The sequence below is a fragment of the Equus przewalskii genome, chromosome 2 (assembly GCF_037783145.1).
Source record: "Equus przewalskii isolate Varuska chromosome 2, EquPr2, whole genome shotgun sequence".
NCBI lineage: Eukaryota > Metazoa > Chordata > Mammalia > Perissodactyla > Equidae > Equus > Equus przewalskii.
The window spans coordinates 78,580,168-78,652,256 of NC_091832.1; the positions used below are offsets into that span (position 1 = coordinate 78,580,168).

The window sequence follows — 72,089 nt, forward strand, 5'->3', positions numbered from 1 at the left end:
TTTAGGTGCTCCTATGTTGGGTGCATAGATATTTACAAGTGTTATATTTTCTTGTTGCATTGTTCCCTTTAGCATTATGTAGTGCCCGTCTTTGTCTCCTGTTACAGTTTTTGTTTTAAAGTCTATTTTGTCTGATATAAGTATTGCTACCCTCCTGCTTTCTTTTCTTTGCCATTTGCATGGAATATCTTTTTCCATCCTATCACTTTCAGTTTGTGAGTGTCTTTAGGTCTGAAGTGTGTCTCTTGTATGCAGCATATACATGGGTCTTGTTTTTTTATCCACTTGACAACCCTATGGCATTTGATTGGATCATTTAGTCCATTGATGTTTAAAGTAGCTACTGATAAATATGTATTTATTGCCATTTTGTTACCTTTTTTTTTCTGCTTGTTTTAGTAGTTCTTCTCTGTTCCTCTCTTTTTCTCTTGCTCTTTTCCCTTGTGGTTTGATAGCTATCTTTAGTAATACATTTGATTTCTTTTGTCTTACTTTTTTGCTTGCTTATTATAGGTTTCTGATTTGTGATTACCTTGAGGATCCTATTGCATATTCTATGTATATAACAGTCTATATCAAGTTGATAGACTCCTTAGCTTGACCTCTTTCTAAAAGCTCTACTTTTTCACTCCCTTCCTCCCACATTTTGTTTTTCAAATCATATATAGTCTCTTCTTTAGTGCATATCTATCCATTACCCTCTCATCAATGAAATAGGTGATTTTAGTACCTTTGTCTTTTAACCTTCATATTTTCTTCACAGGTAGTTCATCTGCTGCCTTTACTATATTTTTACCTTTACAAGTGATTTTATTGCCTGTTGTTTTGTTTTGTTTTGTTTTCTTATAATAATTTTTTTTTAATCTCTGTTTGTGGTCATTGCTTTCCCACTTAAATAAGTCCCTCCAGCATCTCTTGTAGAACTGGTTTCTTGGTGATAAACTCCTTTAATTGTTGCTTGTCTGGGAAGCTCTTAATCTCTCCTTCTATTCTGAATGACAACCTTGATGGATAGAGTATTCTTGGCTGTAGGTTTTTTCCTTTTAGCACTTTAAATACATCATGCCATTCTCTTCTCACCTATAGGGTCTCAGCTGAGAAGTCCGCTGATAGCTTCATGGGTTTTCCTTTGTATGTCACTTGTGGCCTTTCTCTTGCTGCTTTTAGGATTTTCTCTTTATCTTTAATTTTGGACATTTTAATTATAATGTGTCTTGTTGCGGGCCTCTTTGGGCTTATCTTGTTTGGAGCTCTCTGTGCTTCCTGAACTTGGATGTCTGTTTCCTTCCTCAGATTAGGAAAATTTTCATCTATTATTTCTTCAAATAAATTTTCTGCCCCTTTGTCTCTCTATTATCTTTCTTGGACACCTATAATCTGAATGCTAGCATTCTTGATATTGTCCCAGAGTTCCCTTAGACTGTTCTCATTCTGTCTAATTCTTTTTTCTTTTTTCTATTCAGCTTGGGTGATTTCCTCTAGTCTTTCGTCTAGCTTGTTGATCCATTCTTCTGCATCCTCTACTCTGCTATTGAGTCCCTCTAGTGAATTTCTCGTTTCCAGTATTGTATTCTTCATTTCTGAATTTTTTTAATATCTTCCAGTTCTTTGCTGATGTGCTCACTGTGTTCATCCAGTCTTCTCCGCATATCTGTGAACATCCTCATATTTTGTTTGAACTCTTTGTTGAGTAGGTCACTTGTTTCTGTTTCATTTAGTCCTTTTTCTGGGGTTTTGTCCTGTTCCCTTGCTTGGAAATTATTCCTTTGTCTCCTCATTATGCCTCTTTCTCTCTGCTTATCTCTATGTATTAGGTGAGTCGGCTATGTCTCCTGATCTTGGAGAAGTGGCCTTATGTATGAGATGCCTTATGAGGCCCAGCAGTGTGCTGTGCTCTCGTCACCAGCCCAGAAGATCCAGGTGTGACCCCTTTGTGGGCTACTTGTGTTCTTCTGCTGTGGCAGGGTTGCTCCCACTGCAGGTACCCAGGAGTCTAGTCTTTCCTTCCCTGGCCAGTTGTTTGTAAATCTGGTTTGGGGAGCCTCAGCACTGTTGGCTACAAAGTCTATCAGCACACTCCTATTGCAGTTTTCCTCTTAATTGGGTTGGTATCCAGTGTAGCTGGTTGCTAGGCTCAGGGGCTTACAGTTGTGATAGGCCTCAGGCCTACAAGGCTGTTGTCAGTTCTCTTAGGAGTGCAGCTGAGTGGGGCTGGCCCTAGGCACTCAATTGTTTCAGGCTTTGGAAGGTGGGGCTGATCCTTTTTATGGCTATTTGTGAAGCACAGGTCTTCTGCCACTGATAAGCCTCATCCCCCACAGGACCACACACACTGTCAACATAGTCCTGGTCCACGCACACTTCTCAACCCCCTGGAGCATACCCCAATGGGGCACTGAAGAGGCCCCCACCTCTCCACCAATGCCCCCCACAGTTCACCTGGTCCTCACACAGGCTTTGCCCCACAGAGGCAGACACCCTTGCCTGCCTGTAGAGGATCAAGACACCTAGTCAATGCAGGCTGAAAAGCAGCCTGAGGGCTTGCTGTTAGGTGGGGCCAGTCCCTAGGGCAGGTTGCTGGCCCTGGCTGAACTGGATTAAATCTGTGCTCTAGTGGGCGTGGCAGACCCCTGGGCTAACAGGCCAAGGGGTGAACCTCAATGGTGCCCACCGGGGTCTGTGTCAGCACGCCTGGAGAAGTTCAGAACAATGGCTCCCGCCAAATGTCTCAGTCTCCGGAGAGGTCCCTCCTCTGACCAAGATGCCCCCAGAACCCACCAGGTGAGTCTCCTTTCACCAAAGGACTGTCAGCCCTCTCTCTGGTGATTTTAGGTTGCTGCAATGAGTGAGTCTGTGCGTGGGCCCTTTAAGACCTGGGTCTTTTCAGCTTTCAGCCAATAGCTCTTCTGGGGGTATCCTCTCTGCAGTTAACAGCCAGCAAAGCCAGACAGTAAGACCCCCGTCTCAGTTGGGCTGCATCTGAAGGATGCTTATAGCAGTATCGCCCCAGCTCCGGACCTTACTCCTCCAGGGAGGGCTGTGTACCTTAGGGTGGCTCCCGCCTGCCAGCTAAGAAGCTCTGCTGCTCCCAAAGGTGGCTTTTTTCCTCTCCAGCAGGAATTTCTGCCTCTTCTGACTTAGTCAGGACTGTCCCTTATTGTGGGGGTTCTTTTTATCCAGTTTTCAGTTTTCTCTCCGGGGTCATTTTTCCAAAAATACTTGTAACCTGGTTGTGTTCTTGGGAGGAGATGAGTTCAACGTCTGCTCACACCGCCGTCTTGACAAGTGAAATGATTTTAAAAGTAGTTTATTTTCAATGTAATTTTTAATCACTCTAAACAAAGTAAAATATCCTCAAAATATTAATAACTATGTTCCTGTTGTATTCTCGGGTGCTAAATCTTTTGCTGCCATCTTCTGGTACTTAGTTTTTAATGCATGCCATAGGATTTCCTTCCCCTTTTGGAAAAGATTTCCCAAAGGAGAAAAACTCATGAAGGTTTGTGTAAAAACATGAAAATGAGTGATTTTTCTTCTCTATCCCAAAAACAGATTTGTCTCAAAGGGACAGTGTACAAAGGAGGAAGGTATCAAGCAATTCCAAAAAAGTAACTGAAAGGGGGAGGAGGACATGGAAGAAATGACACATAAAGAAATCTTATGCAGCATGTGCTACTAGGAAAGAAAGGAAACATTAGATGAGCTAAGTAAGAATAATTTGGTTTTGTATATAAGAAACGCTATTAAATGTGAAGATTTCTTAAAACCTCAAAACATAGTGAAGACTATACGCCAAATCAGTCTTGCTGGGACATTTCACAAACAAATATAATATTTCTTCAAACCGACCTGTGTTTTGAGATATTACTGTACCTCTCTCCTTCTCTTTACCACTAACTTCTGGAAAAAATACTGGTCTCTCTCCACCCCACTTCCTCATCTCCCATTCATTTCTAGATTTAATGCAATTATGGTTCACCTGCCTTCTCACCCAGTGGAGGGCTGGTAAATGTTTAACTCTGGGAGTGGGTGGGTAAGAGAGAATGCCCTGATTTGTAGCATTGTAGCATTTGCAAATTTTAAGTAATTCTGTCATGACTGATTTCAAGCTACCAACTTGATGTTGCTGAACACAGAATTGGGACTAAATGTGCACAATAGACTCTCCTGAGAAGATAAGAGCAGGTCCCAGCACATGTGTCTCACCCTTTCCTGAAACTGCCCTCCCCTATGCATGGTGCAGGTCACAGTGGCCTCCTAACTGACAAATGCAAACTCATAGTTTCCACCTCTAGCTATGTGACTATTAGGCAGCATTGGCCACTACCTTATTCATGAACCATTCTCCTCCTTTGTTTCTTTCCCGATTTCTGTGGCAGTCATTTCTCTTCCTATGCTTCCTACAGCCCCTGTCCATGCTGGGTTGATGTTCCCCAGGGTACCAGCCTCCATTCCCTTCTGTATTCACTCCTCATTATCTCAGCCTCACACCTACTCCCATATGTCGCAGACATCTCAAACTCACCAAGTCCAAACCCAGCATCATATTGCCCTTCCTTCCTCTTTGCTTCCCCCAGCACACACACCTTTTGCTAAATTTTCAATCACATTATTTAAAATACTTTTTAAATGTATCCACTCTTTTCCATTTTCATTGCCTTTGCCTTATTTCATGTACATGTCACATCTCTCCTGAGTAAATGCTGTAGCTTCCTGGATGATATCTTCCTTCTTGCCTCCTTCTAAGTTCTTTGGCCTCTAATTCATCCTTCAACTAACTGCCCAAATTACTTTTTTCTTTTTGAGGAAGATGAACCCTGAGCTAACATCTGCTGCCAATCCCTCTCTTTTTGCTGAGGAAGACTGGCCCTGAGCTAACATCCATGCCCATCTTCCTCTACTGTATATGTGGGATGCCTGCCACAGCATGGCTTGATAAGCAGTACGTAGATCCACACCCAGGATCCAAACTGGTGAACCCCAGGCCACCGAAGCAGAACATGCGAACTTAACCACTGCGCCAATAGGCTGGATCCCCAAAATTACCTTTTTTTAAGCATAGTCAAGTGATGATATTTTCTTGTTTTTCCTATTTTCTTATGGACTAAAATATGAATTCCACAGCAATTACTTCAAGGCAATTATTAATTATCTAGTCAATGTCCTAGGGAGCCATGTTTCACACTGACGCTAGCATTTAGCCCCAGAGTAGGTCATAATTGTCCCTGCTGTCCTGCAGTGTGTAGCAGGCGCCAACAGAAATAAGACATAACAACATAGAATTATGTAAATACTGCCTAGTTTTTTCCATTCTGAGAAGAAGAAACTTGCCTGAAAATATCATGGATATGAAAAGAAAAATATGGCATAGAGGTTGTATTAATTTCCTATTACTGCCATGGCAAATTACCACAAATTTACAACAACACACATTTATTCTCTTACAGTTCTGGAGGTCAAAAGTCTAAAAGGGTGACTAGGGCTGTGCATCTTCTGGAAGCTTTAGGGGAGAATGTGTTTTCCTGGTCTTTTCCAGCTTCTAAGAGTCTGCCCACAGATTTTGGTGCATGGGCCTGCATCACTCCAACCTCTCTTTCCATTGTCATCACATCTTCTTTCTGATTTACTCTCCTGACTCTCTCTTGTAAGGGCCCCTGTGGTTGCATTGGGCTCACCCAGATAATGCAGGATAATCTCCTCATTTTAAAATTATTTAGTCATATCTGCAAAGTCCTTTTTGACGTGTAAGGTAACATATTCACAGGTTCTGGGGATTAGCACATGGACTTTGGGGGGCCTACCACAGGGGTTAGTTAAGAGCACTGGTTATGAGTCAGCCTGCCCAGGTTCAAATTCTGGTTCTGTCAATTAATACCTGCAATATCTTGGGAAAAATATTAATTTTTCTATAGCTTCCTTTTCCCATCTGTAAATGTAGACACAAAGGACCAATTTTACAGAGTTTTATAAAGACTAAATTAAATGAGTACAGTTGAAGAATATACTAGATACAGTATAGTTAGCAATACATAGGTAGTAGAGACAGTGTCCACCCACATCATGCATTTTTGTCTAGAAGACTATCTGTAGGGAGCATTTAACTGAAGACATTTTTCTGAGGCAAAAACAATTTGTTCAGAATGACAAGTTCTGAGTTTGAATGAAGAATCATTTTTCTCTTGCTGTATAATAATTCATGTATCTCTATGTAACAACCCAAAAGAATACACATTTTATATTTGACTGACAATGGCCAGTATTCCATGGTTCACAAGGAGCTGATAAACTCTTTTAACCGGTGTAGTTGGTCATGGTTGGCTTTCCTCAAGATTCCAATGTCTCCCTTCTATAATAAGTCTCCTGCTGTTCTCATCCCACAAGTCGGCATTGGTATTGGTAAATGCACTTGTATCCGGGTGCTTACTCTCATTCTCTTCTGACTTGAGCATTCAACATTTAATGTGAATATAGTCGTTATCAATTGACACCCGTGGGGATTTGCCTTCCGTAGTGCACTTCTCAAAATGCTAGACACATGCTTCATCTTTTCAACCAGGGCTGCCTGTGGGCACAAGGTTGTTTGTCTCTAAGTGTGCTGCCAGTCACAGGACAATAAACAATTTTCCTGCTGAGGTGAGGGCAGGGAACGTCTGAAGAAGAGTCACTTCTCAGTTGCTTTGTGATATCGAAACGGATCTTCTCAGTCTCCTCTCATGCCCATTAGGCGGCACAGTCTGAGCACCGTTAGCATCTCTCTGCTCAAACACTTAAACTCACAATGCTTGTGGTAGGCTCAATATTGCTAGGCCATTTCCTCTGGTTAAAGTGTACTTCTGATTCTTCCTTATCTTCTTCCTTATCCTTCCTAAACTCATTTACCAACTCAAACTTACTTTCTCTATGAAAACTTTCTAGAGCCTCCAGGAAGAATTCTTCCCTCTCTCTTGACAGCTTCTTACTTTGTACTTCTACAGAGAAATTACCAAAATGTGTAGTCATTATTTGTTTAGGCTTCCAGCTATCTCTAGTCTATAAAATCCTTAGGCAGGGATCTCATCTCATTTACCTTCAATCTTGTGAACTTTGACCCTGAATATTATTGACATAGGTGAACTCAACAAACGAATGAATGAATGAATGAGTGAGTGAAGGCAAGGTTGAGAAATGAAAAGGGGATTAAACTCAGAAAACGGTTGCTCAAAAATTTGATCTGAGATCAAATATATACTAGAAAAATGAAAAATAAAACAAACAGGAAATGTTACATAAGTCACTGAAATTTTATGTTGTGTGTGTGTTTTTTTTTTAAGTGAGCATCTGTGAATTTCTTTTGGAATGTTTCAGAAATCATTTTTCACTTTAAAATTCTATTCTTTTATTCACAAGTTCTTTTATTCAGCAATTGTATATTTATTGCAAACTATACATTAGACAAAATCATACTATTAATTCAGGTATTATACAATGTTATTAGTAACATATTATACTGAAGCTACCTGAAAATATTAATAAAGTATTTAATATTCTTCTGCTTAAGATAGGAGAATAGTAGAAAGACCATTCTTTAGGTCTTGTGGAGAAGTTAACTAGCTCAGGTTAACTGTTTTTGTTTACTGTAGCTTTGTAAGGCATAACTTGATATCACTTATTAATTATTTTGTATTAAGTTGAAAATAAAAATATAGTGGGTTCTGTAGAAAAGACAGAATCTTCTACTAAAGGCTTTTTTCATTAACTTTTTTGAATCTATTTTCTTAAGTCATATCTAAAGGAAAACTATATTAGTTAAGTGATTGAAAAAAATGAATAGAACAGAGATTTTTTTGAATAAACATAAATATTTGAACATGAGTAAATGAGTATTTCACATATAAGGAAAACATAGCTGTTGTCTTCTCACTCTGGGCACAGGTACTATGACAGAATCATATTTGTTGATTAACAATTTATATGATCAGAAAGATAGTAACTGGTGAGAATGGAAAATCTTTCTTTTATACAGAGACTCAAAAATGTTTGAAAACATCAAAATTTAGCAAATGTTGATCAAACAGTTTTCCAATCAACAGCAAGTGGAGCATACACTGAACACGTTTTAAAAAGTTGCATTGCGAATATTGTTAAAAGCACATTTTCAACAAAATTTCACATTTCCTGTTACGCACAATAGTTCTTCAATATTTTGACTTATTAAATTTATATCTCAATGTGATTTGCTTATAAATAATTGTCGAATAAGTGAAAATTAATAAATTTTAGAGATATGGGGAAAAATACCAGGAGCGAATTTAATTACTAGTCAATGAATTCATTCAGACAATTTAGCTAAGATTAAGCTTCTTTTAAATTAAAAATAGTAGAAATCCATGTTATTTCAAAGTCTTTAAAGAAGCGTTTTTGTCTATTTTTTTAAGGATTACCTATACTAATTAAATGATGTTAATTTTGGTGACTTTAGTAACACACGATCTTGGGGGCTATTAGGTCATTTTGTCTGCTGACTGGTTTGATTTTAACTACATTATCCACTGCGTGTACAAAGAGAGAATCTTCACACTACAGAAACACTTGGAATGGGTTTTCAGCTATATCGACAGGGGACGACTTCCGTCCCGGTCTTTTGCGGCTGAGTTGCGTAAAGAGCGTATCTATTATTGACTGACTGCAGTCCCAGGCACTCTTGCAAGTATTCCACCTGTATTACTTCATTCAATACTCACAGCAACCCTAAAGGTTGCTATTATTATCTCTCTGTATTCAGAAGAAGAAACTAGGGCAAAAGAGACGTTAACTTGCACATCACATGGGTATAGAGAAGGGGCGCCAGGATCCAAACGTGCAGTTTCACTCCCGAGCCTGCAAACGTCGCTATCGCGCTATTCTGTCCCATCTGTCAGTACAATATTCCAGTTCACAGAACTTCATGTCTTAACTGTGGCAAAACGATGACTGTGCTTTGGCTTACGCGGCCTCTACGGATAAAGACGCTCACTCGGCCGAAGAGCGAGATGCTCCAGGCGCCCCGGCGGTGCTGGCCGGGTCCCGGCTCCCAGGCCAGAGCTGAAGCACAGGCGGCCGATAAAGCACCCGTCTCCGCAGACTCAGAACGGTGATGTCATTTCCTTCGTCTGGGTGGTTGCCGGGCGACGCGTTGGGCAGAAGCACTGCGTTGGGTACCTGAGAGACCTGGCGGTGGGGAAGTCACTCCCTCCCGGAGACGCTGTTTCCTAGCAACCGCCTCCCACCTCCGTTTTTAGTCCCGCCCATTGCGCAGTCCCGGGCTGCGTCTCCCGGGACCGCCAGGTCGAGGCCGGAGCGCGGGGTTCCTGCCCAAGGCCAGCTGTTCAGTCCTCACGGGCGCTGGGAGTCCGCCGCAGGAGTGGCGGGGTGAGTACCGAGCAGGGGACGGGGAGTCGGGGAGGGACGGGGCGGGGACGGCGCCCGGTGAGCTTGGGGTTGAGAGCGCCGGGTCCTCGGCGGGCGCAATGCGGAGCGGGCGGCGACCCGGGCGCCACCGGCCAGGCCCGGAGCGGCCCTGGGGCGTGCATTGCGGCGGGCGGCCGAGGCTCTGGCCTCCGCCCAGAGCGCAAGAGATGATCGCGGGCCCCTTGGCACAGGGCTTTTAATGCAGCTCATCGCGGAGGCTTCGCTGTGTTTTATCTAGTCCTATGAACACTTTGGTGAGAGGGAAGAGTGACTGGGCAAAAATATTACCATTTGTGGTTTAGCAGTATGATCTTTTTCTTTCCTAGCGCTGTACGCAAGCAATGTTTTTCCTTTTTTTGGTGGTGCATTTAGTTATATCTTTTATGCGGACTATCCTCGTGGTAGCCTTTTGAGTAAGTATAACTGCTTCCGAGGCAATGTTATGCTTCTTGAATAGCAGAGACGTGAAAAATACAGTTTCTAATTGAATTGGCATCATTTTATTGTTTTAACCTATTGCGGTCATTTATTTGCTCATCTGTAAAGCAGTTGCAGCATTATTTTAGGATAACTTCAATTAAAATTTCTTTTTGAAAACAAACTCAGGAGAATTTTATATTTCTCTGCAAGAACTCGCTTTACATTTTTAAGTGAAGATGTAGCTCAGTGTTCATGTGATGCTTTTCTTGTTTTCGTTTGGCTTTTTGGGGGGGCACTAAGTGTAGTAATAGAAATTCTCAAGCGTGCAAAAAAGTTTAATTTGTTTTTTGTATATTTCAGCTCCCATCAGAAGTTAAATTATTCCTGTCACTTGTTAGCCGTTGTATAAAGGTAAAGAGTTAAAACAAAAACCGAAAACACTATGTCTGATGAAGTTTTTAGCACAACTTTGGCATATACAAAGAGTCCAAAAGTCACCAAGAGAACTACTTTCCAGGTAAAGTATTTCAAAGCGTTTTTATTTTGAATGATTTCGCAAGGTAAACACTGTATTAGGAGTGTTGGGCCTGAGTGATTCTAGGAACAGTCTCTATCAAGCAGGAGTAAATCTTGCCTTCCTTTTGAGATTTTGTAGGTGATGGTGTTTGAGCTCCAGTATTACCAGCTCTTCTGTGTGGCTTTCTATCAAACTAGCTGCAATACTAGGTTCTTACTAAGTTAGAAGTGAAATCAGCTTTTACAAGTTAAATTGCAACTTTAAATTGCTATTTCCATATAAAGTGTTTTTTTTTTCTGTTGTAACTTAATGACATTTAAGTTTTCTGTACCCAGTGACTATAATTTTGAACTCAGCCTCTAAATTTGCATTTTTGAAGAGATCCGTTACTGCAATATGTTGAAACGAAAGATCTTAATAGGTAGCAGTTTCTTCTGAAATGTCAGTTTATAATAAATCTCTCTAAATTGAGTCCCCTCAGTTAATTTATTTGATATTGTCTGTCTCCTCCAATTTAATTGTGAGCTCCCTGAGGAGAGGGATGTTGTCTGTGATGTTCTGCCCTGATGAGTCTGAGGGCTTGGGTGCATGGCATAAGCCAGGCTTTTGGTGGGTATTAGTTAGATGATTGAAACCTAAGTTTGGAAGCAGTTATTAATCAAGCATTTGTTTAAAGAATTAACCCTAAATATGAGGCCTCCACATTTGGGTGGAAATTGATTTTAGTTCTCTCATTTCAGGATGAGCTAATAAAAGCAATTACAGCTCGTTCAGCCAGACAAAGGAGTTCCGAATACTCTGATGACTTTGACAGTGATGAGATTGGTATGTGAGAATATGGAAAAGTAAACCACTTTTCTTCTTTCTGTTTCCTTAGTTACATTTAACCCATCCCTCCAAAAAAAATCACTGGGTTAAAATAATACCTGTGAATTCACTGACTTTACGTTTGCAACTTTTGGGTTTTTTGCTGAGGAAGGTTTGCCCTGAGCTAACATCTGTTGCCACTCTTCCTCTCTTTTTGCTTGAGGAAGATTAGCTCTGAGCTAACATTTGTTCCTGTCTTCCTCTATTTTGTATGTGGGTCACCACCACAACATGGCTGACAAGTGGTGTAGTTCCACACCCTGGATCCGAACCTGCAAACCCAGGCTACTGAAGTGGAGCTTCACTGAGCTTAACTGAGCTGAGCTTAAGTACTATGCCACAGGGCCAGCCTGATTTCCAAATTTTTAATGAGTAGAAAGCCACTTATAATTTTCTAAAAGTTGTATGATTGACCTTGATTGTTTCTGAATGTGTACATTAACTGACAGCAGCTTTGCAGTAAAAGGATGCTAGTCAGTGGGAAACCACATTGGAGACAAGAAGTTCATCTTTAGGATCAACCCTATGAGACCCTACAGCAAGTTAATAACTGGGGCCCGTAGAACTAGACTAGGTGCACATCAGAATCACTTTTCTATAAAAAGTGCTTTTTATGAATCAGATTTTTTGGCTGTGATAGGGGCTCAGTTTTAATAACCCAGTCTATTAGTACTGATATGGGTCATTTAGTTTCTTTGGATTATATAAAAATATTAACATATTAGATTTCAGGTGTAAGAATGCAGAATTCTAAACTTGAAATTCAGTGTTTTATGCTTTAATATTCAGTGAATAACTCAATATTCTCTGTAAAAATAATCAGAACAATAGTTAAATCATTGCTATGTAGTTAAGTTAGCGTTCTTTATTATTCCTTCATAGTAAAATCTAATACTCTAGTATGGCTGGAGTTGTAGTTCCAAAGTTTTTACAGAAAAAAATGTAATTAGCAAATAACTAGTTAAATTCGTCCATTTACAAATGTTCCTGACGTTATGTAATGAAGTTTGCAAATAAGAGCTTTACAGTCCAGAATCTTATTTAACTGTCGCATGGCTGAAGGTTATTTTCATGAACCTTTGGATGGTTTTTCTCGAGTAAGCGCAGTGCTTGGCACAGTGCTCACATTCAATAAGTGTGTTTTGAATAAATTAATGAAATTGAAATTTTTATTTCATAAATAGCCAATAAAAACTGTCTCAGCTGTTTTTCAGAGCTGCAGATCTATTTTACAAATGCATCTATTCATGGTTGTAAATTCATTTCTAGTCCTTAAGGTAATCTTTTTCATTAGTGTAACCTTCAAAACTTTAAAATATGCTAATGAAAACGTTTTTTCTCTTCCATTTTGCGGTTTCCTTAGGTGATTTTTCTGACACCTCAGTAGATGAAAATTCAGTTAAGAAAAAAATGAATGATTTCCGTATATCAGATGATGAAGAAAAGAATTCTCCAAAACGGTCTTTTTTGAAAACCAAAAAATTGAACAGGGACGTAACAAAAGATGAGCCAGTATTCTCCATCAAAAACGATGAGCAAGTGGCACCTGCTGGTTCTGAAGACGTGGTCATAAATCCCTTATCTGAATCTCAAAATAAACGTCAAGCAATTGAGAAAGAGAAAATTAAAATGAAACCTAAACCCCGAATTCTTCCAGTCAAAAGCACATCTTCAGGTAATTTGTTAGGTTCCTATAATTGCATTTCTTGAAAGTTTCTTTTAAGATAATCAATCACAAAATGCCTTCATATGGTAGCTTGTAAGTATTTAAGAAAAAAAATAGGACTTAAGTTTTCAATTTTACAGATATAAATCAAGACAATAGAACCATAGAGAAAACCCATAATTCTGATGTACACTTGTGTGTTCAGTCTTGCATCTGTGCTGGTAGAAGGCCAGAGTACCTTCAGTCGTCCACAGCTGGGGCCCCCAAAGCTCCTAGGTCCAGCCTTGCCTAGGCCTGTGAGCTTCAGTTTCATTTTTAAGGATAGAACTGCAATGGAATCCTTTCGGATCCAACTCACTCCAGAGGTTAGAGTTATAGCAGCATTGGGACTAGCCCTTAAAACAGTCATTTCCGTGCCGCTATTTGCCAGAATATTTTTTTGACATTTGTATATTTAAAGGGAGAGAGTTTTGTTGTTGCCGTTGTCGTTTAACCCTCCAGACTTTCCTTAAGAAAAGAGAATCTCCATTCGGTTTCTCTATCCCTAGGAAAATCCACCAAAACTCTCTTTCCTGAGGAGAACTTCCTGGTGAGATCTGGGATCATAGTAGTTTCTCTAGAATTATTCTAAACTCTAGGCACAATGGAGCAAAAATGGAGTGAAGCAAGAGCCAACCCCTCTGAGGTCCCTTGGACCCCCACACAGACACGTGGGTATAGAGGGTTAAGAGTTTGGTGTCTTCCTGTCTTTCTCTTTCTGGTTTTTTTGTTTTTGTTTTTGCTGAGGAAGATTTTCTCTGAGCTAACATCTGTGCCAGTCTTCCGCTATTTTTTTTTTTTTTTATATGTGGATCGCCACCACAGTATGACAGCCACCGAGTGGTGTAGGTCCATGCCCAGGAACCGAACCTGGGCCTGTCTGTCAGAGCACACTGAACTTAACCACCAGGCCATGGAGCAGGCCCCTCTTTTTCTATTTTATAGAAAAATTTTAGTTGATGCTAACCCTCATAAAAATCTCTTCCATTTACATCATCATTAAGTATTGTACTGGTAAATATTTCGTACTTGGCAAATTAGATATCATTGGTAACATCAGACAAAACTTTTTCAGACATGTATTAGGGAACCACTCCTTCCTTCCCATCACCCCATATTCACGTTAACTTTCAAATGAGGAGAAGATATGAACAGAGCAGGGAATACTAGGAAAAAAGCCACTGTATATTAATTATGTGTGACCTCAGCAAATAGTGTAAGCTTTACTGTTCTTGTGAGGAAGAAGATAAAACCTGCATTTCCTGCCGTAAGAATTTTTTTGAGACTCTATTGAGGTATGTCGCATAAACTATAAAATTCTACAAAAATGTATTTACAAGGCATAATGAAACAGAATTAACTTGCTAAAATGCACCTTTCCAGTTTACAGAGTATAGTCAAAAATGGAGAGAAGGGGAACGTTATTGAACTTGGTGAATAGTCCAATAGTTCACCATTTCCCAAAGTGCATTCCACAGTTTGTTAATTGATATTATGGGGAAATCACAAAGTTACAGAAATTTTACTGATTTCTCTTTTTTTGTTCAGATTGGCACCTGAGCTAACAACTGTTGCCAATCTTCTTTTGTTTTTTCCTCCCCAAATCCCCCCAGTACATAGTTGTATATTTTAGTTGTGGGTCCTTCTAGTTGTGGCATGTGGGACGCTGCCTCAACATGGCCTGATGAGCAGTGCTATGTCCGCGCCCAGGATCCGAACCCTGGGCTGCCAAAGCGGAGCACTCGAACTTAACCACTTGGCCACGGGGCCAGTCCCATAAACTGATTTCTTTATGAGAGAACTTCATGGAGCCATCAATAAAGAAATATGCACAGTGACTCTTCAAGAAGGACAGAATAGGCAGCGTTTCCTAGTCCTAGGTGAGTTTAGAAACCTATTTTTGTGGATTCTATTTATCCTATTTGTCTTGATTCTGAAAATCTTTTCATTAGGTTAATAAAATGTGAGCATATAGAAGCTAAAAATTGGTCAGATATAGGTAGAAGTATATAATTAGAACTTTATGGTAGATAATCGGCAATAATCCACCTGTTTAATACCATTTTTTTTTAGCCTGTGGCAAGTTAAAATGAAGAGAGAAATACTGTTTTTTAACCACAAGATGGCACCAGGATTCTAAATGCTATACACAAATATGCAGTACATACTGTATTTTTAAACAATCATTAGCCATTTGCAATTCAGTATATGTAATATAAAAATAATCACCAAAACAGGTAATTGTTTATGTTTGATTATAAGACAAAGCATGTTGAAAGTGTACAGGCATGTTTTTTTTTCTTTCTGAAAACTCAACCGTACTTCTGGAAGTGGAATTTTAGTATAAAATATATTAAAATCGCTATTCCTAGATTCTTCAGGTTGAAGAAAAGAATTGAGGCTAGTGGTTAGTGTTAGGCATATAGAATTCATTAAGTATTTGAATGTATAAATGAATAAGTGAATAATTCATGAAAGAAGGAATGTATTTCATGCTTTATTCTTCTCTAAATTTTTAGACTTTTTTTTTCTTACAGAGTTTGGAAGTTAATATTTTTAATATGGTGAGATATTGCTGAGTAGCAATTAATACTTTATAAGAATATTAGAACCTGAAAGTTCCCCTTGTTCTTGCTTGTCTTTTGTAAAAAGTGCAATAAGCAGACTCTTTGACTTTATTGAGCAGCTGTCACATGGGTAGTGATTGTAGAAAGTGATTTTTATAGGATATGTTGTTTTTATTTTAACATTAAACTGACTGAAGTCATGAACTTTGGAGTCAGGATGCTGCTCCTTTAATTGCACAAGGTAGAGTTTATGACCGTGGGAGCATGACCTCTTTATTCCTCGTTTTATTTATCTGTAAAATGGGGATAGTAGTTCAGCCACCACTAAGGGTTTGAAGCAATTAAATGAATTCATATATTTGAAGTGCTTAGGACAATCTTGGTGTGAATTAAGCACTCTATAAATGTTTTTATTATTCATTTCATTATTTAGTGTTTGTTCATAAGCAGATCATTCTATTTATCCACACATCTTTGTTGTGAATACAATATATTTCAGTATGTTAGAAGCATTGTGATGGTAACTAAGAATATGACATTAAAAAGATTCAGTACCAATCCTCCAAGACTGTCTTAGTCCATTTGGACTGCTGTAGCAAAATACCACAGAGTGAGTGACTTATAAATAACAGAAACCTGTATCTCACAGTTCTGGAAGCTGGCAGTCTGAGGTCACAGTGCTAGCATGTCAGGTAGGGACCTCTTCTGGTCAGACTTCTCATTGTGTCTTTACGTGGATGAAGGAGCAAGGGAGCTCTGTGGAGCCTCTTTTATAAGGGCATTCGTCCCATTCATGAAGGTTGTGCCCCCATTACCGAATCACCTCCCAAAGGGCCTGCCTCCTGATAGCATCACCTTTGGGGTTAGGATTTCAACATAAGAGTTTGAGGGGAACACAAACATTCAGACCATAGCAAAGACTTTACAGTTTAGTGGGGAGGTGGACAAAAGGTCTAGTAAGAACACAGGAAAGTAGGCACCTAAGTTTGCCTGAGGGCATCAGGGAAGGCTTCCTAGAGGAGATGGCCGTATTAGCAATAACTGGCAAATAATAGTATCTGTAGTCAGGACTCTTGGTTTCAAATGATGCAACTCAAGCAAACTTCAGTGGAAGGGGGAATTCATCGCCTTCTTGAGCGTGGATGTCAGGAGGCCTTGCTTTAGGTGTCATTAAGTTTAGAGACTCAGTACTTTCATGTCACCTGGATTTTCTCTCTTTACTTCTGCCCACCCTCCCTGACTCCCTGACCCTCTCATTCTCTCCTCCCGCAACTGTCAACTCCCCAGTTACTCCATCCCTGGGTCCTATTTTTTTGTCATTTGGTCTGTGTCTCAAACAGCCCTTCCCTCAGCAGGGGAGAATGCCACTAGCAGTCTCCAGTCACATCCTTCCAGCTCCATGACTATGACCGCATATCCTTTGACTCCAAATAGAAAAATACTCACCGCCTGACCACCTGCTGTGGCGAGGGGAAATGAAGTTTCTGTGATAAGCTGGGGGAGGGGTGTGCATCATGGGCCCACCCTTCTCACTGAGGTATGGAGGAGATACTTGCTAATCTACCAGAATCACATGGATGGAGAGAAGGAGAGACTTCCCCAAAGAAAATAGGAGTGATAGACAAACCAGTAAAAAGAAAAGTTAATGTTCATTTACCATGTATCAGGCACTGTGCTGTGCACTTTATGTATATTATCTCACTCAAGTCACACAGGCATCTTAGGAATTATGAATTTATTTTACCAATGGGAAAACTGAGGTACGTGGAGGTTATGATTTGTGTAAGGTTACAATGCTAATGTGTCACAGCCAAGATTCAAATCCGAAATATCTGAAAGAGTCAAACTCATACACAGAGGAGGTAGAATGGTGGTTGCCAGGGGCTCTGGGCCGGGGGAAGGGGGAGGTGCTGTTCAACAGGTGTAAAGTTTCAGTTATGCAAGGTAAGTTCTAGAGATCTATGCGACGCTATGCCTTTAGTTCACAATAGTATATCGTGCACTTAAAAGTTTAAGAGGGAAGATCTCTTGTTAAGTGTTCTTACCACAATAAAAAAAATTGACTCCATACCTTCTTTCAGACATTTTACAGTAGTCTGCTTAAAGTGAGGCTTGAAAGACATGCACCCATTTGTCAGGAGGAGAAGCAGGAGGCGGACAGTCTAGGCAGAGGGATCAGCTTGGGTAAAGGTGTGACAGCAGCAAGGACGGTGGCATAGCTGAAAATAGCAGTTAGCACAGCATTTCCGGAACACAGATAACAAAATGGGTGTGCCAGTGAAGAAGGCAGCACGTGTAGCCAGGGACAAAACCACGAAACCTTTTATATTGTTCAGAGGCAATTAAGCTTTTATTCTGTAGGATTGGGTGATGGGGAGCCATTGAAGAATTTTGTGGAGAGGAGTGATGTGAGCTGATTTGCATTTTGTAAATATCGCTGCGGTAGTAATCTAGGCAAGAGTGGATGAGGAGCTGACTGTGGGGATGTAGGAAGCGGGGTAAATGAGAGAGATTTAGCAAGTAGAATCAGTAGGGTATAGTGATGCTTTGGGCATAGCAGGGAACAGAGGGGGGACTCTAGATTGACTCTGGATTTGGGACTGAACCTTTGGCCAGAGTTTAGGACTTAACTAAAATTGGCAATGAAGCATTGATAGTGGTAACGATTTGGTATGGTGGTTGGCTCTTCTAGCAGCACTCCTAAGCCCATTTATAGGTAAAAGGAAGAAGATGTTAATTAGTTTGGTTGTGAAATTTTGTCAGCAGAGCGCATTGGTAAAATAATGGAGAAATGAATATGTATAACAGGTAAAATTTATGCAAAAAGGTTATGTGAAAATTTTTCATATAGTGTTTTGAAGGCTGGAAGCGTACCAGCATTAGATTCTTGTTTTAAACTTTGAAGGAATGGAAATAGTAACTGAGAAATTTTAATAACTGCTAAAGAAGTTGTAAGGACTCAATGAATAGTGACACAAATCATCTAGTTCTTCATTCCTCCCTCCAGTCGGAGTTGGCACTTTGATGCTCTGTACTGACACTGTCATCTTCATACTTACAGCGGCACCTACCCTTGTCTTGCCATTTTATTTCTTTAGAATTGTCACCCTTCCCAACCTGTAAAGTCCTTGGACAGGGACGTTGTCACTGTCTTGATTATGAGGTCCATAGTGTGAGTAATGTGTACAGGACCTAGCAGCAGATACTCAGCCAAGGTTCGATGGATGAACCCCTCATTTCATAGAGGTTGAAACTGGGACATGATTTTGTTTAATTTATTTTAAAAAGTTTTTTTTAATATTAGGAGAGTTCATAAAGTTGAAGAGTTAACTTCTCACAAGGGCCGGCCGCATGGCCGAGTGGTTAAGTTCGTGTGCCCCGCTTTGGCAGACCAGGGTTTTGCCGGTTCGGATCCTGGGCGCGGACATGGCACAGCTCATCAAGCCACGCTGAGGCGGCGTCCCACTTGCCACAACTAGAAGGACCCACAAATAAAAAATATGCAACTATGTACTGGGGGGCTTTGAGGAGAAAAAGGAAAAATAAAATCTTAAAAAAAAAAAAAAACAACCAAAGTATACTAGTTATTTCCAGGATGGCAGCTATTTTTAAATTTTGATTCTGAACTATGGCTTATTTGTGCTTATGGGAGCTCTGTGTAGGGAAAGGTTTTGAGCTTCTGGACTCTCCAGGACAGAGGGCCAAGGTGCATGGGCACAGGAGGGAAGTGTGGTGGCATGCTGGGGTGTAGTTGAAGCCATAGTCATTTTTTTGTACACCCACCTTAAAACATTTTACTTTTCAGCAGAAAATAGTAGCAGCCTTGAGGCAGACAACCACTTTAAGCCTTCACCTCGGCCAAGGAGCATGTTGAAAAAGCGTAGCCTCAGGGAGGAGAAAGCAGGGCTGGGAGAAGACAAAGAAGCGGCCCTCCATGAAGAATTAGCGGCACGTTCTGCGCCTCTACCCCTCCCGAGGCTGAATGGCGGACACCTGGGAGCTGAGAAGCAGGCCTTCTCTGAAAACCCTGATCCTGAGGTTAGCACCACGGCTGAACTGCTGCAGTGTGTTCTTAAATTCAGGCTTTTGCATCTGATTTTGAGAGAGAGAAAGAAAATAAATATTTGTGTGAATGCATGTGTGCATGCGTTTTACTTGTTTTCTCAGACACTTGATAAGAAAATAAGGTTAAGTTTTTTTAATATACTGTATTCCATTCAGTCTAAAACTCCATTTGTAAGATAGTTATTTTACATGCTGCTAAGAAAGAGGAAAACTGACAACTAAGCTGTAACACACCAGCAATTAGATGCGTCCAGTTTCAGAGAAAGTAAAATGCAAAAATAAAAGGTCACCTTTTGAATCTATGCAGTACTGTATACCTTTAATTGTAAGAATTTATAGTTTTATTTAGGTATCTTTGAATTCTATAGTTTATGCCTAAGGACAGTAGAGTCTGTCATTCTTTTGATTTCGTTCACTCAGCAAATGTGTATTGAATAGTCATGGTCCTGTATTCTTTGGCGCGTGCCAAAATAGGAGTAAACGTGATTCTTCAGATTTTCGTCAGGGAGTTTACTGTGTATTCTTATTGGGGGAGAATGCTTGGCCCCCTCTTTGTACATTTCGCTGTGGTTATTGAACTTCCACCCCACATTTCAGAAGGAATAAGTTTCAGAAGAACATTCCTCCTCCATAATCAGCTTGAGCAGCTCAGGGAAAAGGAACTGAATGGTACCTGCTAAGCTGCTTGCTTTTTCTGCTCATTCCTCTGTGGTATTGGTGGGTAGGGATTTCCTTGGGAGGCGGTAAAAGAGCTGGGAGGAACTCTTTGGTACTCGTGCTAAATGGCTGAATCCCTCTCGTTCAGACCGGAAGTACGAGCACAATGGGCAGCTGATTCAAACCTTGTTCTGTAGTTCAGTTTTACCAGTAAAGTTGACAATTTGATATATACATCTACCTGACTGCACTGTGCTGTTTCCTAATTTGTTCTGAAAATCAGGAGAAGAAAAGAGGGTGTTAGCAAACCCAAACCATTATTTTATGTTTAGTAAAATTATCCAGTGAAGAGGATATTGTGTTTACTGTAGGTGCTGTAGCGAATTGCCACAAACTGAATGGCCTAAAACAACAGAAATTCATTCTCTAGGTTTTGGAGGCCGGAAGTCCAAAGTCAAGGTGTAGGCAGAGCCGTGTTCCCTCCAAAGGCTCTAGGAATGAATCCTTGCTTGCTTCTCCCAGCTTCTGGCAGTTGCCAGCAATCTTTGGCAATCCTTGGCTTGTAGCTGCACTACTCCAGTCCCTGCCTCTGTCATCATGTGGCCTTCTGCCCTGTGTCTCTGTGTCACCCTCTCTTTTCTCTAAAAAGACACGAGTCATTAGATTTAAGACCTAGCCTCATCCAGTATGTCCTTGTCTTAACTAATTCCATCTGTAAACACCTTCTTTTCAAATAAGATCACGTTCTGAGATTCTAGAAAGACATTAGTTTTGAGGGGACAATATTCAAACTGGTACAGATACCTAACTTTAAACACTCTTTGCTAGCATTTCTATGTCCCTCAATTAAAAAAAAAAAAGTTTCTAAAATTATTAAAGTAACATATTATGAAAGAAGACCTAATTGAAAAATATCTACCCATAATTCCACCATGTAATAACAACTACTCGTTATTCTTTTCCCCTTTTTAGCCTGTTTTCCTATACTTGTTTTATCATATTTGTCATCATAACATTAATAATGTTTGGTATCATGCCTTTTCTTTGTCTCTTAGCAATGGATCATGACATATTTCCATGTTGCTGGGTGATCTTCAGACTACTTTCACTTTAATGACTGTAACAGAACTATTATCTTATTGTTGGGTATATTGGATACTTCTATTTTTAATAATTTAAATTTTCTGTATTCCTCATTGTAAAAATCATGCTGACTGTGCACTGAATCTTCTTTAGTCCACCTTCTCAGGGATTTCCCATCTATTTTTTTTTCAACTCTTCTCTTTCCTGTGTCTGTAATCTTTGGCTCTTCCATTGAAGAGTCTTTGGAAGGGTCTTTTTGCAATCAAGACTGGAAGGGTCTGTTTCCATCCACATTTAACTGTGTTCAAACCTCTTTAATTTTGTATATACTCTCACTTGGCGCTGTACCTCTCCCCCTACTGCCTTATCTTCCTGAAATGTCACAGCCAGATATTGAAGGGTGACATTTGCTTTCTCACTACATCCTCACCTCCCACCTTTCCTTTGTGTGTGTGTGTGTGTGTGTGTGTGTGTGTGTGTGTATGATGATACATATGTATGTTCAGATGATAAACTAACCTGATGTTCCTGGGATACAGTCTGGTTGGTCATAGTGTAAGATTTTATTGTGGGATTTGATTTGTTAATATTTTGTTAAGACTTCTGATCTGTATTTTGGGTATGAAACCAAAATTTGAGGGCCAGCCGGTGGTGTAGTGGTTAAGTTTGCACACTCCACTTTGGTGGGCCGGGGTTTGTGGGTTCAGATGCTGGGTGTAGGCCTACACACTGCTCATCAAGCCATGCTGAAGCAGTGTCCCATATACAAAGAAGAGGAAAACTGACACAGATGTTGGCTCAGGGACAATCTTCCTCAAGCAAAAAGAGGAAGATTGGTGTCAGATTTTAGCTCAGGGCCAATCTTCTTCACCAAAAAAAAAGGTTTGCTATGATTTTTTCCTTAATTGAGAGACTTCAGCAGTGAAATGATCTGGGTCTGGAATTTTCTTTGTGGAGAGGTCTTTGACGCTAAATTTTTTTTTTTGATAGATATTTCAGTACTCAGATTTTCTATTTCTTCAGTTTGGTAATTTATGTTTATTGAGAAATTTGTCCGTTTCATGTGTGATGTTGAATTTATAAACAAAGTTTGTTTGTGATATTCCTTTGTCCTTATGAGGACAATAGGATTATGACATTTCATCTTTTATTTCTAATATATAGTTTGTGTTTTCTTTCTTTCTTGTTAAATGTTGGTAGGCATTTCTCAGTTTTATTAAACTTTTCTAAGAACCAAATTTGGCTCAGTTACTTTTCTCTATTGTTTGTTTCCAGTTTCACTAATTTCCACTCTTTATTATATCTTTCTTTTGCTTTGTTTGGGTGTAATTTCGTTACCTTTACATTGGGCAGGTTGTCCATTGATTTTAAGCCGGTCATCCTTTCTATTAAAACCATTGAAAGCTATACATTTCCTTCTATGCACTGCTTTAGCAACCCTCAATTTTTTTGATGCCTTTCATTTTCATTATCATTTCTTTAAATATATGTTCTAATTTCCCTTGTAATCTCTTCTTTTACCAATTGGTTATTTTGTGGTGAATGATTTTATTTCCGAATATTTGGATCTTCTCTAGATATACTTTTGTATTGATTTATAATTTAATTTTATTGTGGTCAGAGAATATATCTTATATGATTTCACATTTTTAAAAATTGTTGAGGTTTTTTTTTAATGGCCCATCCAAAATGGTTCTTGTGAAAGTTCCATTTGCATTTACAAAGTATATGTGTTCTGCTAGCATTGGATGTGATGTTCTGTAATTTCAGCTTGGTCAAGGTGGCTGGTAGTGTCATTCAGATCTTTTCCCTCCTTACTGAGAGTTTGTCAGGTTGATTTACTGATTACCAACTAAAGGCTGTTAAAATCTCCAGTTATGTTTGTGAATTTCTCTGTACTCCCCTTTAGTTCTGTCAGTATTTTATAACTTTGTTATTAGGCACATACACATTTATTATTATTATGTCTTGACCCTATTTAGCATTCTGAAATGTTTCAACCTCTGGTAATTCTTCCCTGATCTTGCAGAGTATTTAATTCATTTACTTTTAATATAAGTATGTGTAGGCCCAATTCCTTGCTATTTGTTTTCTCTTTATCTGTTGTTTCTAATTGACGTTCTTCTTCTTGTTCCTCTGTAACTCTTTTCCTGCCACTTTTTTGAGAGTTAATCACGTATGTTTTAGTTTTCCATTTTGATTCCTCTGTTGCCTTTTTAGTTATACCTATTTGCTTTATATTTTTAGGAGTTTCTCTGTGGATTACAAGATGCACCTATAAATTATCACAATCTACTTAAAGTTGATATTTCATTAATTCACGATTAATATGGAAACCTTGCAGCAGTATTGTTCCATACGCTCCCTCGTCCACTGTGCCGTTGTTGTCTTATGTATTCCATCTACAGGTGGTATAATTCCCACAATGCAGTGTTTTAAATTTTCTTTAAATAGCCTTTTAAACTTTTTGTCTTGGACTTTTAAAGAAATGAAAGAAGATAAATTAAATTTTTACAGTTTTCTTAAATATGTCTACCATTTCTGGGAATCTTCATTTCCTCCTGTGGACCCAGATTACCATCTAGCGTTATTGCCCTTCAGTCTTCAGAACTTACTTTTACATTTCTTGTAGCAGGTTTGCCAGTGGCGGATGCTCTCAGTCTTTACTTATATAAAAAGTTTTTATTTCATCTTCGTTTTTGAAGGATGGTTTAGCTGAATGTATGCTTCTGGGCTGGCAGTTCCCTCTCCTATCCCCAGCTCATTATAGATTTCCATTGTTCCTGGCCTCTATTCTTTGTTGAGAAATCATAGTAATTCATTTTGTTGTCCTCCTATCTATAACATGTTGGATTTTTTCTGGCTGCTTTCAGGAATTTTTTCAAGATTTTTGTCTTTTTTCTTTTAGTTACAGTTAGACTGTAAGGTACCTCAGCGTGGTCTCCTTTATATTTATCTGCTTGGGCTTCACTGACTTTCAGGATCTGTAAACTGATACTGTCCATGAAAATGGGAAGTTTTTAAAAAGTTTTTCCTGCCCTATTTTTCTTTCCTCTCCTTTTAATACTCTAATTATATTTGCATTGAAATTTTTGATATGTCTCACTGATCTTTAAAGTTCTGTTTGTGCTGCTTCAATCTTTTCCCTTTGTTTTTCAGATTGAATAATTTGTATTGTTCAGTCTTCAAGGTCACTGGCCTTTTTGCTATTTCTCGTCTGCTGTTAAGTCTATCCAGTTAATTTTTTATTTCAGCAGTGTAGTGTTCAACTCTAGCCTGTCTATTGTTTTTTTTGTGTTTTCTAGATCTCTGGTAAGATCCTCCATCTGTTCTTTCACCACGCATATATTTCCTCTAAGTGCTTGAACATATTTATAATGCCTACTTTAAAGTCCTCATTTGCTAATTGCACATCTGGGTCATCTCTGGGTTGATTCCTGTTAACTGTTTTTGTTTTTGCTTTCATGGGTATGTGTCACCATTTTTTGTTTCCTCACCTGTTTAGTAACTTTCAATTGAATACTAGATATTAGGAATGATATATTGTAGAGATTCTGGATTCTTTTGTGTTCTGCTGAACATGTGTTTGAGCACACAGATATTATGGCTGAACTCAAATTCCCCACTCTGTCTCCCCTGCCATGGATATCAACTGAAATCTCTTCTTAGTTGTTTCAGTTTCTGGGTGCTATGATTGTTACAGGACCCTCTGAGGTCTTCCTCATGCCATGTGTAGATGAGCCAAGGCCTGTGGATTAATTTTCTATGCAGATTTTAAATGTCACGCCCTCTGCAGCTCTTCCTCTAACTTCCTGGATGATATTCCAGTCCAGTCCTAAAGTCTGTCCTCTGATCCCTAAAGCCAGTACAGTAAGGCTGCAGTCTTCTATTACTTGAGCTGCACAGATAGGGGAATGCCTTCAGACAAAAACCCACTGACTCGCAAATCTCCTCAGGCAAAGCTTTGTCTCAAGGCAGGCTCCAATGTCTCGGCCCTTCTGCCATCTTCTCAGATGATTTCTGTCTGTTGTCTTTGACATATACTTGTCTTTGTATCCATAAAATATGTTAGGAAAGAAAATTAAAATTTATTATTTCTGCAACAAAATCAAGCTTCTTACATTATAATGTCATCACTGTTAGGCTAGATTTGTTGTTATTACATGCCGTCTCAAGTCAGCTCCAACTCCTGGTGACCCTATGAATGAGTGATGTCCTCAGTGTCCTAAAAGATGTTTAGTTTAGTCATACAAATGTAATTATTTCATTTCAGAATTCTGAGGAAAACTCAAGTGCATGAAATCAATGTGCTTTTCCTATCTAAAATATTTGGTAGTGGTCGTCTACTTGGTTTTATAAATTGCTTCACTTGGAAAACTAGTAACATTTGCTTGAAACTAAAGGTTTTTAACTACTGTTTTCTCTATACTTTCTTAGGAAGGAGAATTAGAGAAAAAGATATCACGTCTTTGCCTCAAATATTTATAAGATTTGATTTTAAAGCAGCAGGAGTTTTGAAAATTGGTAAAAACAAATATAGAAGTGGCAGCTAAAGAACTAGAATAGCTCTTTTAGTGACCCCTTTTAATGATCAGAACATCAAGGCTTGAAAGGAAAGCATGTATGCCTCTATTGGTTTAACACCTTTATATTTCAGCAGCAAATTCGTAATAATGCAAATTTCAGAGTTAAGAAATAGTCTTAATAATGCTACTGCCCCCAACAAATCTTGAGAACTAAACTTACATGGTAAATACATTTTTTTTAAAAACAGGATGCAAGTCTATCATCATTATCCCTTAAAGAAAGTGTTGAAGATTCCTTTTCACCAGGATCAGAGGAAAAAGCATCCATAAAAGGTGGTTATACCTAATTATTGTATCTTATTTTATTTGTGAACTCTGTATTTCTTAGAATCCCCTTTATAAAAGAAATAATACTTTGCAAAGTTACAGGAATGATATGTTTGTGTTTTCATGGGTTTTAATCTCAGCTATGCAGTTTACTAACCATGTGATATCAGATGCAGAACTTAATCTCTCAGTGCCTCAGTTTCCCCCAAGATATAAGACCTATCTCATAGAGCTGTTGTGGAAATTGAAGTGATGCTGTGCATTTTGGCCACTAGCCCAGTTCCGGGCACTAAATATGTACTGTTATTATGCATGTGTTGCTGTGATCATCTGCAGTACAACATAACAGTTGGGTGGACTTTTAAAGTGAGACTAGGCTGGATTTGAATCCAGACACAATTATATGAGCAAAGTAGCTAACCTGTCTGGCCCTGTATATTGATCTCTAAAATGGAGACAAAAGAGCAACCTACCTCATTGGGTGGTTCTGCGAATTAAATGAGTTAATAATACATGTAAAACACTTCGAATAGTACCATAGTAAGCACACAGTAAGTGGGAGGTGTGAGTTGTTATTTCTTTCGTTAGTCCTATGACATGTAGCTTAATGAGAGCTAAAGGGCGTGGCTGTGTCTAAGGCTGGGATATGTAACATTTGTTAAGTGCTTACAATGTAGTATACTTTTAGTCATTTTACATATGAGAGAAGCTGAAATGCAGAGATACTAAGAAACATATCCAAGGTCAGTGATGGAGCTGTAATTTGAATCTTTGGCTCCAAAGTCTTTGTTCTTTTCACTGAATACACTGGTTAGCAGCTTTAAAGAATCTAATAGTGATACTTTTGAGTCATAAGTACTCTCCAAATGTGAATGTATAACTGTGATTATAAAGTGATTTTAAATCTAGCTTACCTCAAAACGAGTTCTAAAAAACGACTGTAGTGAAAGCAGCAGAATTAAGACTTTGGCAGTGAAGATACAGATTTGAGCAGGAGGTGGATCCTGGGAGAACTGAAACTTGGTGATCAACACGGAAAGCACTGATTTATTTCTGTCGAGCCTTCTGAAGTGTGGGAGAAGCAGAATATAAGAAACAGAATATTAGAAGCAGAATTAGAAGTTCTGTAAAAGCAAAACTGAATCCTCTCCTGCCAGAGCCTGAGCCTATCCTTGGAGCACTGAGAAGGTGTGTAGTTGGCCTGCCTTCAGTGCCCCTTGTGGGATCAGAGGCAGCACTGCCTCTTAGTGGGAATACAACCAACTAGAGGATGGTTTATTCTCTGGGTGGTGGACTCTTCTAAAATTGCACGAATTCTTGATTCTCTCTGCATCCATACAATTTTATAACTGCACTGCCAGTAACTGTAGTAGCATAGAGATGTGTGCATCCTGCTTACACAGCCTCTTGTTCCAGCTGAGAAGCACAGGCTTTCAAATAGAACCTTTTACCATCTCGCTTACTTCAATAATACGTCAACAAGCTCTTTTGGTATGTCTTTATTTTAGGGTAGCTATTTCATTCTGTCAACTAATATGTTGTTTGTTTTTAAGCATTAGGTATCTCAAATGCTTTAATAGATTGAGTAGCTATTTTTTCTTTTATAGATCACTTTGGAAAAAGTTTATTCAAGTTGAATATGATAGTTTTCTTCATATTTTGTTTTGCAAGAAAAAAAGGATTATAGACAGTCTTCATTTAGTGGAAAGAAAATGATCTATTATCCACCTTCTTAATTCAGAAGGGACTTTTAGTGCTGTTACTCCTTCTTAATTCAGAAGGGACTTTTAGTGCTGTTACTCTGTCTCAAAATAGATCAGAATGAAGAATTCACTGAAAACCATAATTCTTTGAAACCAAATGAAAATGAAGAGAATTCATCTTTGATTGACTTTGCTACTACTGCACTTGAAAAATCCAAGGAAAGTCAAGTAACTACTGATGACCTTGAAGAAGAAAAGGAGAAAACCGAGTTGATTATGAATGATGATTTAACAGTTAATCCACCACTACTGAAATCTCAGAGTATCTTAATATCTCCCAATGCAACTGAATCTGCAGAGGTATTTATATCAAATTACACCTTTTATACTCCAGCTTAAAACTCAAAATAGAACACTAAATATTTTATCTTCCAAGTTATGTACTTCTGAATTACCTGTGGAAACTAATCTTTTGATGGTGGTATTATATTGTCTAATAGTTATTATTTAATTCAATAGAATTTTAACTTCAGGGAAGGTTTGCAGTGAATACAATAAAACTCAGTGTTTTCATTAAAAATTGTCTGAGGTATATGATCATAATATACTTTTGGTTTTATTGTTTTTGCTGAAGAAGATTCACCCTGAGCCAACATCTGTGCCAAACTTCCTCAGTTTTGTATGTGGGACGCCACCACAGCATGGCCACCGATAAGTGGTGTGGATTCACACCCAGAAACTGAACCTGGGCTGCCGAAGCAGAGCACGCCAAACTTAACCACTAGGCCATGGGACTGACCCCCATAACATACTTTTAAATATTTCAGAAATACATACCCATAAGTGTGTAGGTTTCTATGGGTCTTCATGTTGTAAAAATAAGCTATCTGGAACAATTTCTAAGGTTCTGAATTAGTTTGTTATTCCTTTGGATATCATCTTTAAACATTTAAAAAATTTTAATGAAAATCTTTAAGAAATGTTTATCAACATCCATCCTTATTTAAGTGGAGGGACAGGGTATTATCAGGAATGTTATGGATCTTGAGAACCAGACTTGCGGTGTATAGGATTACTTGTCCCTATGCTAAACTGCACCCGAGCACTATGCTTTTAAATTTTGAGCCAACTAGTGGCATAGTGGTTAAGTTCAGTGGCATGGGGCTTACGGGTTTGGATCCCAGGCACGGCCCTACACACAACTCATCAAGCCATGCTTTGGTGGTGTCCCACATACAAAATAGAGCAAGATTGGCACAGATGTTAGCTCAGCAACAATCTTCCTCAAGCAAAAAGAAGAAAGAAGATTGGCAATAGATGTTAGCTCAGGGCCAATTTTCCTCACCAAAAAAAAAAAATTATAGCATAGCATTTTTAGTCTTTCTTTCTCCTGAATTTAGTCTTTATCTCTTCTAGCTCAGTTAGCTGGTGATTATGTGTATATTCGTATTTGGGGAGGACGATAATAATAGCTGAAAACTTGTGGTTGAATAGGACTTTTATATACAGAATATTAGCTTTTTATTAAAATTTATGGAGATGGTTCATTAAACCATATTCCAGGTATATTGTCCTTAGCTGTTTTGCTTAGAAAAAGCCCACTAATTTCATATTAGGGATGTGTCTACGTCCGTGCTGTCACTTTAATCTAATACACATCTATCTGTGTAAAGTAGAAAAGTTATTCCTTAGAAGGAAGAAGAGTATTCTGGAGTTTACAGACAGGATCTTGGAAATGTCTAGTAGAGGTAATTCTAAATTAGAACAATTTGTATATAACAATTTATATATTTATATGTAATTTATATAAAATCATAACGTATTTCTTTTAACTGGATCCTTGGCTTTATTCTTACTCTCTACTGAGTGATCTTTCTTAAGTTGGAATCTAATCATTCCCCTGCTATGGCCTCTGTTGGATTTTCATCATGAGAATAAAATCCAAACTCCTTACCGCTTCCTAAAGACCGCTTCCCGACCGTGTATTCCTCCTCTCCCCGCCATGCAGTGTGCTTCAGCATCCTTCACCTTTCCCTGGTTCTCACAAAGGTCAAGCTCGCCCCTCTCAGGCTCTCAGCACTTACTCTTTTTTTCCACAGCAGGCCACGCAGCCCCTCTCCACCCATCATCGTGTTGGCTCTGAGGTCAGCCCTCAGGGTCGCCTCCCTGAGCCTTCACTAAAGGAGCCCCCAGCTCACTCCAGTCACTCTCGTCACTGGACCCTGGTTTATCTGCTTCATGAGTCACGTTTGTTTGTGTGTTCATTGTCAGTCAGCCCTCTCTGAAATGTCATATCCTGAGGGCAGTTTATTCACTTATTTGTTCCCACTGCCTACAGTACTTGACACGTAGTAGATGCTTAAAAAATGCTGATTTACTGGCAGTTTGGCCCCCAAGCCTAAGTGTGATAGTTCTAGTTTGTAATCAATCCATCTATGAATTTTTCTGTTTAATAGAAAACAATGGAAGATAGGAATATGAAGAATAAAAAGTCAACAAATAATAGAGCATCCAGTGCCTCTGGCAGGTAATAATGTTATCAATATCTTTCACTTATGGGTTTACATTCTAACAAAGCTTGTTTTAATATAACTTCCATAAAGTAGATTTCATTTGCTGTTACTTATTTTCTCTTAATTTCCATCTCGTGAGCCGAGTGGTGTAGTTACTTCATGATAAAAACCCTCAGTTGATTGTATTCTTTTATAAAAAGGAATTGATTAAGGATTCTCCATACTCTGCATTGCTCCCAGGATAGAATTTCTTTCTCCAGTTTTTCCTGACACGGTAGACATCAAACGGCAATGCAGCTGACATCCAGCATTATCCTTCTCTATTAAGTGTCTCTGTCTAACAATGAAAAGTTGTTCTTAAAGCCTTGAGGTTCTATGGACTAAATTGGTTTATTAAAATGATGAGAATCTGTATAGCTTCATTGACACTGACGATAATGAATGCCTAACTCGTCCATGCTAATTACAACCTTCCGAATCTTTTACATTATCATTAATCAAATGCTCATTAATCAAATACAGCCAGGCTCAGCAAGCTTTTTCTGTAAACGGCCAGTGAGTATGCATGTGAGGCTTTGTGGGCCGCACAGTCTCTGTTGGAACTGCTCACTTCTGCTGCTGTAGCAGGAAAGCGGTCATAGGCGGCACATAGATGGATGAAGGTAGTCGTGCTGCGGTCATGTTTACTTGCCCATCAGACGGTGGGCCAGATTTTCCCACCAACCCCTGGAATAGAGCATGCTATCTAACTTGATGTTTAGAATGGTTTATGTAACAAAATAATACAAGAAACTATTAAAACCTACTTTATTAATATTGTGTTTTCCATGTAACTTGAGATACAGTCCATGTTTCTTCTAAATGTTCTAATTACAAACACCTAAAACAGCAATCACTTTGGAGCTATATAACTTAGTTATAAAATTTAAATTATATTGAATAGGGCTCTTTGAGTACTGAGAAAAGACCACGTATCATTTTCAAAGTAATTATAATTTATTAAATTATCATGTAGTTTTCAAAAGTAGTAGTTACAAATTCTGATGAATCTTTCTTCTACTGAGTACAATTGTAATATTTTATCTTGATTCGTTTGGGTCTTTTCAGATTAATGACCTCTGAGTTTTTGAAGAAATCTAGTTCTGTAAAGAAATCTCCATCGACAACTACCTCTTCTCACTATCTAGGGACTTTGAAAGTCTTGGACCAGAAGCTCTCACAGAAACAGAACATGGAACCTGACAGAGCAGATAACATAAGGGCAGCTGTTTATCAGGTAAAAAGGAAAATATTAAAAGTTGAAAAATAAGAGGAATTAATCACTTGCATAATGTTACCTGCTCATCAAGGAATAAAATGGCCCATCAGAGATGATGATTTAATACTTAATTTATTGGGAAAGATTTTCCTTTATGAGCAATCCAGAGCTTTTTTTACTAAATCGTTTTCTTCCAGGCTTTGTTTAACTTATCATAGTTGTTTTTTCCTTAAAGAGAAGATGCCATGGCAATTTATAAAAATCTAGCAAAAGAAAATATATCAAAGTCTGTATATGCTTCTATACTTTTTATCCTTATAGTTGATATTGTTATGAACAAAAAGAATTTTAAAATGTTTTAAACTTAAAATGTTTAAAATTTGATACTTTGTATTTGAATTAGGCTTACACAGGAAAAGGTATTACTAATTTTTTTACAATTCCAAAAAAGGTCTTTTTTTGGTATTATTATACAGAATAGTACAATTTAGAAAACTGTACATCTAATTTCAGAGAAAAATGTTAATATGTATAGCTATTATATTCAATTTTTGAAGTATGTTAATACTAAGAAAGCATGCTTATGATTTTCTTAATTAGTACTCTTTATATTTTAGGATATTATCAGAAAAATAAAAATGATACTAATGTATATAGAATTTATAAATTTTGTGTTTTGCTTCTTTAAAGTTTTAATCAAATATTTCAACATAGATAAGAATTCTAACATTTGGGAAACTTTGAATATCACATGGCCTTTTTCTTGTTCTTACAGGAGTGGTTAGAAAAGAAAAATGTGTATTTACATGAAATGCACAGAATTAAAAGGATTGAAAGTGAAAATTTAAGGATCCAAAATGAACAGGTATTCTGAAATATAGAAGAGAAAAATATTCTGGATTTTTATGTCAATAAAATATCTCTGAATATTTAACATTTCTAAATCAGCTGTGTTTTTAAAATTTTTCCTGTGTTTTTGTCTATGAGGAAGATTGGCCCAGAGCTAACACATCTGTTGCCCATCTTCTTCTTTTTACTTGAGGAAGATTGTCGCTGACCTAACATCTGTGCCAGTCTTCCTCTGTTTTATGTGGGATGCCGCCACAGCATAGCTTCACCAGTGGTGCTAGATCTGCACCCAGGATCTGAACCTGCGAACCCCGGGCTGCTGAAGCAGAGTACGCAAACCTAACCACTACGCCTCAGGGCTAGCCCCATAAATTAACTGTTTTTTAAATGGCCAAGTAATTTGTATATAAAAGAATTGATTTCTGATTTTTACTTCTCTGGTGCTTTAAACAATTTTACTTTGATATGAATATATTATACCTGTTGTACGTGGAAACACAGACTCACAGAGATTTTTATTTTTTATATGTGTGGAATAGCTTTGGCACTACTGAGTATGAACTCATTATTGCTTGTAACCACCTACTTACTCCACTTTTAAAAACTGACTTCAGTCTTACAACTTAGCCAAGAATATAAAGGGTCATCAGACATTAACCTTCAGTTTTCCTCTTTCCCATCTTGAATTTTATGTGTATCTTCAAGACCAGCCCCTACCTGAGCTCTGGACCCATATCCTTCCTGATGCCTGACTCTTGTTTTAGTCCCTCCTGAACTTTCAGTCTCTGCCTTTAACTCCCGCCTGTTAGCCTCTTCATCTTCCCCTAAATCATCTGAAAAAAAGCCTTCTTGTGCTGTTCAGTACCGAAATTGATTTAGAATGAAACATATTTCCCAAATGCGTGGCACTGTATGGAGCCGCCCTAGGGGGAGTGCCTGTGCACCTGTGGCTGTGTTGCAGCGTTATACTGCTGTGGTCAGGGCCAGACTCCTTCCCTCTGATCGCCACCACTCAGTGAGGGAGGCAGTATTTTTACTTCTAAATTATGTATCTCCATAATAAGGCTTTGTAGTATTTAACGTTAAGTAATATTGTAAAGCAAACATAGGATATTATGGGATTAGATTGAAGTAAGTAAAGTAATAACATACTCACCCTCACCTACATATTTTCCAGTCTGGCACACCTTTTCAACATTTGGGATGTGTTTGGTAAGAATTTCATGCTTTGATGGCCAAGAAAACTCAGGTTCAATGCAAAGAGCTACGACTTACTGAGGGACTTGGTCAATTTACCTTCCTCTGACATACTTTATAGGCCTGTAACTTTCCTCACGTTTTTCCTTTACTGAAATAGTTTATTATGAACATTTTACAGTACCGCTTAGCCTATTACAGTGTATTTTGCTAACATTTGTTTAGTACATTTCCAAAAAGAAAGTTGACTTTCTTCCCATGGATAGTAGTATATCAATATCTAGTAAGTGCTTTCAGAAAAGGACATTTGAAAATGGCAATGAATAATTCAGATAACATTTTTTATAAATTAACTGGTCTAAACCATTCTAAATAAATTATCTGCCTTGAAACCTCATTTCTATATATGATGAGTCTCAAGGGAATTAAAGATAAATACATAGGTGTATATCAATATCTATCTATATTTGTCTAGCTATTTATAATACATATATCTGTTTATTACTTTTCCAAAATAGAAAAGAGCTGCTAAGAGAGAAGAAGCATTAGCATCATTTGAGGCCTGGAAGGCTATGAAAGAAAAGGAAGCAAAGAAAATAGCTGCAAAAAAAAGGCTTGAGGAAAAAAACAAGAAGAAAACTGAAGAAGAAAATGCAGTGAGAAGAGGAGAAGCCCTACAAGTATTCAACAGCTTTGAATGTCTTTCTTAATTATTTTTAAATACTTGGAATCTAAATTAGTGACTGTGTTTTCACTTATTTTGTAATGTTCACAGTAAATAAGAAAATCATTCTGAACTTTTTCAGGCTTTCGAAAGATGGAAAGAGAAAAAGATGGAATACCTTAAAGAGAAAAATAAAAAGGAGAAAGAATATGAAAGAGCAAAGAAACAGAAAGAAGAAGAAACTGTTGCTGAGAAAAGGAAAGATAACTTAACTGCTGTTGAAAAATGGTACTCCAAAATAGGGAATATTTTGAAAGATTTAAAATTAACAACACTTTAGGCTTTTGTAATATTTATTTACTTGAAATTTACTAATGCTTCTCAATCTTGTTATTGCAAAGATATATTAGGGAATCTGTATTATAAATTCTCCTTTAACTTCCCAGTTTTTTGTACTATCCTACATAGGAATGAAAAAAAGGAAGCTTTTTTCAAAGAAAAAGAAAAGGAGAAAATAAATGAGAAAAGAAAGGAAGAACTGAAAAGAGCCGAGAAAAAAGATAAAGATAAACAAGCTATTGATGAATATGAAAAATGGCTGGTAGGTATTATTTGTTAACACACTTGTGTCTTTTTAATGTATTTTTGGGGGATTTTTCTGTCCCTAATTCCAATTCTATTTGTCCTAGCCTACTGTCCATTTCTACCTGGAAGCTGTCTTGTTGAATTCATCCTTCCTACATATATCATATTTTCTTTACTTTCATCATTTCTATTAATGCTTCTACTATTCCTGAAAGTACTCAGGCTTAAAACTTCAGTCATAATATTCTTCCTCACCTGCATCCCCACATTTAGTCACTTACCTGTCATGTCCGTTCTTCCTCTTAACAATTCTCATATCTAAAAATCATAGAAAGCTGATAACTGTACCACTGTCACAGATTCGTTCCACCAGATCATTTTCGGTGGAACTTGGTCACGACACACACTAACAGTGAATTTAATGGTAAGAAAGTTATTCACTTTTTATTCTCTTTTGATCTTTCTGATGACCTCAAGGAGAAGGTCTTGTTTAGGTGCTTTTTAGTGAAAGAAGGCAAGTATGAAGTTTGCAAGGAAAATATCTAGCTGGACTTTTTGTTTTTTTATGTTTTTTTGTTTGTTTCAGAGTACTTATATGTATACTTTTCATTGATGTCAAGCAAAATACTGCAGTTAACATATCACAGGTTTCAGCAGTCAAAAGTGTAAAATTTCTCCACAGGGTTTAGGATCCATTGGGGTTTCTTTCCAATAGGATTTATCAAACACTTTTTGAATTCATGCCAATCTGCTAGTTAAAAAATACTATCCAGGATATTTGTAGTTGCATTTCTCTTCTTAGGATCGAGGTTGAGCATCTTTTCATTTGTATAAGAGTTATTTTTTTTTCCTTTAAGCTGTCAATTCATGGAATTTGCACATTTTTCTATTGTTTTTTTTCTTACTGATGTTTAGAAGCTTGTTTATGTACTAGGGAAATTAGCCTATCTTTTCTGATATGGGCTACAAATTTTTTTCCCATTGTTTTGTTGGTCTCTCAGCTTTGCGTATAGTGTTTTATGCCATGAAGAGTTTTATTTTATTTTATGATGTCAAATTTATCAGTCTTGGGTTCTGACTTTCAGGCATAGTTGAAAAAACCTTCTCCATAACTTGAGGTTAAACGATGTCCTCCCATTTTTCTTCTAGTAACTTTATGGTTTTAATATCTTAACATTTGATCTACTTAGAATTTATCCTGATGTATGGTGGGAAATACGGTTCCAACTTTATTTTTTCCAAATACATCTTTTATAAAGTAGCTCATCTTTTCCCCACTGATTTCAGGTACTGCCTTTATTATATATACATTCCCAGATTTTGGGGTCTGCTTCTTGACTTTCTGTTCCATTGATCAGTCTCATTGTACATGTTCCAGTACCATGCTGTTTCGTGATATGTCTTCATATCTGTTTGGGTTAATCTTCCTTCATAGCTCTTCTTTCAAAGTATTTCTGACTATTACTGTTTACTTTTTCACATAAACTTTAGAATCAACAGTAGCTAGAGAGGCATATATATGGGACCCAAAACAGGCTATTTAAAGGTAGGATAAAAAGATGAAAGACTTAGGAATAAACTTAAGAAATGTGCAAGACCAATATGAAGAAAAGTATAGAACACCCCTGAAGGACACAAATGAAGACTTGAGAAAAATGGATCAAAACCGCTCTTGGATAAAACACTCGATCTTATAATGGTGCTATAAAGATGTCAATTCTCCCTGAAGTAATTTAAAAATTTAATGTAATCCTAATAAAATTACCAACAGAATTTATTGTTGTTTATGTGTTGACTTTGCTGCTGCCATATGCTAATTCCATGCAGAAAAATAGTAATAAAATAAGGGGATCCAAATGAGGAAAGTAGTATTTCATGATGATTTCTTAGATTTCTTTGGCGTGTCCGGCACGTGGGTCCTGCGAGTCGAGCAGGTGGTTCCGGCGTGCTCGGCAGGTGGTCCAGGCGTGTCCGGCAGGTGGTTCCAGTCTGTCCAGGACGTGGTTGCAGCGTGTCCGGCACGTGGTTCTGGTACGTCTGAGAGGTGGTTCCTGCATGCCCGGCAGGTGATTCCGGACTGTCCGCCAGGTGGTTCTCGCATAGCCAGCTGTTGATTTTGGCCTGTCCGGCAGATGGTTCCGGCGAGTCGAGCAGGTGGCTCCGGCGTGCTCGGCAGGTAGTTCCGGCATGTCTGGCAGGTGGTTCCGGTCTGTCCGGTAGGCGTTTCCGGCGTGTCCGGCACATGCTTCCGGCACGTCTGAGAGGTGGTTCCGGCATGCGCAGCAGGTGATTCCGGAGTGTCCGCCAGGTGGTTCTGGTGTACCCGGCAGGTGATTTTGGCGTGTCCGGCAGGTGTTTCAGGCGAGTCGAGCAGGAGGGTCCGGCATGCTCGGCAGGTGCTTCTGGCGTCTCCGTCACGTGGTTCTGGTGTGTCTGAGAGCTGGTTCCGGCATGTCCGGCAGATGATTCCAGAGTGTCCGCCCAGTGGTTCTGGCATACCCGGCAGGGGATTTTGGCGTGTCAGGTAGGTGGTTCCGGCGAGTCGAGCAGGTGGTTCCGGCGTGCTCGGCAGGTGGTTCAGGCGGGTCTGGCAGGTGGTTTCCGTGTGTTCGGGGTGTGGTTCCGGCATCTCATGCACACGGTTCTGGCACGTCTGAGATGTGGTTCCGGCCGGCCCGACAGGTGTTTCCGCAGTGTCCGCAAAGTGGTTCTGGCGTAGTTGGCAGGTGATTTTGGCATGACCGGCAGGTGGTTCCAGCAAGCCCGGCAGGTGATTTGTTCTAAGAAAAATGAAGTCTTCTAATATTAAGGAGACGTGTACTGACTCTGCTAGCATCACTTAGAGTAATTAAATGTAAATGTTTAAGTTTTCAGTTTTAATTTCACATACTCTTAAAAATGGAATAGAATTTCCTTAATGACTAAGTGACAGTTAGGTACATTATGTTTTATTATAGTGTTTAGTCACTTTTTCATTCTAAGCAATCTTCTGGAGAACAAAAATTTGTCAGACATAAGACGAAAATAGCTTGTTTCAATATGGAGTATCACCTCTACAAATATAGTGCTACCTATAAAAACATCCATATGCAACGTGTTACAGGTCTACTTCCCTTTTACCAATTTCTTGTTGGAATTCGTTTACAGATAGGATGGAAAAATACCCCTGTAAGAAAGTCTAATGACTTCAATTTTCATGTAAACTAATATCTCAAAATTTTGGTGGACAACCTAGCTTGTGTAGTGAGCATTTGATGAGTCATTGATTTGGGGGAAAGTTGTAGCCAAAGATCAGTAAGAGTCTCTTCTTCGTGCTGGTTCCCGGAGTAATTCAGAGTTAGCTTTAATAAGAAAATAAGCAAAATGTTCTGTCCCTGGGGCTGGCCCCGTGGCCGAGTGGTTAAGTTCGTGTGCTCCGCTGCAGGCGGCCCAGTGTTTCGTTGGTTCAAATCCTAGGTGTGGACATGGCTGCTCATCCAAGCACGCTGAGGCAGCGTCCCACATGCCACAACTAGAAGGACCCACAACGAAGAATATACAACTATATACTGGGGGGCTTTGGGGAGAAAAAGGAAAAAAATAAAATCTTAAAAAATAAAAAAATTAAAAAAAAGGTTCTGTTCCCAACAGAAGGACTTTTCAACAAGTTTCTTTTAATTCTTACCCCAAATAACATTATTAATCCATGTTAATTGATATTAAGGTTGATAATTAATTGTTTATTTCGTGTCCTTTTTTAGCACCTGCTTGTAAGATCAAACTTGTTTTTGAGTTCCTTTCCCCATGTTAAATAGAATGGACAGAAAGAGGTGTGTTCAGTTAGTTTCTGTGGACACAGCCTGGTCAGTGCTTTTCCCCCACCTAGCTAGAGAGTCTGCCTCTGTCTCAAATACTACAATGATGGACAATGATCCAATTACAGCTCTTATTTCCTCAATTAGGAAATTTGAAAGGAGGCCCCCTCTTTGCTTTGTAAGAGTAGCAACCATGCAAACATTCTCATGACATGGAGCAAAATGTTAAGACAGAAAAAAAATCTCATACTTCTCTTCACTCCTTTTGTTGTATGTGAAGCATTGTATGCTAATGGAAACCTTGCATTGTCAAAGTCTCCTTGTGACATTGATCAATGCTGTGTATGTACTGATGAAAGAAGCACAGACACCTAATAATTTACCAGAATACCACCCCTCCCAAGTCATCCAGCCTGCAGAGGCAGGGCTGTCCAAGATTTCCTGATACTGCTGCTCTTTGAGGATTATGAGGAAATCACCAATACGAGGTAACCACACCACTCTATCGTTTTAGCAGAGACTTAAAGAAATGAAGAGATAATCCAAGCTGCAGGATGGAAAGGCCAAATGCTATTAAAGTTTCAAGTATTCTAGATTAACGTTCAGATTTCATATGAGTCCTCAGATACTCATTTCTTTGAAGGGAGTATGTACAGGGGAAGAAAATGGTTTGAAATTCACCTGGTATAATAAAAGTATGAGAATTTGGAAGATAATATTTTCAAAATAATATGAAGCAAGACTGTTCCTATCAAACAATAAAATATGAACTTAACCATCTCACACTCTGTGAATCAGAATTCTTCTACCCTCCTGCATTATTCACATCATGTCCCAGGATACGTTATCTTAAATAAAAATAACCCCTCTCAATTCCTTCTTTCTCTCCAGATATGGTCTCACATTTTGCTGCTCTTTTTATAGCTAAACTAGAAAGTTTTGCTTATACTTTCTTGGTTCTCCATATCCTTTTCATCCTCAACGCACTACAGTCTTGTCTCTTTCCCAGAACTATACTTTGAAAGTTATGGTTTTGTCAGGGCTTCTAGCCAATCAAATGTATTCTTTTCTACTCTTTTTCTCGACTTCTGAGCATTCTGCACAGTTGACTCCCTTCTGCTTGCAACTGTCTTTTCCTCTGGCTGTCATATTCCCGCAGCCTCTCTCTCACCCCTCTCCCTTCCTTCTCTGAATCACTTGTCGACGTCTCTTCTTTTACCTGTGTGCTAAATGTTGCCGTGGCCTGCAAGGCTCCATATAATCTTACTCATCTACCGTTTTGGTCTCCCGTGGTACTCCTCTTCCATCTCCCACCAGATTATAGTCACACTCTTGTTTCCTCTCACATCCCAAGATTTTTCCACTTGTCAGAGCCCTCCACACTGTTCTCTCTGCTTGAAATGCTCTCTCCTCAGTGCATATCATGAGGGGCTTCTCTTACCCATCATGTCTCACTTTAAAGTGGCTTTCCCTGAGTCCACTTTTCTTTGAAAGTAAGTACTCCCTTTTATTCGTTATCAATCACAACAGTTTGTTTATATGTTTCATAGCGATTCACACAATTTAAAATTATCTGTTATTTATTTACTTTTTTATCAACTGTCCATTTTGAAAGTTCCCTAAGGGACAGGGACTGTATCGGTGTGTTTGGGTTTTATAATCACCTTATGCATGGCGCCCACTATGCTGCTGGACCCAGAGTGGGATCTCAGCTCATAACAGACGGATGAGTAAACAGAAATTGAAACAGTATAGTATCAGTAGAATAATAGACCCACAGGACACCTCGGGACCAATTACAAGTAAGGATGTGTTATATAATAAAGTAACACAAATTAATGGGTGCAAGGAAATAACAGTTGGGATTATTTGTGTGACATTAGGACATAAAATCACCTCAAAGAATTACCCTCAGCTATAGAAACTCCAGAAAAATTAAAGCATTAAATATAAAATGCCAAGCAATGGAAGAACCAAACGAAAATATTAAACTTAATATTTATCAAATCTCATGAGGATGAGATGCTATTCTAACCTAGAAGTGCTATAAGAAATAAAGGAAAAGATGAATAGATATTGAATTTAAAATCACTCATATAGCAAAATAAAAAGTCAGTGTAGGCGGTGGTTGGAGGGTGAATTCCTGTAGCCTCTTTGGAGAATAAATCATCATTGTCCAGCGACGTTGAACATATGCATACCCTACAAACTGGGAATTTCACTCCTAGGCATGTACATGAAGGGGAAATCTTGGCCTTTAAGCACAAGGAGTCACACAGGGATGTTTATAGCGACATTGTCTTTGTGTGGGGAAAAAAATGTGAATATCAGGTCTTCAACAAAAAAAAAAAAGATTAATAAATTGTGGTATGTTGATATGCTGGAATTCAGTACATCAGTAAGCTAGAGCTACAGATCCATATAGATGGATGTTAGAAATATGATGATGACAAACGTTACAAGGAATATATAGCATGATACATTTTAGTACGAATTCTGAAAACCTGCAAAACAAAATTATTTGTGGTTTGAGGATGAATACATGTGTAGCTAAAGTATTAAGAGATGCACTGCAATGATAAGCATCAACTTCAGAGTAATGGCTACCTCAGTAGGGTGGAGAGAGGAAGGTGCGATGAGAGAGTGGACGCGGAGCTTCCAAAGTGTTGGCGATATTTTATTTCATAAGTCAGACAGCGGGTGCACAGGTTTTCATTACATTACTCTTTGAACAGTTGTCTAGGCTGAAATATTTAATTTTATTCTTAAAATTAAGGGCTAAAAGTAATATAGATAAAATGTTTCCTGCAAAAATAATATTTATTGTATGAAAATACTCAAATTGCTAAAAAGTAAAAGCACTCATACACATACAGTTAGATGAGCCAAATAATTGAGCAAAAACTTCACAAAAAGGCTAAAGTAATGAAAATGTGCTCAAGCTCAATAATAAGCAAAGAAACAGGAAGCTGAATTTTCAACTATTTGCAAAAGAATTTGTAGTATCCCGTGCTGCTGTGGCATGTTCAAGCTTTGCATTCAGTAAATTCTGAGAATGTGTTCTCAGAAAGTTGTCACTAACTTCTAATAATTATTTTTGTTGCAGTGTGGAATTATAGGTCTTTTGTTTCTATTTTACATAATTATTTTAAAATATCACTTTTAATATTGACAAAATTAAGCAGTGCATTAATACCTGTTGGTAGTATACTTGGTAATTAGCCATATTCCCTAGCTGCTGTTCCTTTATAACCAATTAAACTAGGAAATGACATTTAAATATCCTCTAATAGATTATTTTATTCTTCAGCATGCAACTTAATTTGAAAATAATGTTCATATATGTATATAAATTTATAGTTTTCTATTTTTCTCTTTAGGAAAAGAAGGAAAGGCAGGAAAGAATTGAACGGAAACAAAAGAAACGTCATTCCTTTCTTGAAAATGAGGCACTTCCCCCGTGGAGCCCTCCAAGCAGAACTGTGTTCTCAAAAGTGTTTTGATAATTCCAATTCTTACGTTTAGTTATTTATCAATTTGCCAATTTTAGCCATAGGTTTAAAACTATTCATTTAATTATTTACCGTTAGAGGAGTCTATTTTAATTAAATGCCAACTACTTCTGCTCACAGTGAAAAAGATGCTTTGGAGTTTAATCACTGAAAGCATTTTTTGAACTGTAGATAAACTGCCTCAAATGAAAAGCTAATAATCAGATTGCTCTTACCATTAATATATAACCTTTATCATGTCCTGATAATTCTTACAGTTGGATGATCCATGATCACTTTCACTAAGCTGTGCATGTTATTTAAGTATGTTTATTCCCAATAATAAAAAGGAAACCATCTAGGTACCATAATTATAGAAATAATTGAATTGGGGAGTAATTATGCATCTAGCTTCAGGTTTTAAAATGAATAGTTGCTGGGGAGTATGCATGTATATTTCTTCTAAAACAGATCTTTAGCTCAAAGCAGTTGCATTTGCACTGTGAAAGATAGAATTTTGGTCAATTTTGGTCAATAGAGTTCAGTAGAACTCTAATTGTAGAGGCATTTTATTTAAGAATTTGCCTTACATTTTATATATGAGTATATTTTATCTGTTCCAGGCTTACGTGACAATCATAGGCACTATATAATGAGCAGACCTCTGAAATTTGTCTTTCTAAATTGTCTCACTTTATTATTTCAGTGATACCAAAAGATATCCTTTTCATGATAGTAATATACTTACGCATTAGTCAAGGTCATTATCACTATTATTATTTTGCAGACTAAAGCCATAAATAGGTGATAAAGGCAATTTTTGTCTTCTTAATTAATCCAGAGTCTTATAGCTTATATTTAGAAGACAATTGTATGGGAAGGTAATTTGTAGACATTATCCAAAGAATCTTCATTTATTTGTTTGATCTCTGCATGTCCTTGTATTAATGGGACTCATACTTGAACTGGTCAGCTAGTTTAGCACAGACCAAACGTGGGCTTTCGGAGTAAAACAGTTACTTTAACCAATGCTGCAATGCAATGATGGATGAGAATACACAGTCACTATTAAGCATCTCTTGTATCCTCTCTGCTGGATCTTTACAAGTGTTATTTCTCGTCTTTACAACAACTATTCAGGGCAGGTGTTATTAGCCTCATTTTGTGGTTAAAAATACTGAGACTCAGAGAAATCAAATAACTTGCCACATATTTAGCATGTGACTGAGTCGAGATTAGAACTGATTAAGTCTGTCTCCCTCCAGAATCCATATGTGCATTTTCATGTTCTCATGTGGCCTCAGAGAATTGTAAGTTCTGTCCAGACCTCTGTGTTATATCAACCTTACAAACGTATTTTACCTCCCAGATCCTAAAGTCATGTTTTCTATCTGGAGATTATCTGTCCCTTAAGAGATAGCCATTTGTGGGGCCAGCCCACTGGCGTAGTGGTTAAGTTCATGCTCTGTGTCAGTGACCAGGGGTTCGCAGGTTCAGATCTTGGGTTCAGACCTGTGCACCACTCATCAAGCCACGATGTGGCGGCATCCCACATAAAATAGAGGAAGATTGGCACAGATGTTAGCTCAGTGACAGTCTTCCTCACCAAAAGGAAAAAAAAAAGAAATAGCCTTTGTTATTAGAGATGGTGAACCTTATGAGATCTAAAAAATGAAAAAAGAATTTATACTATTTAAGGAGCTAGTCATACAGTTTGTATCCAGTATCAGAATGTCAGAAAACCCAGGAGGTCATGAAACAGAGGCTTTGAGATGGTCGCTCAGGAGGTTTCACGCTGAAATTAACCTTCTTGCTGCAGTGTGTATGCAAGAAAGTTGTCATGGATCACTTTGTAAGATCACCTTAGTGCTATAGATAAATAATAGAAATTTCATAAATGAAACTAGAAGCCTTTCCATGTTGCCGACACTAGAATACTTCATGAAATTGTAATTATTACCAACAATACGTATTATCAGCAAGGGATTTAGGGCCTCTCTTATTCATCCGTGTGTCCCCCATAGCGCCAAGCACAATGCTGATTGTATCCGATTAGCTATTCAGAGCTAAAAAGACATTTTCAAATTCCAGGGAAGTAAAAGGAAAAATGGAAGAAAGTACTACTACTTTTAGGGATGTAAGATCATAAATTTCACAGTAAATATTTACCTAAACTTCTGATCATTTTCTTCTACATTATTGTATTTAGTGGCTTACCATTATCACTTCTTACTTGTGAGAATTGAGTGAGATTAGCTAATTAATGTAAAGCATATGGCATATAGTAATGACTTGATAAATGTTCATTGTTTTCACTTATTTACCACCATAAGCCCTACATTTCCCCACTTTCATGTGTGTGAAAAAAGGTAAACATAGATGGGGTTGATGATGGGGTTATTTGATGTTACACATTTTTAGCATACGAGAAGAAATCTCTGCTTTTCTGGCCCGTCTAGGCTGCAGCACTCAGAAGAGAATAGAGAGGTTGCCTGTATTAGAGACTTCTTGAAAAGAAGTCTAAACACTTATTTCTTAGCATTGCTTTTGAGAAAGGATGAAAAGGGAATTTGAGGTGTTTGCAAAGACCCAACAAGTCATTTCCCTCAAATGGGTATTTTTGTCTTACTATGATAAGTAGTATTTTATTTCCTGTTTACAGCAACCTGTGCTGCTTTAATTATGTAATTGAATGAAATCTCTTCCCCTTTGGCAGGGAAACTGAGTTTTGAGAGCTGGGTGACAATACAGTACTGTTCACTTTCTGGGATCCAAAGGGGAGAATCAAGCCTGATAATATTCTCTGAATCTATTTCTCTGTTTAAGGGCTATGATTTCCCCATATTTCCGTAAAATGTATGAAATATCAATATAGACATTTGTTCTTTAAGTTGTCATTAATTTATAGTATGAGGGAATTTTAATTCAAATTGAGGACACTAAAAACCTATAGATTTTCAGATTTAACTTCTAGTTTTGTAAATTGTATTGAACTTGAAGAATGCTGACACTTCAAAGTAAAGGAAATAGTAATTTAATGAATATTTTATTACTGAAAAGAACAATTTCTCTAGAAATTTAAATATTAATACCAAAAAAATTAATTTTATACAGAATTTAAGTTCCATAATAACCAAGAAAATAGTAGTGTTACATAAATGAAAAGAAACTGTGGCATTTTAGATCAAAAGAAGATTGAAGTTTTCTTAATGAAAGAAAATAAGAAATGTTCAGGGATAACAACATTCCAGTGGTTTGTATCGCATCACATTTGAAAATGTGAGTAGTTTACTCATTGTTTTAAATAGCGCTAATCTGCTATTTTTCACTGTTGCCAAAGCAGGACCTGATAGTTGTTCGCAGTTGTATGTACCTCAAAGTGATAGAACGCTGCATCAGAAAGGAATTTTAATAATTTAACAAACCTGCCCCAAACTCTGTTTTTAGTTGAAGAAACTGATTTCCAAAGCCTTTGACTTGCTCAAGCTCAGACACGACTTAGCATCAGAAATCGAGAATGAGAACTCAAGCATCGGGCATCCCCGTTGTGCTCTGCCCACCATCCACAAATGTGATAATCTGATAAAACTTTCACCCGGCTCTTGTAACTGTGGTCATTATTGACTTCAGCTGATTTTTATCCTCTCAGATGTTCCCTTATTCTCCCACTGACTTCTCTATAACTGTCCACGGATCTAAGCTGGTTGGGCACCTACTCTCCTACTTAAGGTGTGGGGAAATACTCAAGTTTCTTAAATCCTGAGTCATGGGCTAAAATACAGTAGAAAAAAGGAATTTCACAAAATGGGAGAAATTGCATGTTAGTCAAAATAGTTTCCAAGAATAAAGTAGTACAGGAAATAAATTTCCCTGATTCAATCTTGGCTCTGATTTCAACAGTGTTATATTAAAAAGTATTTAAACCCATACGCTTCCATTCTACACAAAGCAAAGATGTTACAAGCTTTCCTGCTTCCTAGGTACGTTGACAAAATAGTAAATGCTATGTAAATGCTTAACTGGAGACTTCTCTGAATTCTTTTTACTTTAAAATGTCATGTGATTCGATTATTTTGAAACATATATGTTACATGTAATTGTATAATGTGAACTTGTGTGAACTAAATTCTTGGAATTGAATTTAGGATGTTTTAAGAATTATTCAAGGAGATATACTTAATGTCTGCTTTTTAGTAGCATATTTTCATGTAATGCTTAATTAAAGTGAACCATTCAGGATTCATTGGGTGAAGTTATTTATTGACTGCCAAAATTTCATTTCATAATGATAGGAAATGTGGTATGAATTTTATTTGTAGGCTAAAGATGAAATAATCATATTTTGTTGATATACCTTTTAGTAGAAATGACTGAAAATTTAAATATAAAACTTTTTTTTTGCCTAGAACAGTACACAGATTACAAAGGTAATGTAATTATATAACAATCAAATAATTAGAAAATGCAAATAGCAAAAATTACCTGCCCTGTCATCTCCCAAAGACAATCACAGTTAATGTATTATGTACTCTTCCAGTTTTTAGTTTCCAGTGCATGTTTCCCTGAAGCTCAAATTCAGCTGGGAGTGAAAAGGATAGAGATACAGTTCACTCTGTCTCCCTCTATTTTTCTCTCTGTCTCTCTGTCTCTGTGTCTCTGTCTCTGTCTCTCCCATGCTACCTATATGTGTGTGTGCATACATGTGTATATGATGTATATATAAAATACAAACGTGCATATATACATATATTCAAACATATATATTTTTATTCTTTAAAATAAAAATGAGATCAAACTACATGTTTGGTAACCAGATTTCCCACTCAACAATATATGTTGAACATATTTTCATGTTATTATACCTTTCTAATAATCTTTGATGCTGAAACTAACCTATTTTTGGGCAGTTTGTTTCCTTACAAATGTTTACTATAGTAAGTAACAATACATTCATCATCCTTGTAGTCAGTATGCTTGTTTTAAGATGTGAGGAACCTCATTAAATCTCAAAAATGAAAAAAGAATTCATAATATTTAAGGAGTTAGTCACAGTAACTCATAACTAACTAACTAACAGTCTTGTATCTAGTATTAGAATGTCAGAAAACCTAGCAGGTTATGGAGCGTAGGCTGTGAGATAGTCCCTCAGCAGGTTTCACACTTTGAGGATTAACCTTCTTGCTACAGTGTGTGTGCAAGAGAAGAAAGAGGTCGTGGATCACTTTGTAAGATCACATTAGTGCCATAGATAAATAAGGGAAATTTCATAAATAAAACTAGAAACCTTTTTAAGTTGCCAGAACTACAAGACATGGAATGGGAGTCATTTAACGGGCATAGAATTTCAGTTTTGCAAGATGAAAAGAGTTCTGGAGATTGACTGCACAACAGTGTCAATGTACTTCACACTACTGAACAGTACCCTTAAAAATGGTTACGATGGTAACTTTTGTCTTATGTATATTTTACCACAATTTAAAAAAATTGCACAGCAAAACAAACAAAAATGCTTACTCATTCATCTATAGGAGGGATACAGGGAAAACTTCTCCCTTAATTATAGAATATGTCTTTTCTTTTAGTCTGTCAGATCAATTTGCTCAGCTCAGACAGATGACTCATCTTTGATTCCGTTACAGTTGCTAGAAGAATCATATGCTAATGGCTTACACCTAGAGTGAATGTTGAGTAAGAAAGCAACAATTCAACTAAGGCTTTCAATAACTCTTCCTTTCAAATGTTTTTTTTCTTGGGTATTCTTGCCCACTTAATTTTTGAGATAAGCTTTAGAGTTCTTTTTAAGCTTTTAAAGCAAAATTATGGTTTTTAATAGAATTGCAGTAACCATGCACAATAAGAAAATCTGTTGGTTTGAAAAAGGTAGGATGAGACCACTCCCTTTCCAAAGGCTAAGTTCACTTATATTTTTGTATGTGTAGCAGTTTAACTTTTTAAAATAATTAACTCTGTGGTGGTCATGGATTCCCTTTGGGGGAAGTCTACTGTGAGCCCAACCCATCCTACACTCGCCCAGAGTAACTTAGTTACTCTCTTTTCTACGCTGTGTCCTCACCCCAAATAACTTATTGGATGCCTCAGCTTTGTAGGTGTATGTATGTATTTCCTCATTTTAAATAAGAGCTTTATGAGGACAAGAACTGTATTTTATACATCTTGATATTTCTAGTTTATCAGTGGGCTCTGGATAAATATTCCGTGGCTGATAAATGAGCAAGTTAAAAATAGAATATGAAAGAGTGCACGTGTATTTGTGATGACTATATAGTATGTATATGAACAAGGACTCTAGTATTTGATGTAATTATAAGAATGGTGTTACAAATTGAGTATTATAATAACTATAGCAAATAGTTTAAAATTTTATTTTAAATACTACGTATTTTTTTCAGTCCTAAACAAAAACAAAAATTTTTTAAATGGAAAATTGTGTGTGATTGCATTAAGTTGGAAAAACTCACATATATTCTAATATTTACAATTAAATAGATTGAGCCCTATTGAGAGAACTCTTTTCTTTCTTTCTTGGTGTCCTTCTTCCTGTGGTGTATTATGCAACAAGAAAGTTAAGGAAAGAAGGAAGAAAGGAAGAAAAAAGGAAAGAAGGGAGGGGGGAGACAGAGAGAGAAAGAGAAAGAAAGAAAGAAAAGACACAGAGAGAAAGAACAAAAGAAAGAAGGAGAGAAAAGGAAAGAAAGAGAAAGGAAGGGAGGAAGGAAGGAAAGAAGAAAGGAAGGAAAAAGGAGACCAGCCCACGGCTCAGTCTCAAGAATGAATCCCAAGTAGAATTATCTTTTGACTAGAGCTGAAATTCAGATATGCCCAAGTACGGATGCTGAAATCAGACTCTGCTGTGATGTGTCAAACCTGGTGAGTGGAGAGCGTGGTCGCTCTGTGGCTACTGTTATCTCATTACTAGATCTTGAGCTCAGAGTTATTATACGTTTAAAGCTTGTGATTGCGATTTCTACAAATGCTGCTAGACGTTGATTGTTCGATATCAAAACTGTTAGTTCATCAAGCAGTGAACAAGCTGTCATGTGCCAGGCTCTTCTATGAACCTTATGGATATGGATTGCCATATAATAATAATAATAATAATAATAGACATAATCCCTGCCTTCAAGGAATTTACATCAGTTTGGGAGGAGACAAACAAAAATCACTAAACAAACATGCAAATAAAATAATTTCAGTCTCTGATAAATTTTATGAAGAAGATAAGATGGTTTAATGTGTTATAGCATGATTGGCATGTAGAAGATTGTTTTTTTTAGCATTAAGATTAGAGAAGGCCTCTCTGAGTAAATCACATTTGAGTTGTGACCTAAAATGATGAGGAAAAAACAACACTGGGATCACACTGGAAGAGCAGTCCAAGCAGAAGGCACATCTAGTGCAAAGGCTTCAAGGAGGGAAAAGCCACCGTGGCTTGGTGATGAACAAGGAGCAGAGAGGAAGGAAATGAGGCCAGAGAGGTAAGTAGACTCTAGCTTATGTAGCAAGTTGGAAGCCATTTTAAGGAGTCTGTATTTTATTCTAAGTGTAATGAGAGGGTTGTAGTTAGGGAGGGAAGTCATGTAACTCATACTTTTAAAAGTTTTTAGGTTACTATGTGGGGGATAGCTTGTTGGGAGGCGTCTTTACCAGTCCATGTAAAGATTGATGGAGTCCTGGTCTGGGATTGTGGCAGTGAAGATAATGAGAAGTGGTTGGATTTGAGATACATTTGGGAGATAGAAAAACAAACTTTCTCAATGGATTCAATATGAGATATGAAGGAAAGAGAAATCATCAATGACTTCAAGGTTTCATCATAGCCTGAGAGAATAGATGGATGGTGACGTCCTTCACTCAAATAGGCTTAAAGGTGACAGATTTTGGGGTGCAAAAGTGGGGAGCAGATAACAGATTTGATGGGATTAGTCCTAGAAGTCTCAGAGTCTAGCGAAGAGATTAGGGGAAGGAGATGTTGATTGACCTGAGTATATGGCTGACTCTGTTTGCTCTTTACATACCATACAGAACCCCATGACACACTCACAATTCCAGAAGGTTCAGTTCAAGGGGCACTGCTAGCCTGGGCCATGATGTGTGCAGGGAGCCATCACATCCCATGACGACCTATGCCTGGTGTTGAACCCAATCATAAGTCCAATCACCACTTCCCTTGCTGTTTGGTAAGCCTTTTCTGTCTTCTCCCACCATATTTAGTAGGGGCCACTTCAGTGTATCATGACAAGGGGTAATGAAAGAGATGGTGTCTCTATGTTTTTACTTCCAGAAAGTTGCTTGGCCCCTGTGGCATTTTTCTCACTCTCACTTTTTTCAGCAACTTTCCAATTTTGTATATCAATCAGTATATGGGAAGATCAGTGTTTGTCAAGCAAAACGCAAACACAAACTTAACATCCTATTCCAGAGCTAATAGCTGATAGATTCACAAAGTACTGAATTCACAAATGTGATATTTGTGATTTATAATAAGAAATACATATTCAGTCTTAGTTCACATTTCTTCCACAGAGTTCCTAAAACCCTTGGATTTACTAAATGATGAGAGCAACATAGATGTCTTTTGTTGTGCTAATGAGGTGACTTTTGGACCATGGCTCTTTCTCAGCAACAGAATTCATATTTTTACATATTTGATGAATTTGTGTTTTTCAACATCAACAACTACATCAACTAAACAAACAAAACTCTTAGAGTTGATTAACACTGTGAGGTCCAAATGAAAGAGCTCTGGTGGTTTTCTTTCCAAATTCCAAACTAGTGTGTTAAGGTACATGTGAATAAGCCAAAGCACACTGGTGTGGCATGAATGCTGCAGGTCTGTCTCTCTTTATCAAGGCAGTCAGCGGAGTCTTGGGACAGAACACTGGTTGAGCAATCATCTCCAGTGCAGACTACTTCCTATGGGCTTCTAGGAGGGTGCCACAAGATGACTTGGGTTTGCTGATATGCCATTCTGTACCTGCAGATTACTACACAGTGAGAAACAGTGGAAGTCATTGCTCTGCCTCAACTCTAAAGATCTTCAGCCATATGGAATCTATTTCAGTAGCCAGCTGCATAGTAGGCCACTTCCCATGGACAAGAGTCCATGAACTGCTGGAGGAGACCATATCTTGGGTGCCCAAGAAGCACAACTATGGTGGGCAGCCCAGGTAGGACCAATGGAAGTTGGATGTGCCTGGAGGCCAGGTGGAGTCTCCTGGAGGCACAGTTCTGTCTTCAACTATATGCTCCCTTTCATAGTTTCTGTGAGCTTTTAGTACAAGCTAACTGCAGGGTGATGGCTCTGACCATTCCAATCACTCAGGTGCCATTCTGCAAACCAGAGTTCCATGATTATTTTGATATACTATATTTGACATGAAAATAGTCAATATGATTTGAAGTCCCTTTACTTTGTAACAAGAAATTTTAACATTATAATTGTTCATGAAGGAAAAGAAGGTTGTTTGGTGCTTTAAATACAATTCCAATTGTAAGATTTTGATATGTACCAATCAAATTAGTACAAATAATTACCTATTTGTAAGGCACAAAATATCTCTTCAAAAATTTTATCAACTATTTATGCTAACAATATGTCTCATCCACAAGGATGACTGAGAGTTTGATGAGATTGTTTAAATGTCATGATAAGGATTGCATATGGATGTCTCAAATATAAAACCTGACAGGAAAAAGTCATGTCGACAAAAGCAAATTCAAGTTTCTCATTTTAAATTTTAAAACATTTTATTATGAAACTTTATATAAGTTCATTATTTAATTTATTCTCTAATTTATATTTTTTACTTTTGTGTAAAGAAAATACAATTAATTTTGTTAACCAAGCCTATTACAGGCACCCTTAAACACTCAGGGTCATGAATAATAATACTGTGTTCTCTGACACCATAGGAAATATCTTGGGAAACACAGCTCTACCCTTCTTCATGATTGGATGTCTCTTGTCTCAGAAATACATAACCAGAGTTGTGATTCTTCTAGAACAAAGAAGATCTGTCCAGGTCAACTCATTTTCTCCATGCTAGTTATAGAGTTGGATGGCAAAGTTTTCGATGATGCCTTTTTTCGTTAAAAGAAGAAAGAGAAGATGTTTAATCACCCTGAGTAGTAGACAAACAATAAAAATTCCAAAGACAGAAAAATTAGCATTTTTGTGAGATATAGGGATGTCTTGGGCAATATTAATGAGTCTACATAATATGGAAGCCCAGTAAGTGGACTGGATGTGCCAAGTGCTGGTCTAGGTAATGAGTATACCCGAATGGACAAAGCAAAGTTTGTGACCTCATGTAGTTTATATTATAATAGGATAGAGAAACACTGAACAAACAAGTACATATATAATGTCACATCCATCAGTTCCAAGTACAGTAACCTCTTAGCAGGGTAAGGAGAGGAGTGATAGAGGCTGCTATGAAGGATTATCAGAGGTCTGTCTGAAGAGAAGTCTGAGCAAAAACCTAAAAGGAGTGAATGACAAACCATGTGTGTACCTCGAGGAACAGCATTTGGACCCGTAAGAACTCACTGGGCGTGATAGCAACTTTGGTTTTATATTAAGTATCATGGTAAAATTGGAGAGTTAATAACAAGTTCTTATGATACGGAAAGTTTCCTCAGACAGTTGGGTGCACAATGGAGTGTAGGAGGGAAGAGTGAAGAATTTGGAAGCTATTGCAATTGTTCAGAAGAAAGACGATCGTGCTTGAAAGAGGTGCCACGTCATCAAATTCCAGATGTGCTTAGAGGGAGAAGCTGCAGGATTTACTGACGAGTTGGATGAGGATATGGAAAAGATAGAAGAATCAAGAATGGGCTGAGGAGCTGAGTGAATGATGCTTCCATTTATCAAAATGGGAACACTGGAGAATCAAGTTTGGGAGGGAAATGAAGAGTTCTTTGCTGTAAATGTTAATTCCAAAAGGAGAGATCATGTAGCTATTTGATTTGGTTATTCAAATCAAAGGAGAGATGCTCCAGAAATGTACATTTGGGCATTATCAGCATACAGATGGTATGGTGTGGAGTCATGGGATTAGGTGAGATCACCTAGAAAGTGAGTATAGATAAAAAAGAAAAGCAGGTCCTAGACTAGACCCTAAGGTCACCCAACATTTCAAGCTCAGAAAGAAGAAAGGTCCAGCACCTGGGCCTGAGAAAGACGGGCCAGAGTGGTAAGAGGAAATGCAGGAGAGGTGGATTCCTTGGAAATCAATGGAGTAAAATGTTTCCAGAAGAGGAATGATGCAGCGTCGAATCTTTCTGATGGATCAAGAGACTGACAATTGACCTATCCTGTAAAAGGAAAATCAGTGTGACCTAAAAATAAGATTTCAGCAGAGTGATGGGGATGAAGACCCGATTAGAATGTTTCTAAAAAAGAGGGAAGAGAGGACATTAGGTTAGAAGTAGAAACCACTCTTTGAGTATGCTTTGCTGTGTCCAGGACCAGAGAAATGGGAGGAAGCATCCTAACTGAAGGGGATGTGGGGTCAAGCCTGGGTTTATCTGTTTTTATCATGGAGAATTTATAGCTTATTTGCAACAATTATTTAACAAAAATGGAAAAGAATTGTGACGTGTGCTTTTACAGGCAGTACATATTGTAGAAATCAACTAATTTACATAAAAATTATCCATGCCATTCTGACAATAATGTTAGTATTTTTCCGCCTTAGCGAGCACAATCTAATAAGAAAAAAATATCTTGAGTAATAAAATTAAAATGCAATGCCTGTGTATCATAGAAATGATTTGATGTCTGTCAAGGTTCTTTCAAGTCAATGTTACACATTTCTGTCCTTGCTTTTTTTATATTAATCAGCCATAAAAGTTGGAAATACTGAATGTTTACTTGAAATATTTACAGACAAAAAGTGCAAAGCTTTTGATAAAATTCCCTAAGTAACAAATATTTCTATTTGGAAATTCATTTAAATAATTATAATTCACTGTAGATTAACATGTAATCACATAAAATGTATTAAATAAATATATCCACAATTAATTTTTATGTTGAAAGAAACACAAGGAAAATAAATAGAATATATAAGTACTATGTATTCATACGTACTACATTAAAATTTTCATTAGTTGCTGAATGTCTCAGCTTAAACTACCCCCACATCAAAAAAAGAAAGAAAATGTCAATTTTCAAATAAATGATAATTATCATCTATGAGTCATGAAAGCAAGTGAAATCTGTCATAAATATAATATATAAAAGCTACTTCCAGATGTTTTTGACTGGGTAAAAGTATGTTTTATTTATGAATCATACAGGAGAATTGCTTAATTGGAAACTCCCGGTAAGATAAATTTGAAAGAGAAGCTAGAGTATTCTTTGTTGCCATTATGCACCCGAAGTAACCAGGGAGATTATTAACTGATCAGTTAAAAATTAAAATTAAGTTAAATTAAAATGGAAAATTTGATGAAATGAACAGATACATAGGAGATTTCGAGGCTTTATCCCAGAACACTTTCATGTGTACTTTTTCTTTTCCTTCCACCACCATTTTAAAAGCATTTGTACACATATTTGTTTTTATCACTTTCTCATTGTATGAAGAACAGGAACAAAGCACTTGAACAGAGCTGGGCTTTCAGTGGCAAGTGGTCTTCCACATGGAAGCAGAAGTTACAAACATGTGACAATATATAATCTTTCCAGAGATATGATTATTTTTGTTACCTTTCGGCATTTGGTATAAGTAGACTTCTTTCTGACTTTTTCTGAGTTTTTGTATCCCCTGTATAGACAAATACCTAGAACCAAAATCAGACAAGTTAGAGTTCATTGTGACCCGTATAAGTTACAGACAATGCCACTTACCTAGCCAATATTTATTCCTCGATTCTTCCTTGATAACAGAATCATAGTATGTCTGGAGTAACAAGGTGACCAGGTAAATACTGACTTCCATCCTTCCTGTGGCTAGTGGTGACTAGATGACACACTTCTGCCTGTGAGACTGGAGTTGATATCTGCTGAGAAGTTTATAACTGATAACTAGAGACAGACGCAGTGAGCTTTTCTATCTTCTTCCTGCCTCGAATATAGACATGATGGTGGGAGCTGCAGCAGTCATGAGGAAAAGCAAGAGATTCCAGGATATATTGGCTGCCAAAATAAGGCAATAACTGCTACTTCTGGATCTATGTTCTCATGAGAAAAATAAACCCCTGGGTTTTAAAGCTGCAGGAAATAGACTTTCTATTACTTGGAACCAAATAGAATTCTGACTGTCACACTCTTGTGCTATTCATACACACAGCAAAAAAGTGAAGCTGATGTTCCACAATAGACACAATATTTGCATTCAGTATATCCTAATATGTTAGTCAAAGTAATGCTGGTTCCAATAGGCGGGGTCCCAAATTTCAGTGGCCTCAATGCTGTAGGAGTTTATTCTTCACTCACTTAAAACTCTTGGACACAGGGTCAGGGGAGTGGAGATGGTGATGGTTGTGGCACTCAGTCTTTGCAGTCAGAGATCCAGGTTCTACCATCCTTCAGCAAACAATTCCTAATATTCAGCTGGCAGAAGGAAAAGAGAACGTTTAGAGAAATTCATGAAGGATTTTGTATGCCAGGCCTGGAAGTGGTGGAGCACATCCCTTCTGCCCATTCCGGTGGTGGGAACTCAGTACCTGGCATCGCCTCGCTTCAGGGGAGGTTAGGGTAAGTAAGCTAGCTGTAGATCCAGGAGGAAAGGGCAGAAGATTTGAAAAATCTTCAGTCCGTCTCTGCCATGAGTAACAAGTAGAGCTTTGATGTATATCTGTCAAATTTATCTCTTCTTTCGCCAAATATTTGTAATCATATATATGTATGTGCATATAAGCCAGCTCTAGTGGTCTAGTGGTTAACATTCGGTGCTCTCACTGCCATGGCTCGAGTTGGTTTTCCAGTCATGGAACCACATCACCCATCTGTTGGTTGTTGTACTGTGGTGGCTCCATGTTGCTGTGATGCTGGAAGCTGTGCCACCGGTACTTCAAATACCAGCAGAATCATCCATGGTGGACAGATTTCAGCAGAGCTTCCAGACTAAGACCGAAAAGGAGGAAGGACCTGGCCACCCACTTCCAAAAAAATTGGCAGTGAAAATCCTATGAAAAGCAGCAGAGCATTGTCTGATACAGTGCTGGAAGGTGAGAGGACAGTGCAAAAAGACCTGATCAGGGTTCTGCTTTGCTGGTCACAGGGTCACTAGGAGTTGGAATTGAGTTGGCAGCACTAACAATAACAACATGTGCATGTCTATATCTATATCTATCTATCTATATTTTTTTAAAGATTGGCACCTGAGCTAACATCTGTTGCCAATCTTCCTTTTTTTCTTCTTCTTCTTCTTCTCCCAGAAGCCCCCCAGTACATAGTTGTATAGTCTAGTTGTAGGTCCTTCTGGCCCTGCTATGTGGGACACCACCTCAGCACAGCCTGATGAGCAGTGCTAGGTCCGTGCCCAGGATCCGAACAGGTGAAACTCTGACAACAGAAGTGGAGTGTGCGAACATAACCACTCGGCCACAGGGCCAGCCCCTAAATCTATATTTATATTAGATTTTAGCATCTATTGGGCACTACCTTTATTCTAAGCACAGTGCTAAATATTTTGCTTGCATCTTATCATTAATCTTCTCAAACATGCTATGAGTTATGCTCTATCATTATCCATAGAGGACAGGGATACAGAGGCTCAGTGAGTTTAAGTAACTTGCCCAAGAAAACAGATCAACAAGTGTTAGAGCTAGGAATCTTTCTTTGTTCTGGGACATAACTCTATTTTTAAATAGTACTTCTGAAACTGTGTTGTGTCAATGATTAATCATGTCACATCCATTTACAGGCTTGACAATGTGTTTTGATGTCACTTATTTAAATAGACTGAATGTCAGTTTCTCCCTCCTAAATATCCTTTTCTTTATATACCTCCCAACTGTCTCTGGCCTTTTAGAACCTGGAGTGAATTTCAGGATTATTGTAGGTGAAATTATCTTTGTTTCTAAATAATTGGTTGTATAAACAACTTCAGATATTTCTGCTTTATCTGAATGTAATTCATAAGGAATTGGGCAATACTCTGATGTGCTCTGTGGTGTACATCACATCTGATCTTCTTTACTTTTCTGCTCTCTGTCACTATCTAGGTTTTCTCTCTATTGTTCTGTGTCCTGGTATTAGGGACAGTACTCTCCTCTGGTTCTATATAAAATGGTATTTGAACTGTTCCAGAAAATTGAGAAAGATGGAGAACTCCCTAACACATTCTATGAAGCCAACATCACTCTGATCCCCAAACCTGACAAGGACAACACAAAGAAGGAGAACTACAGGCCGATATCACTGATGAACATAGATGCAAAAATCCTCAACAAAATTTTGGCAAACCGATTACAGCAATACATCAAAAAGATTATACACCATGATCAAGTGGGATTTATACCAGGGACACAGGGATGGTTCAACATCTGCAAGTCAATCAACGTGATACACTACATTAACAAAATGAAAACCAAAAACCACATGATCATCTCAATAGATGCAGAGAAAGCATTCGACAAGATCCAACACCCATTTATGATAAAAACCCTCAGTAAAATGGGTATAGATGGAAAGTACCTCAACATAATAAAGGCCATATATGATAGACCCACAGCCAACATCATACTCAATGGACAAAAGCTGAAAGCCATCCCTCTGAGGACAGGAACAAGACAAGGGTGCCCACTTTCACCACTCCTATTCAACATAGTTCTGGAGGTGCTGGCCAGAGCAATTCGGCAGGAAAAAGAAATAAAAGGAATCCAAATAGGTAACGAAGAAGTAAAACTCTCGTTGTTTGCAGACGACATGATCTTATATATAGAAAACCCCAAAGAATCCACAGAAAAACTATTAGAAATAATCAACAACTACAGCAAAGTAGCAGGGTATAAAATTAACGTGCATAAATCAGTAGCATTTCTATACACTAACAATAAACTAACAGAAAAAGAACTCAAGCACTCTATCCCATTCACAATCGCAACGAAAAGAATAAAATACCTTGGGATAAACTTAACCAAGGAAGTGAAGGATCTATACAATGAAAACTACAAGACTCTCTTGAAAGAAATAGGCGATGACATAAAGAGATGGAAAGACATCCCTTGCACATGGATTGGAAGAATAAACATAGTTAAAATGTCCATACTACCTAAAGCAATATACAGATTCAATGCTATCCCAATCAGAATCCCAAGAACATTCTTCACAGAAATTGAACAAACAATCCTAAAATTCATATGGGGCAACAAAAGACCGCGAATTGCTAAAGCAATCCTGAGCAAGAAAAACAAAGCCGGCGGAATCACAATCCCCGATTTCAAAACATACTACAAAGCTACAGTGATCAAAACAGCATGGTACTGGTACAAAAACAGGTCCACAGATCAATGGAACAGAATTGAAAGCCCAGAGATAAAACCACACATCTATGGACAGCTAATCTTCGACAAAGGAGCAGAGGGCCTACAATGGAGAAAAGAAAGTCTCTTCAACAAATGGTGCTGGGAAAACTGGACAGCCACATGCAAAAGATTGAAAATTGACCATTCTTTTTCACCACACACCAAAATAAACTCAAAATGGATCAAAGACCTAAAGATTAGGCCTGAGACAATAAGTCTTTTGGAAGAGAATATAGGCAGTACACTCTTTGACATCAGTTTCAAAAGAATCTTTTCAGACACTGTAACTCCTCAGTTGAGGGAAACAATAGAAAGAATAAACAAATGGGACTTCATCAGACTAAAGAGCTTCTTCAAGGCAAGGGAAAACAGGATTGAAACAAAAAAACAGCTCACTAATTGGGAAAAAATATTTACAAGCCACTTATCCGACAAAGGGTTAATCTCCATAATATGCAAAGAACTCACACTACTTAACAACAAAAAAACAAACAACCCGATCAAAAAATGGGCAGAGGACATGAACAGACATTTCTCAAAAGAAGATATGAATATGGCCAATACACACATGAAAAGATGTTCATCATCGCTAATCATCAGGGAAATGCAAATCAAAACTACACTAAGATATCACCTTACCCCCGTTAGATTGGCAAAAACATCCAAAACCAAGAACGACAAATGTTGGAGAGGTTGTGGAGAAAGAGGAACCCTCATACATTGTTGGTGGGAATGCAAACTGGTACAGCCACTATGGAAAACAGTATGGAGATTTCTCAAAAAGTTAAAAATAGAAATACCCTATGACCCAGCCATCCCATTACTGGGTATCTATCCTAAGAACCTGATATCAGATATCTCAAGAGTCCGTTGCACCCCTATGTTCATTGCAGCATTATTTACAATAGCCAAGACGTGGAACCAGCCTACATGCCCAGAAACTAATGATTGGATAAAGAAGATGTGGTATATATACACAATGGAATACTACTCAGCCATAAAAAAAGACGAAATTGGCCCATTCACAACAATGTGGATGGACCTTGAGGGTATTATGTTAAGCGAAATAAGTCATTCAGAGAAAGACGAACTCTATATGACTCCACTCATAGGTGGAAATTAGTATATTGAGAAGGAGATCTGATTGGTGGTTACCAGGGAAAAGGGGGGGTGGGGGGAGGGTACGGAGGGGGAAGTGGTGTACCCACAACATGACTAACAAAAATGTACAACTGAAATCTCACAAGGTTGTAATCTATCATAACATTAATAAAAAAAAAAGAATAAAATTAAAAAAAAAAAAAAGAAAGCTGATTTTAAAAATAGTGGCCCGTCTTTCTCTGACAGACAATTCTGTGTATTATGTATTTCAACTGGAAGTATTATAATAAAGAAATTTCCAATTTTTATTTAAAAGAAAAAAAAAAAATAAAATAAAATGGTATTTGGCCAAATGTTCTTATGGTTCCACAAGCTTGCAATTGATGCCAATCTGCTGCCTGCTCAGTGAAGCAATTTTTCCCCTTCTCCCAGCTATTTAACTCAATAAATTGGTTTTCTATTTTTTATAACCAAGACTCTGTAGTATTTACACAAATTAACCTCTAAGAAGATTCTAGGATGACCAAAAGCAATTATGCAAAAAAAACCAAAATGACCTCTCTCCACTTTTACATACAGCCTACACAGTCTTACCTCTGTAAAGATAAGATAAAGATAAGATAAGCATAAATTAAGGTAAAAACTGTGGAAAAGAATGATGACTTTTCATTTTACATGTCACGTTAAATTAGATAGCATATAAAGAATAATTTGCTTTTATTGCTAAGTGTTTTAAAGATCTTCAATTAATTTATTCTCCAGACATCCCAGACAACAATGAGTTTGGTTAATATCAGTATCTCAACTTTATACACATCTAATCTGAATGAAACAGATACTGAATGACTTGGATTCAAACTTATTAAAAAAATCATATTTTGACCCCTTTATTTAACGTTTTCAATTCACAAGTAGCGGTCATCCACACATATTTTTCAAAATCAACTGATAAATAAGATCACATACAATTTACATGGGTAACCTTTAATGAGCTTTAAAAAAATGTATTTCCTTTTGAGGTATAGTTTACATACAATAAAATTCTCAGATCTTAAGAATATCATTTAATTGGTTTGGAGCAACCATACCCTCCTGACAACCCCACAGAACATTTCCACCATTCCAGAGAATTCTCTTGTGTCCTTTCCCGGCCAAAAACCTTCTCTCTGCCTCCTAAGCAATCACTGATCTGATTTCTAGCATCACAGTTAGTTTGGGCCATTTCAGAATTACATATAAATGGAAATCTGTAGTATGTCCATTTTTATTTTTTGCTTCTTTCACTCAATTTAACATTTTTTAGATTCATCTATGTCACTACATATATCACTGTTTGGTCCTTTTTATTGCTGAGTAGAATACAAGTCAGTATTCTGTTGTGTGACTATACACTTGATTTATCCATTGGGCATCCAATTTTTGGTGATTATGAATAAAGATGCTATAAACATTTTTGTTCAAGGCCTTTTGTGGACATATATTTTCACTTCTCTTGTCCAAATACCCATGACTGGAGGGAAGGATTCTAAGATGATGACAGAGTAGGAAGCACTAGGAATTTGTCTTCCTATCCAGACAACAATTGCACTGGCAAAATATGTCTGATCTAACTATTTTGGAACTCTGGGTTCTGTTGAAGGTTTGTGACTTTCAGGGGAAGATTTGGACAGTAAATTGTGGTTAGTTTTGATCTATTTCAGCTCTTAGCACATTAGCAGCTGCCCATCCTCCACCTTCAGCCACATGGCAGGCAGCTGTGCACATGTTTCTGGAGCAGCCTGCACACAGCTTGCAGGAGCCAGAGGTGAGGAAAAAGGATCCTGTCCTCCAAATATCAGGGATCTGTGATCTGATCACTGGTGCTGCCTCTGATCACAGAGGCACAGACAAAGGGGCAGGCAGCCACTCCTGTTGCACCTCCCCTCTTTGTTGTAAGCCTCTCCATCTCTGGCTGAAGTGACTTCCAGGGAATTTAAAGGGCCAGCACCTTTTTGTTCCCCTCTTCATTTTTTACTTTTTCCCCTTTCAGGAGCCAGACACTAAAGATGAAGACATTCAAAAACAACCATTATACGAAGAAAACTAGAAAGTGACTGTGCATGCCCAGAGAAAGCTTCAGAAAAGATCTGAGAAGACCTTAAGTTTATACTTCAGGCTGATACTTGTCACAGAGACAGCCTACAACAATCATAAAAACAAAAACAATAAAAAAAAAAATAACAAAAACAGGAAACCCTGGGAAAGAGGGAGAATCTGATTTCCAGAGTTTCAACATTATTAGATTCAAACATCCAGTGGTCAACAAAAAAATCATAAGACATACAAAGAAACAGGAAAGTATAGCCCATTCAAAGGAAACAAGTCAACAGAAACTGTCCCTGAAAAAGATTTAATGGCGGATACACTAGACAAAGACTTTAAAATAACTGTTAAAAAGCTGCTCAGAGAACTAAAAGGTGTGAAGAAAGCCAAGGAAATGATCTGTGAACAAGATGGAAATATCAATAGAGGGAAAACCTAAAAATAAACCAAAAAAAAAAAAATTCTGGATTTGAAAAGTATAACTGAAGTTAAGAATTAACTAGAGCAATTCAAAGGCAGATTTGAGCAGGCAGACAAATCAATGAACTTAAAGACAGGACAACAGAAATTATTGGGTCTGAGGAACAGAAAGTAAAAAGATTGAAGAAAAGCAAATAAATCCTAAGGGAGCTTTGGGACACCATCAAGCAGACCAAAATATGCATCATGGGTGTTCCAGAAGAAAAACAAAGAGAGGAAGGGACAGAGAGAATATTTGAAGAAATAATGACTCCAAACTTCCCAAATTTGATGAAAGACGTGACTATAAACATCCAAGAAGCTCAATCATCTCCAAGTAAGATAAACTCAAAGAGATCCACACTGAGACATGTTGTAATCAAACTTTCAAAAAATAAAAAAAGACAAAAAGAAAATCTTGAAAGTAACAAAAGAGAAGTGAATCATCACATAAGAGGGATCCTCAATGAGATATCAGCATATTTCTCATTAGAAACTCTGGAGGATAGATGACAGTGGGCTGATATAGTCAAAGAGCTAAAAGTAAAAAGCTGTCAACCAGGAATCCTATATCTGGCAAAACTTCAAAAGTGGGGGAGAAATTAAGACATTCTTAGATAAACAAAAACTGAGGGAGCTCATGACCACTATACCTGCTCTGAAAGGAATGCTCAAGGGAGTCCTGCAAGGTGAAATGAAAGAACACCAGACAGTAACTCAAAGCCAAATGAACAAATAAAGATCTCAGTAAAAGTATATACATGGGGGTGCTGGCCCCATGGTGTAGTGGTTGAGTTCATGCACTCTGCTTTGGTGACCTGGTTGGGATTCACAGGTCCATATCCCAGGTGTAGACCTAGCACTGCTGGTCAAACCACACTGTGGAGGCATCCCACATCAAATAGAGGAAGATTGGCACAGATGTTAGCTCAGCAACAATCTCCCTCAAGCAAAAAGAGGAAGATTGGCAACAGATGTTAGCTCAGGGCCAATCTTCCTCACACACACACACAAAAAGTATATACATGAGCAATTATCAAAGCTAGTAGAATCGTAACAATGGATTATAGCTAATTTTTTTATTTTCTACATGATTTGGGACTAATACTTTTTTTTAAAAAAACTCTATTTATTAGCATAAAAACCATTATTACTGTCACCTTGGTTTGTGACTCCAAATATTGTTTTCTATATGATTTAAGAGATTACTACATTTAAAAGAATTATTAGTTTATATTTTGGGGCACAGAATATATGAAATTATAAATTGGGGGAATCAACAACCAAAAGGAATGGGGACAAATTTATAAAGGAACAGAATTTTTGTATGTTATTGCACTTAAACTGGTATAAATTCAAATTAGAGTGTTATAACTTTAGGATGTCAAATGAAATTCCTATGGTAACCACAATGAAAATAGCTGTAGAATATACATAAAAGGAAACAAAAAAGAAATTTAAACATTTCTTTCCAAAAAAAAACTAAACACAAAAAAAAGACAGTAATTCAGGAAATGAAGGACAAAAAGCTTTAGGACATATAGAAAAATAGCAAAATGACTGAAGTTAGTCTCTTCTTATCAATAATTCCTTTAAGTACAAATGGATTAAATTCTCCAGTCAAAAGACAGAGATTAGCAGAATGGATAAAAACAGATGATCCTACTATGTGTTATCTAAAAGAAACTCACTTGAGAGCCAGAAAACACAAGCAGGTTGAAAGCAAAAGGATGGAAGAAGATATTTTATGCACAGTAACCAAAGAGAGCAGGAGTGGCTATAGTAATATCAGACAAAATTAACTTTAAGTCAAAAAAATTTACAAGATGCAAAGAAAGACATTACATATTAATAAAGGGTTCAATATAGCCAGAAGATATAATAATTATAAACACTTATGCACATCATGACAGAACACCAAAATATATGAAGCAAAAACTGACAGAATTGAAGGGAGAAATAGATAGTTCTACAAGAATAGTTGGAGACCTCAGTAGCCCACTCACAATGATGGATAGAATGACCAGACAGAAGATAGTAAGGAAATAAAGGACTTAAACAATATAATAAGCCAACCAGATCTAATAGACATATACAAGAACAGAACACTCTATACAACAACAGAATACACCTTCTTCTCAATTTCACATGGAACATTTTTCAGAATAGGCTATAAGTTAGGCCACAAATTAAGTCTCCATAGATTTTAAAAGATAGATATCAGAATGACTTCAGCATCATGAGCTCTTCCCTTGGACTCTCCTCTCTAAAATACAACCAAAAGGACATTCATACACCAACAGAGGACATACACATAAGGCATAGGATGTCTGAGAGACCCATGCAGCCATCTATGTGAAGGCAGTGGTTGGGCTGGATTCTCCAGTGGAAGTGAAAGCTGATTGGCAGGGGCTCTGTGGAGAGGGAGGGGCCATGGCTGGGGGAGGTGCACAGGTGAGAGGCACCCCATCCCCACCAGTTCACGAGCCCCACGGTCACCAAGAGTGTGGTGCAGAGAGAGAGCGGCTGTGGTTGGGGGAGATGCGCAGTTGAAAAGAGGCGCCCCATCTCTGCTGGCACTCCAACCCCACGATATCCTGGAACATGGTATGGAGAGAGAGACAGTGGCTAGTGGAGCCCTGTGAACACCCAGAGCACCAAGGGGAGAGAGAGGCAGTGGCTGGGGGAGACACACAGGTGTAAGAAACTGCACCTTCCTCTTCCCTGCACTTCAATCTTGTGATCTCCCAGACTCTGCACAGAAAGAGAAGCAGAGGCTGGGGGATGCACACCCCTCCCCCTGCCCAGAGCTCAAGATCTTCCATTGGCCAGCACATCACACAGAGAGAAAAGCAGTCAGTGGCCAGAGCTGGGAAGCCCCTGATCATGCTAGGCCCAGAATACACAGCATCTAGTCCCCACCCAGTGGCAGCACGTGGCAGCTGCAACCAGATAATAACACCATGTGGAGGCAAAAATACGCACCATAAAGCAGTATGAGAAAGTATATTAAATCTCCAGAACAGAAGGAAAATGACAAGTACTCTGAAACCCAAGCCTGAAGACACAGAAATCCATAGCCTAAATGACAAAGAATTCAAACTATCTATCACAAGAAAACAAGTTACAAGAAAGCATAGAAAGATAAATTAATGAATTCAGGAGCTTCTTCACAGAAGAGATTGAAACTATAAAGAAGAACCAATTAGAATTGTTGGAGATGGATACACAATGGAGGAGATAAAGAAAAATCTAGACTCCCTAAACAAAAGAACTGACAATATGGAGAACTAAATGAGCAATTTAGAGGAAAGTACTATAGTAATGTTTCAGAGGGAAGAAAAAAGAGAACTAAGACAAAAAAGAAATGAAGAAACTCTCAGAAAAATATCTGACTCAATTAGGAAGTGGAACATAAGGATTATAGGTATTCCAGAGGGGGAAGAGGAGAATGGAGCAGAAAGCTTGTTCAAAGAAATAATAGCAGAGAACTTCCCGAATCTGGGGAAAGAGATGGAAATCCACATGAAAGACGCTACCAGATCTCCTAACTATGTCAATGTAAAAAGACCTACTGCAAGGCATATAGTAGTAAAGCTGGCAAAAGTCAACAACAAAGAGAAAATATTAAGGGCAGCAAGGCAGAAGAAAGTAACTTACAAAGGAACCCCAATCAGGCTTTCAGTGGATTTCTCAGCAGAAATCTTATAGGCCAGGAGAGAATGGAATGATATATTCAAAGTCTTGAAAGACAAAAACTTTCAGCCAAGAATAATCTATCCAGTGAAAATCTCCTTCAGATAAGACAGAGAAATAAAACTTTTTCCAGATAAACAAAAGCTAAGGGAATTCATTGCCACAAGACCTTTGTACAAGAAATCCTCAAGAAGGCCCTCATACCTGAAAAGAAAAAAAAATAAGAAAGGTGCTACAAAGCCCTGAGCAAGAAGATAAATAGGTAGGCAATAATCAGAAAATGGCAGATCTCTATCAGATCAGGTTGGTAAACACTTAGCTTTTACATCAAGGATAAAGAAAAGGAAAACATCAAAATAAAAATAATCTCTTCATTTTAACCACAAACTCACAACACAAGATGGAATAAGATGTGACAAAAATAACTTAGAAGGGAAGAGGAGAGGGATGGAATCAGTATAGTTTAAGGAAATAAAAGTTATCAGAAAATGGACTATCTCATCTACAAGATTTATTATACAAACCTAACGGTAACTACTGAACAAATAATTAGAACAGAGGCATATTAGATTAACAAGGAGATAATGAAGAAAACCAACATAGAAAACTACCTAATCAAATTGGTAGTCTGAAATACAAGGCACAAGTAAGAAAGGAAATGCAGTAGAACCAGAAAACGTGCTTTAAGATGGCAGTATTAAGCCCTTATATATCAATAATCACTCTAAATGTAAATGGATTGAATTCTCCAACCAAAAGACAGAGGGTGGGGGCTGGCCTGGTGGCGCAGTGGTTAAGTTTGCATGTTCCACTTCTCGGTGGCCTGGGGTTCGCCGGTTTGGATCCCAGGTGAGGACATGGCACCACTTGGCAAAAAGCCATGCTGTGGTAGGCGTCCCACATATAAAAGTAGAGGAAGATGGGCATGGATGTTAGCTCAGGGCCAGTCTTCCTCAGCAAAAAGCGGAGGATTGGCAGTAGTTAGCTCAGGCCTGATCTTCCTCAAAAAAAAAAAGACAGAGAGTGGCAGGATGGATTAAACAAGACCCAACAATATGCCACCTCCAGGAAACACATCTCAGCTATAAACAAACATAGGCTCAGAGTGAAGGGATAGAAGAGGATACTCCAAGCTAATGGCAAACAAAAGAAAGCAGGTGTTTCCATACCTCTATCAGACAAAGTAGACTTCAAGATAAAACAGGTAAAACGAGACATAGAGGGGCAGTATATAATGATAAAAGGGACTCTCCACCAAGAAGACATAATACTTGTAAATATATATGCACCCAACACAGGAGCACCAAGGTACATAAAGCAACCGTTAACAAACTTAAAAGGAGATATTACCAACAACACAATAATTATAGGGGACCTCAACACACCGCTGACATCAAGGATAGGTCATCCAGACAAAAAGTCAACAAGGAGATAGTGGAATTTAATGAAAAACTAGAGCAGATGGACTTACTAGATATATAGAGAGCACTCAACCCCAAAACAGCAAAATATACATTCTTCTCAAGTGCACATGGAACATTCTCAAGGATAGACCATATATTGGGAAACAAGGCAAACCTCAATACAGTTAAGAAGGTTGAAATCATATCTACTATCTTTTCTCTCCATAATGCTATGAAACTAGAAATCAACTACAAGAAAAAATCTGGGAAAGGAACAAAAATATGAAGACTAAACAACATGATACTGAACAACCAATGGGTTGTCAAGTGAATAAAGAGAGAAATAAAAAAATATTTGGAGACAAACAAGAATGAAAACACCATACCAACACATATGGGATGCAGCAAAAGCAGTCCTCAGAGGGAAATTTAAAGCAATAGAGGCCCATGTTAACAAACGAGAAAAAGCTCCAATAAACAATCTTAAACTACAATTAACAGAATTAGAAAAAGAAGAACAAACAAAGCCCAAACTCAGCAGGAACAGGGAAATAATAAAAATTATAGCAAAAGTAAATGAAATTGAAACAAAAAGACTGTAGAAAGGACTAATGAAACAAGGAGTGGTTCTTTGAGAAGATAAACAAAATTGACAAACCCTTAGCTAGATTCACTAAGAAAAAAAGAAAGAAGGGTCAAATAAATAAAATTAGAAATGAAAGAGGAGAAATTACAATGATACCACAGAAATACAAAAGATTATAAGAGAATATTATGAAAAACTATATATGCTAACAAACTGGACAATCTAGAAGAGATGGATAAATCCTTAGCCTCTTACAACCTCCTAAAACTGAATCAAGAAGAAATAGAGAATCTGAATAGACTAATCACAACTAAAGAAATTGAACCAGCAATCAAGAACCTCTCCAAAAATAAAAGTCCAGGACCAGACAGCTTCTCTAGAGAATTTTACCAAACATTTAAACAAGATTTATTATTTATTCTTCTCAAACTATTGAAAAAATTGAGGAAGATGGAAACATTCCTAACACATTCTACAAGGCCAACAACACCCTGATACCAAATCTAGATGAGGACAACACAAAGAAGGAAAATTACAGGCCAATATCACTGATGAACATAGATGTAAAAGTCCTCAACAAAATATTGGCAAACCGAATACAGCAGTACATTAAAAGGATCATATACCGTGATCAACTGGGATTCATACCAGGGACACAGGGGTGGTTGAACATCTGCAAATCAATCAATGTGATACACCACATTAACAAAATGAGGAACAAAAGCCACATGATAATCTCCATGGATGCAGAGAAAACATTTGACAAGATCCAACATCCATTCATGATAAAAGCTCTCAATAAAATTTGTATAGAAGGAAGGTACCTCAACATGACAAGCCCACAGTCAACATCATACTCAATGGGGAAAAACTGAACACCATCCCTCTGAGAACAGGAACAAGACAAGGATGCCCACTCTCACCACTCTTATTCAACAGAGTACTAGTGGTTTTGACCAGAGCAATCAGGCAAGAAAAAGAAATAAAAAGAATCCAAATAGGCGCTGAAGAAGTGAAACTCTTGCTGTTTCCAGATGACACGATTTTATATATTGAAAACCCTAAAGAATCTACCAGAAAGCTATTAGAAATAATCAACAACTACAGCAAATTTGCAGGGTACAAAGTCAACTTACAAAAATCAGTGGCATTTCTGTACTCTAATATTGAATTAACAGAACAAGAACTCAAGAACACAATCCTATTTACAATTGAAACTAAAAGAATAAAATATCTAGGAGTAAATTTAACCAAGGAGGTGAAAGACCTATACAAGGAAAACTATAAGACATTACTGAAAGAAATAGAAAATGACATGAAGAAATGGAAAGATATTCCATATGCGTGGATTGGAAGAATAAACATACTTAAAATGTCCATACTACCTAAAGTGATCTGAAAATTCAATGTGATCTCAATCAGAATCCCAAAGACATTCTTCTCAGAAATAGAACAAAGAATCTTAAAATTCATATAGGGCAATGAAAGTCCCTGAATAGCTGAAGCAATCCTGAGAAATAAGAACAAAGCTGGTGGCATCGCAATCCCTGACTTCAAAATATATTGCAAAGCTATGGTAATCAAAACGGCATGGCACTAGTGAAAAAACAGGCACAGAGATCAATAGAACAGAAGTGAAAGCCCAGAAATAAAACCACACATCTACGGAGAGCTAATATTCAACAAAGGAGCCAAACACATACAGTGGAGAAAGGAAAGCCTCTTCAATCAACAGTGCTGGGAAAACTGGACAGCCACGTGCAGAAGAATGGAAGTAGACCATTATCTTTCACCATACACAAAAATAGACTCAAAATGGAACAAAGACTTGAAGGTAAGACCTGAAACCGTAAAACTTCTGGAAGAAAATATAGGCAGTACACTCTTTGACATCAAACTTTTAAAAGGATCTTTTAGAATACCATGTCTACTCACACAAGAGAAACAAAAGAAAAAATGAACAAGTGGGACTTCATCAGACTAAAGAGCTTCTGGAAGGCAAAGAACACCAAGATGAAAATGAAAAAACAACCCACCAAATGGGAGAAAATATTTGCAAATCATAAATCTGATAAATGGTTAATCTCCATAATATATAGAGAACTCACACAAATGAACTACAAAAATCAAACAACCCAATCAAAAAGTGGACAGAGGATACAAACAGAATTTTTCCAAAGAAGATATACATATGGCCAATAGGCACATGAAAAGATGCTCAACATCACTAATCATCAGGGAGATGCAAATCAAACTACACTGAGATATCATCTTATCCCTATTAGAATGGCTATAATCACCAAGGCGAAAAACAACAAATGTTGGAGAGGTTGTGGAGAAAAGGGAATCCTCATCCACCACTGGTGGGAAGAGAAACTGCTGCAGCCACTGTGGAAAACAGTACAGAGATTTCTAAAAAAATTAAAAATAGAAATACCATATGACTCAGCTATCCCACTACTGGGTGTTTATCCAAAGAACTTGAAATAAAAAATACAAAGAAATTTATGCACCCCTATGTTCATTGCAGCATTATTCACAATAGCCAAGACGTGGAAGCAACCCAAGTGCCTATTGGCTGATCATTGGATAAAGAAGATGGAGTGTATATATACAATGGAATACTACTCAGCCATAAAAAAGACAAAATCGCCCCTTTTGCAACTACATGGATAGACCTTGAGGGCATTATGTTAAGTGAAATAAAACAGACAGAGAAAGACAAACACCTAATGATTTCACTCGTATGTGGAATATAAACAAACTTATGGACAAAGAGAACAATTTAGTGGTTACCAGAGGGAAGGAGGGTGGAGAGTGGGCACAAGGGATGAAGGGGCACACTTATATGGTGCCTGACAAATATTAATGTACAACTGAAATTTCACAATGTTATAAACTATTATGACCACAATAAAAAATTCAAATTAAAAAAAAGATAGATATCATACAAAGTAATCTCTGACCATCACAAGTTAGAAATCTATAACAAAAAGCAAATTGGAAAATTCACGAAAGTGTGGAAATTAAGCAACACTCTTTTAAACAACCAAGGGATCAAAGAGGAAATCACAAGTGAAATTAGAAAATATCTAGAGATGAATAAAAATGAAAACACAATCTACCAAAACTTACGGGATGAAGCAAAAGCAGCGCTAAAAGGTAAATTTAGAGCTGTAAATGCTTACCTTAAAAAATAGGAAAGATCTCAAATCAACAACTTAACTTTACAACGTAAGGAACTAGAAAAAGAGCACAAACTAAACCCAAAGCTAGCAGAAGGAAGAAAGAATAGAGCAGAAATAAACAAAACAGAGAATAGCAAGACAAAAGAGAAAAATCAATGAAACCAGAAATTGGTTCTTTGAAAAGATCAACAAAATTGACAAACCTTTAGATAGATAGACAAAGAAAAAAAGAGAAGACTCAAATTACTAAATCACAAATGAAAGTGGGTACATTACTACAGATTCTAAGGTAATAAAAAGGTTTATAAGAGAGTACTAATTGGATAACCAAAATGAAATGCACAAATTCCTAGAAACCCAAAACATCAGAGACCAAATCATAAAGAAAATCTGAATAGACGTAAACTAGTAAGAAGCAGGCATGGACATCTTTAGGGGAGTCCTTATTTTGCCTACCACAGCTTTCCTTCCCTTACAAATAAAGGGGCAGAAATAGATCAAAGAGGTTACCTGTACCACGGAACAGAGTGGGAACAAGAAAGGGCAGCAGCCAGAGGCTAAGAGCAGGCTTAGAATGGGGAGAGGAGGCACAAAGCTGTGAGGGTCTATGGTGTCATCACATCAGGGACTACAAATAAGCCACACTTGATCTCACAGTGCTCCTCAGCTCCAGACCTTCACACAGTGCTGCTCCCTTTTGACTGGAAACTTCGATCCGTCTCATCCTGTTTACCCACCTAATTCCTACTTACCTTTTAGAGAGCAGCTTAGAAGTTTCTTCCTCCAAGCAGCCCTCCCTGGCAATACCAGTCTGGATTGGCTCTTTATCTGTATACTTCCGTCTCATCCTGAAATATCCC

General features: G+C 37.7%; 1 protein-coding gene across 2 annotated transcripts; it reads left to right on the plus strand.

The window, feature by feature from the left end:
- Window positions 1-8,867: 8,867 nt before the first annotated feature.
- MAP9 (microtubule associated protein 9) lies at window positions 8,868-46,457 on the plus strand. Of its 2 annotated transcripts, none has more exons than XM_008509656.2 (14): window positions 8,868-9,387; window positions 10,207-10,363; window positions 11,104-11,188; window positions 12,594-12,905; window positions 19,308-19,540; window positions 26,082-26,166; window positions 27,976-28,223; window positions 30,320-30,390; window positions 31,484-31,652; window positions 32,410-32,499; window positions 34,199-34,360; window positions 34,487-34,632; window positions 34,813-34,945; window positions 42,104-46,457. In XM_008509656.2, exons 2-14 carry the CDS (start codon window positions 10,289-10,291, stop codon window positions 42,224-42,226), a joined length of 1,932 nt encoding a protein of 643 aa, XP_008507878.2. In that variant the 5' UTR covers window positions 8,868-9,387; window positions 10,207-10,288; the 3' UTR covers window positions 42,227-46,457. The 2 variants fall into 2 exon arrangements, with proteins under 2 accessions (XP_008507878.2, XP_008507879.2); XM_008509657.2 differs by having other exon boundaries at window positions 8,924-9,387; window positions 19,311-19,540.
- The last annotated feature ends 25,632 nt before the right edge of the window (window positions 46,458-72,089 follow it).

Bases quoted from the DNA above. Each gene is read 5' to 3' on its own strand.
- MAP9 (XM_008509656.2), top strand. From the start codon at position 10,289: ATGTCTGATGAAGTTTTTAGCACAACTTTGGCATATACAAAGAGTCCA. The intron at 28,224-30,319 runs GTATTTATATCA...TCTGTTTAATAG, and splicing joins ATGCAACTGAATCTGCAGAG to AAAACAATGGAAGATAGGAA. The intron at 30,391-31,483 runs GTAATAATGTTA...GGGTCTTTTCAG, and splicing joins GCATCCAGTGCCTCTGGCAG to ATTAATGACCTCTGAGTTTT.